The following is a 61,309-nucleotide window of genomic DNA, read 5'->3' as shown; positions in this document are numbered from 1 at the left end:
CCAGCTAGCAACCACGGAAGTAATTGAATCTCTCCATGCCTCAGTTTCTTTTTCTGCAGAGCGCAGACATGGACACTGCCTCTACAGGGTACTGTGCTGATTCAATGAGATCAGAGAGCACTGTTGCTTTGTCTAGGATACTTCTTGAGCTACAGGGGCAAGAACTACATGCAGATTTCCGACACAGATGCCTCCTGATTTTCTACAAGGCTGCAGTACAATAAAAAAACAATATAACTTGTCTTTGTCCCAAGATCCTGGCACAGAGCTTCAAAAACCCTTAGGATTTCCTGAGTGATAAGACCGTCCTTCCTTATTCATAACAAGCCCCTTTGGACCATGACTGAGTTTAAGCTAACAGGTAACTCATTGCCATCTCTGAGAGCCCTGGGATAGCTTCAGGATCGCAGGGTCCAGGGAGCCCCTGCATCGGGCTCCCTGCTCAGCAGGAGAGTCTGCTTCTCCCCTTCCCTCTTACCCCCGCTCATGCTCTCTGTTTTCTTTCATCTAAATAAATAAAATCTTTTTTTTTTTTTTTTAATAAAATGAAACTCGGAACAATGATGTTTGGAGAGCTTCTGGGCTGGTGAACTGACTGATGTGACAGGACGTGGTACACACCCTCATTCTGCAGGGACATCATAAGCTTCTGGATTCAGGACCCTTCCAGGCCTCACTGCATTTCTTCCTCTCGCTAGTCATTCATGTTCTCTATAATAAAACAGCGATCATAAATGCAGTGCTTCCCCGAGTTGTGTGTGTCATCCTGGCAACTTTCTGAGCCTGAAGGGCCGTTGTGGGAACCCTGAATTTGCAGCCAGGTTGGACAAAAGTGTGGGAGTAACCTGGAGACCCAGGACTTAAGGCTGAATTCCTTCACCTGTGGGGTCTTCACCAACTCAGGGTAGTTCATGTCAGAATTGAATCGAATTGTAGGACATCCGATTGGTGGCAGAGAATTGGTGTTGGAATGTAAAAGGTACAAAGTCCCAGCCCTTCCTACTGATCTTTGGCATTTTCCGTCTTTTAACTCCGATAGTTCAGAACCCCCAGCCGCTGGCAAGACTGATTAGCAGTATCATGCGCTAGCTGACACTACAGAAGGAGCTAGACCGTGTCCACACTCTGGAGAGCCCCACCCGTGCTTCCATCACGTGAATTAGGAGTAGCGTCTACCATGGAGCGGAGGGTCCACTGTGCACTAAGAACTTTTCATAATTTTGTTTTTCCTGGAAAAGTATGTTTATTTACCACTTCCTGTTAAAGGTAACTTGAACCACGGAGAGGGAAGTAGTGGAATTTGTGACTTAGGTACACAGCTTAGAAATAACAGGATAATAGGTAAGTGCAAATCACGTATCTGATGAAGGACTTTCCAGACTCTTGAAACTCAGCAAGATGACAACCTCACTTTTTTTTTTTAAGATTTTTATTTATTTATTGACAGACAGAGATCACATGTAGGCCGAGAGCCAGGCAGAGAGAGAGGAGGAAGCAGGCCCCCAGCTGAGCAGAGAGCCCGATGTGGGGCTTGATCCCAGGACCCTGGAATCATGACCTGAGCCGAAGGCAGAGGCTTTAACCCCCTGAGCCCCCAACCTCACGTTTTTATACAGATTTTTAAATTTATATGCCTGAGAGAGAGAGAGCACTCACAAGAGCACATAAGCAGGGAGCGAGGCAGCCAGAGGGAGAAGCAGCCTCCCTGCAGAGCAGGGAGCCTCATGCAGGGCTTGATCCCAGGACCCTGGATCATGACCTAAGCTGAAGGCAGACGCTTAACGGGGGAGCCACCCAGGCGTCCCTTCTTTCTTCTTTTAAGTAATCGTGACACCCAACGTGGGGCTCAGACTCACAACCCTGAGATCAAGAGCCACACGCTCCACTGACCGAGCCAGACAGGTGCCCAGAGCACTCTTTTCCAAAGAAGTTGTATAGATGGTAAAGACGCGCGGGAAAATGCTCGTCAGTCATGAAGGAAATGCAAATGCCAAACCACTGTGAGGTTCCACTACACATCTGTTCGGGTGGCTAAAATGAACCAAGGTCGACCATACTGAGTGTTGCCGAGGCAGTGGCGAGGTTAGAACTCTCCTGCCTTGCTGGTGGGAATGCCAAATGAAAATGGTACAACCGCTCTGGAACAGTTTCACAGTTTCTTAAAGAATTCAACCACATTTTACCGCATGATCCAGCCCTTGTATTCCAAAGTATTTACCCAAGAGAAATGATATGTCCATGCATAAGGCACAGACACATACGTGATGCTCATAGCAGTTTTATTAGTAATGGTCCCAAACCGGAAATAGCCCGAATGTCCAACAGGTGACTAGCCAAACAGACTATGGGACATCTGTGAAATAATAGACTTATACTTGGAAATGGTAAAGAACGGTTATGAATGCAATGACATGGGCGAACAACACAGGTGAATCTCAGATAATTTGCTTAGTGAAAGAGGCAGAGAAAAAAGTGTATACTGTACGATCGTATTTATATACATTCTGAAAAACGCAAATTCATCTATAGTGATGGAAAGCAGTTCAGTGGATACGATGAGCAGGAGGGCAGGGTTCCAAAGGTGCGGGGGAAACGGGGTGGTGGTGGTTTCCCAGGTGTATACATGTGTCCTTATCAGATAGTACTTTTTCAATTCATGCGGTATATCGGATACCAATTTTCCCTCAATAAAGCTGGCTTTTAAGATTTCATTTTTTTGGGACGCCTGGGTGGCTAAGTTGGTTAAGCCGCTGCCTTCAGCTCAGGTCATGATCCCGGCGTCCTGGGGTCGAGTCCCACATCGGGCTCCTTGCTCAGCGGGGAGCCTGCTTCTCCCTCTGCCTCTGCCTACCACTCTGTTTGCCTGTTCTTTTTTTTTTTTTTAAAGATTTTATTTATTTGTCAGAGAGAGAGGGAGAGAGAGCGAGCACAGGCAGACAGAATGGCAGGCAAAGGCAGAGGGAGAAGCAGGCTCCCCGCCAAGCAAGGAGCCCGATGTGGGACTCGATCCCAGGACGCCGGGATCATGACCTGAGCCGAAGGCAGCTGCTTAACCAACTGAGCCACCCAGGCGTCCCCTGTCTGCCTGTTCTCGCTCTCTCTCTCTCTAACAAATAAATATATAAAATTAAAAAAAAAAAAAGATTTCATTTTTTTTTTGAAAGCTTTATTTCTGTGAAAGAGAGAGAGTGTGCACGTGCACAGAGGTAAGGAGCAGAGAGAGAGAATCTCAAGCAGATTCCCAGATGAGTGCGGAGCCTGACTGGACCCAGGATTCAGTCTCACAAACCTGAGATCACGACCTAAGCCAAAACCAAAAGTCAAACGCTTAACCAACTGCGGCATCCAAGTGCCCCTTTAAGATCTTTTTTTTAATGTAATCTTTTTTTTTTTAAGATTTTTAAAAGATTTTTAAGATTTTAAGATTTTCTGGAGTGGGGAGCACACAAGTAGGGGGAGCAGCAGGCAGAGGGAGAAGCAGGCTCCCCTCTGAGCAAAGAGCCTGATGCGGGGCTCCATCCAGTGACTCTGGGTCTATGACCTGAGCCGAAGGCAGCCGCTTCACTGATTGAGCCACCCAGGCATCGCTTTTATATTTAAGTAATCTCTACACCCAACATGGGGCTCAAACTCACAACCCTGAAATCAAGAGTTGCGTGCTCTTGTGACTGAGTCAGCCAGGCGCCCCTCAATAAAGCTGTTTTAAGAAACAATAGAGGAAACTGGAGAGAGAGAGCGATCTGCCCATAGTTCTACTCACAACACTGATTATTATAATCCAGGAAAGGATTATCTTGGCTTTTTGTCTTTGTTTTTTAACCCATTACAAGGTTTTGTATTTTGATTATTTTTTGAGTGACTATATATATTTTTAAGATTTTATTTATTTATTTGACACAGAGAGATCACAAGTAGGCAGAGAGGCAGGCAGAGGGGAGGGGAAGCAGGCTCCCCACTGAGCAGAGAGCCTCGATCCCAGGACCCCGAGATCACGACCTGAGCCGAAAGCAGAGGCCCAACCCACTGAGCCACCCAGGCACTCCTTGAATGATTATATTTAAACTTACATTTTATCATATAGTTTTTTGATACATACAAAAGGACATTTGGCACCTTGTCTGAGTTAGCAACCGACATACATCGAATGCCCACTGACCCATCTCCCAACCTGAGAACCAAGATTGGACCCAAACCCTTGCAAACTCCTGGGGTCCTTCCTCCATCGTGCTTCTACTCGTCTGAGACCATCATCTTGAATTTTGTACTTTTTCTTTCCCTGATCGAAAAGAGTTGTAGCCCATGTGCCTGTCTCACCAGACAAGAAATAGTTTCCTTTTGCTGGTTTTTTGAGCTTTTGAAAATGCGACTGTACTGTGTGGAGTTTCATGTGATTAGTTGTTTGAGTTTGCTATTCGATCTCCGAGGCTCCTCTGTGTTGTGGCATTCTGTGTATTTTACGGTATTTTCAATCCTCCCTGTGGCCCCACAGGCCGACTTAGCATTTGCTCTATGGGGAAAACACAGCTCAGCGACTGACCCTTCACTAGGATGCTGCAGGAGGACGGCCAGGCCCTCCCCACTTTGAAGTGCATATTTGGGCTGTGGCCTTGACCTTTGACCCTCACTTGGCTATGAGCCAGTTCCCCGGTGCGTCTTCCACTTGCCCACAGAATGGCTCCAAGAGGCTGAGCTGCCCCATCTCCGAGGCTTCACCCATCCTCTTGTTCTCACAAGAACAGACACCGCCGCCCTGACCCAGCCTTGCCACTTCTGGAAAGTCACCTTACAGGATGCTCAAAGGTGCAAGGTGGCACGGGCATGGCATTTATTACACAAGGATATTTATTGCAGTGTCCCTCGTAATCTCAGAGTCGTAGCAACACAGTTACATCGGCAGGGATCTACTCGCAATTAGTTGAACAGGAGTCGCAGCAGAGCTATACGGCGGAGCACCCCTGGCCGTGAAAACGACAAAGGTGGGCGGCACCGATGATGGAAAGCTCTCCAGGACAGACTTTAAAAGGGTAAGAGCAGAACAGCGTGTGGAATAATGTTACTGCACGTATAGAAGGGGGAGAAGAGTAAATCATACGGAACTGCTTAAATACTTCCACAAGCATTCCGAAGTAACTGAGACCTAGTTCACTGTGTCTATTTTTTTTAAAAATAGTGTGCCACGGACAAAGTCTACCTACTTAAAAAATACATAAATAAAATAACACTTTTAGTCTTTTCAGTGCAAATTCCTAGCCTCCCGGCCTTTCTTTGGCTTGTGGCCAGCCTGTGCTGCCGTGACTACTTTATCAGAAGCCCTTGGTCCGTGTCCTACCCCCCCCCCAGCCCCGACCTCCCACTTTTTGGCATGTTACACTCGAGACTTCCCCAAACCCCCTTTGCAGACCCTGGTGGCAGCCACAGGCTGGGGAAACCTGCCACAAGGTGGCGCTCTTTGCTGGCTGCTGCTTTTTTGCGGGGGCGGGGGGGGGCGGGGTCCATCCTCTCCGCTCTGGAGAGGCACCTGGGGTGAGGGTCAGGTGCCTCTGCTGAGTGGGAGCTCACCTCTCCACCCCCAGCACTCCTCAACTCGGTCCCACACCTCCACCAAGAAATCTGGAAAATGGGAAGGTAGGGATCTATCACGTCCCTCCACCATTTGGCCCATCAGACGTCCTCCCGGCAGGCGCAGACCGTCAGAACTTGGGAGGTGCCTGTTACCCTCCTTCGGGTCTCAGGGAGAGGGCAGGCGTGCTTGCCCATGTACAGCTCTGTCTCCCTCCCGGTCTGACAATCTATTTCAGCCAAAAAACCCAACGAGTCAGAGCAGTCGGGGCTCTGCAGGAGGGTGGACAAGGGGATGATAGGACAACCTGGGATGGCCCGGGGCCCTTGGCAGGGGCAGTAGGGACTGGGCTGCCCCATGCATCCATTTATCAAATACCAGCAACCCACCGGGTGGAGAGAAATTCTTAATTCAAACACTTGCCTGGAATATCAGAAGATAACTGGGCCACATTGGAGACCTGACCTCTGGGCCTTTGCTCAAGCTCTTTCCCAAACTCAGGGCCTTCCTACCCTAGGCAGCCACGGTCCTGTGTGGGCACCTGACCTCTCCTTCAAGGCTAGCGGCCATCCTGCCTCTTTGGCCTCACCTTCCCGGAGGCTCCGGCAGTCGAGAGCAGCCTGGTCAGTGCAATGGCGGGGTGGGGCGCCCTGGCCTGAGGATATGGAGCCCTCTAAGAGGAAAAAGTGCGAGAATGACAATGCAAAGCCCAAGGTCAGCCATGGGCAGACAGACGTACCCTCGAGATGCAGGCTCCGGCAAGGATCGCTGCCTTCGCTGGGAGCTGGTCCACATCTTGGTACCGACCCTCTGTGAGCCCAGGGTCTGGCACTCAGGAGGCCGTCTGGGAGTACTGGTGAAACGGACACAGGCTGATCTTCCCAGAGTCTAGCCTGCGGATGGTGCCCGTACTCTGCAGCCGGCCTGACGGAACACACTGATACCTGGGCAACAGCTGGGGGCAGGGAGGTAGCCCCAGGCATGGGCAGGGGATACAGCTCACAGCAGGCTGTGTCTATAGAGCAGTGAGTGGCTGGCCCTTCCCAGGCCCTGGCTGCCCGGTGAGATCCCGGGTGGGGCAGGGGTGCCCTGGCTGAGAATCCCTTCGTTCGGGGCCTCATCCCACCAGCGTGATTCCTGGCCTCACACTTCAAAGCCGAGGGCTCGTGCTGAGCAGGCGAGTCTGGGAAGGCAGTACCCCTGAGATGCCTTTTGGGGACACTGGCCTCTCCATCAGCTCTGCCTGGCTCCCCCATGGGTGGCCCCCCTTTTCTGGTGCCACAGAGAGATAAGCTGGAGGGAGGAAGGAGAGGAGGAGGGAGATGAGACTGTGAGCTCAGCTCCCCCTCCAACCCCCTGACAAAGAGGGATCAGTGGAGTAAAATCAAACCAGCTTTAATACCAATATAGTCTCTCTTTTAAATACCATGTTCCCCAGGACAGGGTGCAGGGGGCAAGCTCTTGGCAGGAAGAATGGAAAGGAAATGTGGAACAAAATGGAATGGGTCGCCTGGGCCTGCCCCCACCCTGCCCAGGGCCCTTGCTGCAGGGCCCCAGCTGCGCACAGGGGAGGGGGAGGGGACAGCAGCTTCCTCTGGTCCAGTTTTGGGGGGGGGGGGGGGGGTGCTGGGGTGGCCTCCCCTCCACTCCCCTCCGTAGTCCCAAAACTCTTCTCAGGATTATTTCTGCCCTTCAGGCCAGCACAGCCTGGGCTCCTCTGACAGGGGAGAGGGCCCTCTGCCTCAACGGACTGCAGCTAAGGCCTGGGGGCAGGGTGGGGGGATGGCAAGGCCAGACCCGCCCCCTCAGTAGCTGCTCTGATGGCCGGTGAGGATGTAGAGGTTGCTGTGAGCCCCTGGGTTGTCGGTGGGAATGCTCTCGAGGATGATATCTCTGGAGGCGAGAGAGAACCGGACGTGAGCAAGGCAGGGAAGACCTGTGGGCACGTCCATCCGGCCACAGGCGCATCCGAAAGGGAGTCGGGGCACCGTGTCCTACCTGTGGGCCCCGAGCACCCGGAAGATCCTTGTCTCGTCTGTGATCTCCTGGGTCACCTGGGAAGAAAAGAGGCACTGAGGCCACCCCAGCAGGTCCTCTCCTAAGGGGCGGGGCCAACAGGGTGTGGGGTCGTGGGGGCAGCCAGGGTCCTGAGTTCCACACACCTCGTTGGTGTCCAGGCTTCGGCCTTGCATCCCATGACTCCAGAAGGCCAGCACGCTGTCTTGCAGACACACTAGGAGGCATCGGACTGCCTCAGGCCTGCACCAGCTCTGAGGACGCCCCCCCCCCCCCCCCCCCCCCGCCCCAGCCACCCCCTGGGCCCAGGTCTGGGCCACAGGGGTTCTTGCAGATGGCAGGTGAGCCGTGTGGCTCTTGAGAGGGGCTGGGGCCTGCCCCCTCATCCAACTGCCCACCCCCGGCCCCTGAGAGGCCACAGTCCGTGCTCCAGGCTAGGGACCTTCCCAGCCCCACCCGCATCCTGCTCACTCACCCACAGTCTCGATGGGGAAGTCAAAGGTCAGCACAGGCGCCAGTGCGGCCGTGGGCTCACCCAGCAGGTCGACAATCCTCACGCAGCCTATACAGGGAGAGGGCTGGTGGATGCGAATGGGGTGGTCCCCTTCTGGGGAGGCGGACCCTTACTCACGTGGCTTCCCTCAGCCTCCCCACGGCCCCTCCACTACCCCCAGCCCTGACCTCGGGGGCACTCACGGTCAAAGCAGACTAGCACTGTGTCCCTGTCCACCTGGATCACCTGCTGGGCGGTGCCCGGGAGGCCCTCTGCAGGCAGACAAGGGAGACGCGCCCAGCTGAGCCGCCAGCTTCGCTCGGGCCGCCAGACCGCCAGCTGTCCCCACAAGCACATCCCAACCCCACAGCAGTCTGACAGATGCCCACACGGGCCAGTGTGGGGAACTGAGATTCAGAGTTGCTGAGTGACCCGCCTGCGGGCACGTAGAGAGGCAGAGGGGTGTCCCAGGAAGCCGGGGAGGCCAGGGTTTCTGGAGCTGGGAGGAGCACCATGTGTGACTCTGCCACTATGTGACCCCATGTCTCTGAGCGGTCACACTCGCATTCTCAGCTCCCTCGTGCGAAACACAGGCCTTGCAGGGCCATCGTGAGGATTAAGAATGAAGGCCTGTGTGGGAGGCTCCTGGCTGGGGGTACAACTAGCCTCAGTCCAGTGCTCCTGTCCTTCCTGACCCACGGCCACCCCCCTCTGCTCCCCTGAGCCGTCCCAACCCAGTGTCCTGCTTCCCCTGCTCAAAATGAAGGCCTCTGGTGCCCGCCTTACCCAGTCTGGTTCTGTCCCCGCTGGCCCCTACCGGTCTTGGGCAGGCTTTTCTCAGCTGCCAAGCCTGAGGTCCCATGAAACCTTTTATTTTTTTATTTTTTTTTAAACCAAGATTTTATTTATTTATTTGACAGACAGAGATCACAAGTAGGCAGAGAGGCAGGCAGAGAGAGAGGAGGGAAGCAGGCTCCCCGCTGAGCAGAGAGCCTGATATGGGTCTTGATCCCCAGGGCCCTGGGATCATGACCTGAGCCGAAGGTAGAGGCTTAACCCACTGAGCCACCCAGGCGCCCCTAATGAAACCTTTTAAAGAAGCCTGGCTGGAGGGGCACTGGGAGCTCTGGGCCTCCAGGCTCTCCGAGGGACCCTAAGCTGCTGTGAAGCCAATCCCTAACCCTCCACTGCCCATCCCCCCCCGCCCCCCGCCCCCCACCCCCCGCGCGCGCGTACACACACACACACACACACACACACACACACACAGCCCTCCAGCTCACCAGGGGGTATGAGGACATCAGGAGTCAGACCAGCCTCCAGGGGCAGGACGTGGAAGAGGACTCGGCAGCCAGGCCCCTCCGGGCCCTCTGCCCCCACGCAGACCTGCGGCAGCTCCTTCCCGTCCAGCACCAGGGGTTCCAGCATCCCTGCTGGGCTGGGCAGGGGGCTGGAAAAGTTCTGGGGGCAGCAGCGGTGCTCAGGTCTCCATTTCTCCCCCCAGGCCCACTGCTGCCGCCCAGGGTCCCCCCTCTCCCGGCCACAGCCCTCCCCGCCGCCACCCCCCATCGCGTACCTTCAGCAGCAGGAACTTCTGCAGCGGCTCATACCACTGCAGCAGGAGCAGGCTGGCGGGCAGGGCGGCCAGCAGGAAGGTGCTGCCCGTGTAGGGGTTCCGCACTGCAAGAGAGGCCGGCAATGGGGACCGGGACGTGCCTGTGACCTCGGCTCCCCCCAGCCCCCCCAGAGCCTGGCTCTTACCCACACGACACTGCAGGCAGCCTTTGGTGTCTGGAATCTTGGCGGACAGGGCAAAGCGCCTGCAGGGGGTGACGACCAGGGCGTGGGTCATGGGTGCCATCCAAGGTCAAGGCCCCCCTGAGCCTTGAGATGGGCACTATCCCCTTCCCTGCCTGATGGGGAGGTGGGGAGAGACTGAGGCTCCAGCACCCACCTCCACAGCCTGCAGCCCAGGGGTGTGGGCACAGAAGTCCCTTCACCTGTGCCCCTTTGGGCAGCTCGCTTAACCTGCCCCTGCCTCGACTTCCTCATCTGGAGAATGGGGGTCACTGTGGCACCGACCCCACAGGGAGGAGAAGGGCTTCCAGCAGAGCCCAGTGCGCTGCGTGCACACAAGCAGGGCTAGCATTTTCCAATCCGAATAATTACTTTCCTGCTCACTATCAGTCACTGAAAATCCTTCTGAGGCGAAGGCAAGACCTAAAAGCGGCCGCGAATGGGGGAGCAAGGGCAGGGACAGGGCAGGAGCGGATGGCGGCTCCAGCCCCCGTGAGGCCCGTCAGAGCACCCCCACCCCCGCCTGCCACATGTCACAGGTCACAGAAGGGCAGGCGGGCTCAAGGGGATTAAGACTTGCAAGAAAACCACAAACAAATGGCCAAGCCTCGTCTGAAGGGATGCCACAGGGGGCTGGCGGGTGGCTCAACTACCTTGGCTGCCTCGGCAGGGGGAGAGTAGGTATCGTCCTTGCTTTGGTTATTGGCCGCCCCCACAAGCCCTCAGGGGGCCTCCAGAGTCCGATTCCTTCTCTGGGGAACAGGGTGACACGTCTGGAGGCCTGCCTCGGCCTTCCAGCGACCCAGGCCATCTGCCCCCTCTGTCTCCTCTCTCCCTTTGCTCCTGCGGCTCTCTGTCCCAACTGGCCTCTGGACGGGACAGAGGCATATATTTTTGTATCTGTTTTTTTCTTTTTTTCCTCCAAACAATTCTGCCTTTCTGATTTTAATGTGCAAAAGGGACACCACGACTCTGTGACTTTCCAAACACACACCCAAGCTGGGGTCCTGATGGGCCTGTTTCCTGCAGGTCCTGGGACAAAGCAGAGGTTTGCTCGGGAACTGAGTTCAGGAAGCCCCAGGGCCGCAGGGCTCCAGATGTGGTATGTGAGTGAGGCCGTTGCAGGAAGGGCCTGGGCCCACAGCTCCCCATCCGGGGTAGCCACCAGCCTGACCTCTCTCGCCGCCCCTACCAGCTCCCACCATCCCCCCTGAGCAGGGCAACATCCAAGCCCACAGCGCGGACCCCTCCTTGAATGCAGGCACAGCTGGCACACAGCCGCCGGAGGTCCTGCTTGTGCGTCTCAGACTCGATGCGAGACACTGGATTCTGACCCACCCCCATCTGATGACAACCCTATCCTTCCTGCGGCCCAGGCAGAAAACCCCGGAGTCATCCTAGACTCTTTCTCTCCCACCCACCAACTGTCAGGAAATCCTGCTGATTCAACTTGCAAAAGAAAACCAGAATTCAGCCACTTTTTATCTCCTTCCCTGCTACCCTGACCCACGCCACCATCGCCTCCCCCCTGATGATTCCAAGAACCTCCTGACCGGTTTCCCTGCTTTCCCTTCACACCGTCAGTCTATTTTCAACACAGCGGCTACAGGGATCCCTGGTCCATGAACCTCAGAAAACCTCAGTCTACGTCACTCTTCTGCAGCGGCCCTCGGGCTGCTCTGAGTCAAAGTCAAAGGCCTCACTGTGGCTACAGGGCCCTTCCAGATCACCTTCCCTGCACTCCGTCCATCTGGCTACACCAGGCTCCTTGCTGTTCGTCAAATAGGCCAAGCCTGTTCCTGCCCCAGATCCTTTGCACTGGCCGTCCTTGCCCCCTGGAACGCTCCCTGCCCCCCGCCCCCCAGATATCAACAAGGCTTGCTCTAAGTCTTTACTCAAACAGCACATGTCAGCCAGGTCCTTCCTGACCACCTTGTTTAAACACAATCTAGGCTCCACCCCTCCTATTTCTCCTTCTCCCCTTGCTTTACGTACCATTTCCCCCTCTGCACATCATCACAGAATACCCTTTTTATGTTGATTGTTTGTTGTCTGTCTCTCGTGACAAGAAAGTCCAGAGAATACGAGGGACTCTAGTTCACAGAGGGCCCCAGACACATCCAAGGTACTGACCTTGGACATCCCCTGGACACCTCACAAAACACATGGCACTATCTGCTCCCCTGAGGTCCCCTAGTCCCTCCCTTCTCCCTCTTGCTCACTCCGGTCAGGCCCCAGATCTGGTCAACCCTGCTTCCTGAACATGGCTCAAGCCATGACCACTGTCGGCACAGCCAGCTAGCAGATGCCTCTAGTCTTCATCTGTCTCTCTTGACCCCCAGCTCTAGGACAGGGCACGTGACCCAGGCCTGTCCCCCACCCCCTGAGCTCCTCATGCCGTGGCCACAGGGACAGGCTCAGAGTGGGCAGGGACCTAAGCTAGACCCATGGACTTTGTGGGAATCCCTTGGAAGCCAAGGTTCTAGTACCACAGAACTGTTAGCTAAGGCAACGCTGGTCGGGCGGGCCTGCCTCCCTGGACAAGAAAGCCTACCTGAGAAGGAAGCGGATAGAGGAAAGCAGAGCCAAGAGATGCAGGCAGATTCCTGATGAAGCCGTTTAAGCCTGGATCCAGCTGGGCCTGAAGCTAACTCTATTCCTGACCTCGCAATTACATGGGCCACTAAATCCCCTTTTCTGCTTATGTCAATGATTTGCATCGCCGGCAACAGGAAGAGTCCCGACTGACATACCGAGGGATCTTTCTAAAACGCTCCCCGTGCTGCTGCCGCTTGAACAAAACCCAGATCCTGGGCCTGGCATCAAAGGAAGGGCTCTGACACCGATGTGTCTCCCCCTCAGGCTGCTCTGCCCTCCTCCCTCTGTCCAAACAACTCCCCAGATCACCCACAAGAATTCCCTGGTGCTCTTCTCCGGCCTGGAACGCCATTCCCAAATTCATCTGCACAGAAGCCTGCTGTGTACCTGCCAACCCAATGGCCTCGGGTGGCTGCCCTCCCAGAGTCCTCTGCGCCCCTCCCAGCTCTCCCTGGTTCCCTGCCTGGCCAGGTACTGACCGTTAAGGACACATGTGATTTGCTGTCTCTAAGCCCAGCTTAGGCACAGACCTACAGCAAGTGCTTGCTAAGCATTTCCTGGTACCCTAACGACCACAGCTGCCTCACCAGGGTCTCCCTTCTTCCAAACAGGCCTGGGGACCCAGGGGCCCGGGATGGGGGCTACTAAGGCTCTGACAGGCAGAGTGACCTGTGAGATCACAAGCCCAGTCCCATGCAAGGCTATGCATAGTCCAACCCTGGCTCTGCCCCTCCACCTCCCCCCTTTCCTGCCCCACTGCATCATCCAGGCTCCTCGGGGGGGCGGGGGGGTCCTGACCTGGGGATGATGCGCTGTGTGAGGCGGTTGGTGGGGATGGAGAGGGGAACCTGTTGCTGGAGTCTTCGCTGCTCAAACAGGCCTGGGAGGTCATGGGCCCAGATGTGCGTGGATTTCCCTGCCGGAGAGAGGGAGAGAGGGGCTCAGAGAGCGCGGGTTGTGGGGGGGGGCAGGCCCCAGCCCCTGGCGGCCCCAGCCCGTACCTGAGAGCGACAGCAGCACGTTATTCACACAGTAGAGCCAGGTGCAGCGCTGCGAAATCAGCTGGAGGCCACAGAGCGATGGGTGGACGGGGAGTCGGCACCCCAGCCTCCCAGGGCCCTCCCCCCTCCAAAGCCAGCCGGGCCTCACCTTCTCCAGCGTGTCCTCATGTAATTCATGCAGGTTGAGGGTGTAGATGCCTTCCTCGGCCCCCACCACCAGGAACTGGTCTGCGGGGTGGGGATGGGGTCTGGGGTCAGGGGTCCATCCCCCACCCTTGGCCCAGGCTGGGGGATTCCTGGGCTTCCGCTTCCTCCCGGCCCCGGCCTACCCCGGGTGACAGGGTGAACCCAGGTGACAGCAGCATGGATCCGCAGGGGGCAGCCATTGAAGACCTTGGAGAAGCAGGCGCCCATCTGGAAAGAAGGCAAGAGGTGGGTGAAGACAGAGCTGGGGGAGGCAGGAGGTGGGTGGGGGGGGGGTAGCGGGCAGGCAGGGCTGCAGGACACTTACGTGCACCTTGGGGGTTGGGGGGAGCCCGTGGCACAATGATCTCTGGAAGGGAGGGACCCAGTCAGGGCCAAGGGAGCACCCCAGCCTCCCATCTTGCCGGCCCCTCTGGAGCACTGTCTCACCTCAGGATCCTCCCTGTGCTTCATGGTGGCCCAGGCAGTGGGGAGCAGTGGGGGGCTATTAGGGCCTGGGGGCGGTGGAGATAGGGTTCCTGCAGGCACAGACCGGCTGTGAATTCCAGCTCCAGCCCTACCCGAGCTGGCCTCCTGGTCCCCCAAGACTGGACTCACCCAGGGGGCTGGAGAGAGGGTCTTCTTCGGCTGGAGGTTCAGCAGGGGATGGCCCCAAGAACGGGGCCCGCTTGATGGTTCCTGTGGTATCGTCTGGGGAGTCCAGCTCCTGGGAGGAGAGTCAGGGGACCGAGCCTGGCTGTCAGCAGGTCCCCCGTAACCTGGTCTCACCCCACCTACACCCTTTGCAGCCCCCCCCCCCCCCCAGCTCCAACTCCCCTCCACACTATACCTGGAGTTCTGAGGCTGGCCGGATGGTCAGGCTCCTGTGGGAGACCAAACAGGGGGACATGAAGTATGAGATGTCACCGGGCCCCAGATCCAGCTGCCCGCCCCCCACCTTCCGGCTCAGTCCCTCACCTTTCCTCTAGGGCCTCCTCAACGGACTGTAGCAGGCTCCTGGGCAGGAGGGGATGAGGTCAGAAGTCAACCTCTTTGGCTGCCCCCACCCCTCCCCTGTAGCTTCCCTCTCCCTCACTCACCCACTCAGCTCCTCCTTTCCCAGCAGCGTCCACTCCTCCTCCCACTGCGGGGAAACCAAGTCAGAAAGGCCAAAAGGGAAGCAGAGAGAAGAGAAGCAACATAAGAGGGTGATCGAGAGACTGTGGGAGAGAGAGGACAGACAAACAGATGGAAAATAACATGGTACAGGCAAGAGAGCTGTGATCGAGAGACAAGGAAGGGCAAAGAAACTATGAAAGAGGAGGACAGACAAAAGGCAAGAGAAGGGGAGAGAGAAACAGCAGAAAAAGGGACCAGAGAAGGGGACCCAGAGGTGGTGGGTCAGATAACTGGGTGCAGACACAGAACACCAGAGAGAACCACGCTGAGCGGGTGGGGTGCGGGCTCGTGTCTGTGATAGGCCCGCTTTTTAGAGAGGTGTGATCACGGTGCCCAGAAGGAGCACCCCCTAACCCCCTTCAGTGTCACTGTTTTCCCCAGGCCTCAGGGATCTAAGGCACTCAACCTCTAGCCCAGCTCCTCCCACGTCACTGGAGCTCACGGCCCCTCCCTCACCACAGGCCCCCCTCACCGGCTCATTTAGTGGGTCTGTTTCCTTCCTTCGTGGGGCACCAAATTTCACTTGGTGAACTGGCGGGGGAGGTCCAGGGTATGCGAGTTAGCAAGGTAGTCTCCCGAATGACTCTCATACTCACACCAAATGCCCACACACAGCCCCCCACCAGATTCCCTACCACAGCGCCCCCCACCAGGTCTATGCACACGGCTCCCCACCAGATCCCAGAGTCCCCCACCAAATCCACACACACACACAGTTCCCTACCAAATCCATACATACAGCCCTCCCACTGGATCCCCCCCCACGGCCTCCCACCGGTCTGCTACCACAGTCCTCTCACCAGATCTACCCACACAGTCCCCCCACCAGATCCCCCACAACCTCCCACCAGATCCACACACAGCCCCCCAATCTACATACAGCCTTTCCCCAAATCCAATCGGTACCCCATCAAGTCCACACGCCCCCAACTATATCCAAACACATAAGCCCCCACCAAATCCACATCTGCACACACAGCACCCCCAAGTCCATATACACAGCCCCCACCAAAACGCCCCACAGCTCCCCCCACCAAACCCCCACGTGTGTCCCCCACTGGATTCCCCCCAAAGTCCCCCTGCACAGCCCCCCACTGGATCCACCAGCCCCCACCAGATACACACAGCCCCCCCGATCCACATAAGCCCCCCACTGGATCCCCTACATAGCCCCCAGCCAAGTCCATCTACTCAGCCCCCCACCAGATCCGCACACACAACCCCACTAACCTCCCCCACCCCCACAAGTAACCTCCTGAGCAGACTCACACTGGATCTCCGAGGGGGTCCTCTCGGCCGGGCCGTGCTGCCCCCGGGAGTGAATGGTGTCTGGAAACATGTCATAAGTCTAGGAAAGAACACAGACAGTTGACACTCTCCTGGCACTCGCTCGAAGTGCTTTACCCACATTTGGTTTTCACAACAACCCTCTGAGATGATCATAAGATTCAGGATGAGAAAACCAGCACAAAGAAGCAAGTAACTGGCTAAAGATCACACAGAGACCAGAAGAGAGCTTAGCCAGGGTCAGGTCAGCCTGAGCCAAGAGCAGGAATTTATCAAGTGGGGGGTCCTGGGAGGCAAGATGAGCCCAGGGAAGATTTCTAATGGGTGGGTGCCCCTGGAGGAAGGCCCCCAGTGCTGGAAATACGTAAGTCAAAGGAACCTGACCCAGACCGCCTCTGCATTGCTTCTCATCTGCCCAGGCCAAGATGCATTCTTCAGCTCCCCTCACTTACCTCTAGGTCACAGTCCTCTGGGGAAGGGGTCCCCAGGTGCGGGTCATTGGCTTTGTCCAACAGCTGTGTGAGGAGAGCCCGAGGGAGGTGCTGGGTTGTGAACGGGTGCTGGAGGAGGGGGGGCACAGGTTGGTTCCTGGCCTCTAGGGCCCTGCTTGCCAACCCCTCAGCCCCTGCCCTGCCCCCATCTCCCACCTGCAGAAGCTTCTCTGCTGTTGGCCTCTTCTTGGGGTTCTTGGTCAAGGCCAGTTTGAGGAAGTGGTGGAAATTCTGGGTCCTAGTGGGCACAAGAGCCCCCCCCCCCCCAGACCCAAGTTAGCCCTCATGTGGGGCATCCTGCCAGCTCCAAAGCAGGGAGTCTGCTCCAGGAAGGAGCCAGCCTGAGGCCAAGGGCAGCCGGCCTGAGTGATATTGCTGTTGTGACCGGGTGGCTCCGTGGTCATTAACCATGTGCCCTCCCTCCCGGCCCACACCGGGTCCCCCACGCCCAGGGGCAGGGGCGCGCCCCGCCCACAGACAGTCCACAAAGGCTGAGAGCACAGAGCTCCCCAGGTTGCACCCTGGGAGCTGGCAGAAGGTTCTCTGCCCCCGTGGAGACTGCTGGAAAGGAGGCCCCGGCAGGGGACGTGGGCCCTCACCAGCGCGTCTTGTCTCTCAGCCTGGGCGGCTGGAAGCTACTCTTCGACATAAGCATCAGGGCCCTGTGGAGAGCACGAGGTCAGGGGACAAGGTCTGCAGGGCCCTGGAGGTCAGGCAAGGGGGCAGGTCAGTGTTCAGCAGACCTCATGGGGTGTAGATGGAAGAGAGGGGGCTGCAGCTCGCCCAGCTCGATGGCGGTGATGCCCAGGGCCCAGACGTCACAGAGCTCATTGTAGCCTCCTTTGCGTTCCACGGCGGCCACCTCTGGGGCCATCCTAAAGAGGGGGTCACAGATGGGATGGCCAAGTGCCTGATCTGTGCCCCCCCACCCCCTCAGCCAAAGGCACAGCCTCACCAGTATGGAGTCCCAATGAAAGACCTCCTCTTAGCCACGGACGCCGTCAGCTCGCCTGACACCCCAAAGTCGGCTGCAGGGACAAAGAGCTGTTCCCACCTGCCCTCTGGCTACTGTTCCCCACCCACCTCCAGGGCTGAGGCTCGGAATGCACCTAAAGGGTTCAGAGAGCAGGCGGCCCAGGTTCAGCCGCAACTGCCACACGTCCAAGTCGAGGCCAGGGCCCTCTCCAGGAGGGGTCAACCACCTTCTATCCCTGACCAAGTGTGGAGTCCCAGGTTAGACTCCATACAGACCCAACCACAACCAACCGCTAGCGGGGAAGGAGAGTGGTTCCATGTTCTCATCGGGGAAGCTGAGGATTAAGCGGTGAAGTGACTCGCTCAAGGACACCCAGCCCTCCAATGCAGACCTTAAGACTCCACAGGCTTCCAGAGAAACCTCACCCTGATTGTGTCCCCGGGGTACTGACCCAGCTTGACATCTCCCTGGAGGGTGAGGAGAAGATTGGCTCCCTGTGGGAATGGAGGAGAGAGAATCCCGTCTGGTGCCCCCGAGAGCCTCCCCCCACCCTCCCAGGATGCCCTTGGCGGGACCCCTACCTTGATGTCTCTGTGGATCTTCCCCTGAGAATGCAAGTGGTGCAGGCCCTGGGGACAAAGAGAAGCTCCTGAGAGCAGCCACCCAGGACTATCCCCCCTTTCCTGAGCCCCCTCTCTCAACTGGGGCCCCCCACCCAAGCAGCTTCCTCCTCCCCTCTCCCCAAACAGGAAGTGACTGAGCCAAGAGGGAAATGTGCTGCTTCCGGCAACAGGGCTGGGGCCCCTTCCCCGCCAGGAACCACAGCCCCTCAGGCCAGCTCTGCCTGAGCCACTCCACACAACCCCCAACACACACACACACACACACACACATACACACACGCGCGCCAATCCAGCTGGGCTCCCTGCCCACAGCTCCTGGGGACTGGGGGTGTGAACAGCCTTAGGGGCCTAGCTACCTTCAGTGCCTCTCGGCAGACATAGGCAATCTGCCGTTCCTCCAGGGGCCCGGTGGCTGGAATGGAATGGGTGAAGGCTGGCATGGAGGTCTGGAGAATAGGCTGACCTTCCCAGGCCACCCCTTGTGGGGGAAAGCAGCAGGCACTGCCAGGTAAAATAGATGTTAACCACATCCCCTCCCTGTACAGCCTGGGATACAGAGCCCAGAGAAGGACACCGTTTCTCTCAAGGTCACACAGCCAGTGAGGAGTGGAGAGGGCCCACACAGCCAGTGAGGAGTGGAGAAGGGCCTGAGTCTGGGACTCCAGCTCTCCTCTCCTGCCCCATGCTGGGGAAGGGCGGGCTGGGAAAAGGCTGTGGCCCTCTGGGGCCTGGAGTCCCGGTCCTCACCGTGGTAAATCTCCTGCAGAGACCCCCCTCCGCAGAACTCCATGCAGATCCACAAGCGGTCATTCCTGGGGGGCGGGGGGGGGGGCACAGAACTGGGGTGGGCACACAGCAGAGCCACATGGGAGCTGCCTGGGGGTAGGCAAGGGAATAAAGCAGCCTCACCTGAGGTAGCTGCCAATATAGGCCACCACGTTGGGGTGACGACACTCACGCAGGATGGTGATTTCCTGCTGGAGGGAGCTGGTGTCGTCCCCTGGGGAGAACAGGGCATCATGGGGAGGAGGCGCCTAGGGATTGCTCTAACTCAGTGCCCCCATCTGCAAAATGGGCACATCTGGGCCAGAAAGATCCCAAGTGACAGTACCTCCTGGGGCCTGCCTCTCAGGGGGTCAACTCTCAGCGCCCTCCCGGCGCTCCGCCCTCCCTCCAGCGCAGAGGCCCTGGCCCCGGGCCCTCACCTGGGTCTAGCTTGACTATCTTGACCGCGGCCAGTTCGGACGTGACCGTGTCGCGGGCCTGCGGGGGCGGAGGAGGCGAAGCGGGATGAGGAGGGGGCGGGGCTGAGGGCTGGAAGCGCGGTAGGGCGCAGAGCCGGCACCCTCCCCGCCGCTCTCCCGCCCGTCCGGCCGCCTGGCGCACCTTGTAGACGTCGCCATAGGTCCCGGCCCCCACGCGCTGCAGCAGCTCGAAGCGGTCCCGTGGATCCTGCAGCGACACTTCCCGCAGCAGCGCCATTGCCCGGCGCCGCGCGGGCAGTCGTGAGCTGCGGAGCCGCGGAGCCGGCGCGGGGCGGCGCGGGGCGGCGCGGGGCGGGGTGGGGCGGGGCAGGACCGCCGGGGCGGGCGCGGGTGTCTCCGAGGCCGCGGAGGCGGGGCCCGGGCCAGGGGCGGGGCCAGAAGGGGTGGGGGTGGGCGGAAAATGCCCCGCCGCCCGGCCGGGAGGAGGCGCCCGCGGGACAGGCCCTTGCCGGGAGGGGAAGCCCCGAGGCCGGGCGGAGCAGACCCGGCAGAGGCCCTTCGGCCGGCCACCGGTTCCCTGCGCCGTACAGGTGGGGAGCCCGAAGGCCAGAAGGCAGAGGGAAGAGGGGACACCCCTTCCTTGTCCCGCCCGCCCCTCCCGCAATTTCCCCGATGAAACACGGACGTGTACTTTTTTTTTTTTTACAAAATGTATTCATCTTCCTTGGAACTGAAAAATAAATCTATGTACAAAACAGGAAGAGATCAGGCTCCCCTCACCCACTCGCAAACCCCTGCAGATTTCCTCCGGAGTCCCCTGAGACGGGCTGGACCTCAGGGAGGTTCCCAGAGGGTCGGAAAGAGGTCTGCTCTGATCTGGGGCCAGTTTGGTCAGGAAGGGGGCGGGGCTCAGGATTCACAGGCCGGAGACTGCGTTTCGTGTCCCAGACTGGGGGGCAGAGAAGGGAAGAAGCTAGGATTTCCAAACTCTGAAAGTTTAAGTTCTTTGGGGTCGGGGGCTTGGATTCCCAAGGGATGGAATTCTGAAGTGCGGAATTGTACTCCTAGGGGCCGATCGGAGTCCCAGGTTCCCGAGTTGGAGGCGGGACCTGTGCTTCTGGGGTGTAGGGCGAAACCTTGGCCCCACAGGCCGGGAGCAACCGTGAGCAGCCCGGGTCTGGCCCAGGGTTAGCGCCTCGGTTCTGAGGTGGGGCCTGTTTCCAGTGCTTGGACCTTTAAAGATTAATGATGGAGCTCCAAGTGAGGTTTCCCTCGGCCGGCCGGCTGGGATTCCCGGGGGGGATGCGATCTACATTCCAATGACCGGCAGAGCCGGGGAGTGGTCTGCCCTCCCGCAAGTTGCAGCAGGGGTTCGGAGGTGGGGGGCCTGGAGGAGGGGCTCAGGCCCCCTTGGCCCGGGGGCGGGGCTTGGGTTCGAGGTCCGGGGGGGGGTGACGGGGGTGGCCCCTCCATCGGGACCGAGTGCCCTTGTCCCCCCACCGCAAGGGCCGGCAGGTAGTTCAGAGACCCTTGCGCTGGCGCTTGAGGAAGGAAAGAGTGTAGTCGCTAGGTGTAGACACCTTCTGCTTCTTCATCTGCACTTGCGACTGCGCCGTGAGCTGCAGCTTGATGGCGCTCGAGTTGATCTTGGTGGCCACCAGCAGCTCCTTCATGCCCTTCATCTTCTCGCTCTGGAAAGTGAGCACCGGGCCCTCGGGCAGTGATGACGCCGCAGGCGCTGGCGCCGGAGCCGTGCTGCCTCCTTCCGGGCCGCGGGCGGTGCCGGGGACTGTCCCTGGGGGCTTCCGAGGGGGTCCTGACATCGCCCCCTGGCCTCCGCCCGGGACCTTGTCCAGCGCGGGCTTCTTAGGCGGCGGTGGCTCCTCGGGCTTGGACTCACGCCGCGGGCCTCGCCGCCGTCCTTCCCGGGCTTCCTCGCCCCAAAGCTCCTCCGCCTCCGCCGCCTCAGCCTCCCGACTCACGATGCGCACCTTCTGCCGTACCTGGCCAGGGAGAAAAAGTGGAGGCCAGGCTGCAGGCCTGTGGCTGGAAGCCCAGGACCAGCCTCGGGCTGCGTGTCCCAGGGCCTCAGTCCTACCTACACCCAAAGGGGACAAGCCAACCCTCTTCAGGACCACGAAGGTTCTGCCTCCCCAGCGGCCATCACCCCCTGGCCTCCCCCGAAGGCCTGCGCAGCTGCTCCTCACCTGTCCCTCGAACCGGCCTAGGGACTGCACGAGGAAGGTGGCCCAGCCCACGTGCAGCACTGGCGTGGGGCTGCCCTCTTCCCACTTGCAGATGCCGTCATAGAACCGCAGCAGGTGGGCAAAGCACTCCGGGTCCTGGAGGGCAGAACCCTGGCTCTGGGCACCCTGGGCAAGGGGAAAAGTTGTCTTAGATCTTTCAGAGCCTCCTTCCTTTTGTAAAACCAGTCCTTAGCCAGGACTTGGGGGAAGGCAGAAGCCATCTCTTACCTATACCCCACCCCCCCCCAACTGAATGAGGGGCACTGACCATGAGAGAGATGGGCTTCCACACCCTTTCCCTGCAGGCACAGAGTAGTAACCCCTAAAATACCCTCAGCTCCCTCAAAGCCAGGCCAGGGACCCCCTACAGCAGATAGAATGTAGCTCTCCACGCGTGGCCACCTTCCCCCAGCAGGCCCCAGTCGCACACAGCAGTCCCTGTAGCCAGGGACAGGGAGCTCTGCTGGGGGGTGGGGAGGCCCGCAAGGTGAACACAGGCTGCCCCTCCAGCTCTTCACCTGGGTCTGCTCCCCTGGCCGCTCCTCGCCGGCCTCCAGCAGGCTGGCTGCCTCCTTCAGCAAGTTGGGGATGACATCATTGGCTACTTCAAAGAACTCCTTGTAGATCTCCTCGTCTTCACGGCAGTAGTTGTAGCTGTGAGAGCAGTAGGGCACTGTGGGGTCTGGGCCATGGCAGGGACCCCCAGGGACCTGGTAAGCGGATGCGGTCTTCCCTTGGAAATCATGGGTCTGAGTAAGCGGTGTGGGGAGCATGGGGCAGGGGGTACAAGTTCTCCCGCTGGATGGCAGTGTTTGCAAACTGGGAGGCCATGGGAGCCAGGGAAAGGTGTGAGGCCCTCATCAAGGGGTCCCAGCCTCCTGGGTGATGGTGGCTTTGGCTGCCTGGGGACTGGAGGGAGAAGGGGTAGGGCTGGGGACCCAGGCCTCACGCCTGGATGAGGGTGGTTGGAAATTAGGTAGAAGGGGAAGGTCAGCCGGCCTGAGGCCCTGGCAGGGGGATCCTCACTCCTGGATGACAGTGGCCGTGTCAGCCCAGGCCTGGAGGGCTTCGCGCACATTGCGGTTGCGACAGTGGTAGCCAGCCAGGTACATGTAGGGGTAGATGTGCTCATCCCGGTAGTAGGTCTTGGCTGAGGCAATGCCCTGGGGACAGAGCGGAGGGACCTCAGGGCACAGGCCCAGTGGCCGTGGATGGCAAAAATCCCATTCGGTCACACCCATGAGGCGCAGTGGGCCGATCCCAGAGAGTCCGGCCTCTGATCTCGCCCCACCCCCCTCTATCCTCTCTGCCAAGTGCTCCTGCCCAGGCTCTGCAGTGGGCTACCTGTTGAGGCCTGGACCACACTGCAGGGGGCAGAGACCCCCAGAGAACAAGGGCTAGGAAAGGGAAGGGACCCATTCTCCAAGCTCAGGACGCATCCATTTCCCGGGCTTTCAGACACACTCCTACACAAACACCAAAGGCTTTTAAGCCCGGCCCAATGTCCTTCCTACTCCCCCACCCCCACAGAGTTAAACAACCCCTTCCCAGGGATCCCGCCACAGGTGACCTCTGTTATACTCTAGGACAATAACAGGCAGCAGAAAAAGCAGGGCTGAGGGGACAAATTCAGACCCCAGCCCTCCCACGCTGGGGAACACAGAACACCCCTGACAGCCCTCCGTGCCCTCAATACATGCAGGGCAAATACTAAATGGGACACGGATGGGCGATACCCCTCGATACACATCAAGTTCCTCTCTCACCTGCCCCCTCCCAGTCCCCAAACAGAATGGGACCCCAGCCACTGTTGGGCCTCCCTTCTGTACCCTCCTGAGATGTCCCCACCTTGTGGTAGAGGGTGAGTGGGTCTGGCCGGCCAGGGGTGGGCTCCAGTTCCTCCAGATCTGCCAGGTTCCCCAGTGCCATGGGGTACCTGGGAAAGGGTCATTGAGTCCAGGCTGCCTCCCAGCCACCCACTCGGAGGCCCAGCCTGGCCACTTTCCCCTACTGACCTTTCCAGATGTCCCAGGTCATAGAGCAGCCAGAGCAGCTTCTGGGGGTGGGGGGCAAAGAAGAGAGAGAGAGAGAGAGAGAGAGAGAGAGAGAGAGGCAGGAGGGGGGGGGGGGAGGGTCTCAGTCTCCCAGGCAGATGGGAGTTTGGCAGCAGCAGGGACCTCCCACCAGGTGGGTGGGGCCAGAATTGAGGAACCAGCCCCTTCCGAGCCCTTTCACATCCCAGTTCTACTGTTCCCAAGAGCCCTGGGAAAGGCCAGGCAGAGAATGATCAACCTGTGTTCCAGAAGGGGAAGCTGCAGCTCCAGAAGGGAAAGCGCCCCCACCCGGGGTTCCCCAGGCACCCCTCACCTGCTGGAGCTGCAGCAGCTCCAGGGAGTCGGTGTGCAGGTCGATGGAAGGGTTGATGGCACACACCATGAACGCCACCTCCATCTTGCGGTCACAGCGCAAGTATGAGCCTTTCAGGTACAGCCAGCTCTTGGGAAAGCACAAGACGAGATGTCTCAGGATGGCCCACCTGGGCCCGCTCCAGAAAATGACCACCAGGAAAAGGGGATTCCCCCCCCTTCTTGGCATATGGAGGTGATGCCAGGAAGAGGGGAGGTGGCTTGGGCTAGGAGAGAAGAGTACCAAGTGCACCAAGTGGGGGGAGGGGCAGTACCCGCTCAGCCACACCCGCGTTGACCGTCTGGCCCCTGCGATCTTCATTGCCCTTGCCATGCCAAGTGACCTCAGCTGTCTGTTCTCCGTTGGGCCCAAACACTACCCAGGCGTGGTCCTCGGACAGGGCCAGGTGGACATCTCGGAGACCCAGAGCCTGGCAGGCCCCCACCACGGCAAACGCCACACCAGAGCTGTCCAGTTTAGTGCCTGTGGAAGGGAAGGGAATGCAAGAGGGTCCTCTGAGCTCTGACCTAGGGAAAGGGGCCAGGTCATGATGGGCCATGCTTCCTCCCATGCTCACCTCCAAGCCTGTGCCCAAACTTGATATGCTCCTGCCCATCCGTTCTCAATCCCTTTCCTCCTTTGTGTTCGAAGCCTCTCCCTCCCCCTTGACGTGCTGCAGCAGAAGACCTTCTCAGCTTTCCCGCAGCTCCACCCAGCCTTTGACCCTGTCCCTTCTCTTTCTCTGCAACCACATTATAATTGCTTTATTGTGCCTGTTAGATTATAACAGGGACGGCAAAAACGGGACCCTCTGGCCAACACTCCTTATTCATACACCCACTAGTAGATACTCCTAATTTCTCTCTGTACTCTTTTCCTGCTAGGCGCAGAAGCGGCCTCAGATTCCGTGGCACTCCAGGACCTGATTGCCAGTCTACTGGGCTTGGAGCAAGGAAGAAAGTTCTTTGCAAGCCCTGAGTCTTAAGCTCCTTGACGTGAAGCCCCTCCCTCATCTACTGACTTTCATGTAAGTGTCTCAAATGTAGCTGGTTTATGGCTCCTCACTCCCCAAATCTGCTCCTGCCTTCAGTGCCTCATACTGGGCTGAGGGACTCCTGTAGCTGCTCAAGGGCGGGGATGGGGGTACTGAGGAGGCAGAGTCAAGTTGAGTGGGGTGCAGGCCATTCTGTGCCTTAGGCATTATCACTTCCCCTCTCTGGGCTTCAGTTTCCCTTGCTGCAAAGAGGGTAATAACACTTGCCCCACTTCACAAGGCTTACAGGTCTTAATGGGCTCTGCAAACCGGACAGGGTTGTGAAGAGGTGGGCCAAGATTCCCAGGTGAGACAGGATTCTCGCCCTTTGCCACCTGTCAGGCTCCAACCTGTGATGAAGCTGAAGAGGGATTGGATGTGGGCCCGATCCTTGAAATAGGAGCGGCTGAGGCTGTTCCAGATGACATCGGAGACCTTCTTCACCAGTTCTCGGCTGGAGACACCCCCCTCTCGCGGGTAGAGAGACAAGTCGACGGCGCCACGGATCTGGGCGGTGAAGCGGGCATACAGCGCAGCGATGATGGACAGGTCAGCCACAGGGAAGTAGGTAAGCCCGCCAGGTGGGTCGGGCGCGGGGCTGGGCTGGAAGGTGAGCTCGGGCACATTGGTGGGGATGACGCGGTTCACAGCAAGGAAATGCTCCACGAAGCCCAGTACCAAGGACAGGAGCACCAGGTCCGGTTCCTCTCGGCCCAACTCGGCAGCGAACAGCCGCACCACGTCGTCGATGGAGCGCAGCGGGAACAGCGTCTTCTGGGCGGCCTTCAGCCCCATGGCGGCGGGCCTCGGCCTGCGGGCGAGTCGGAGGAGGGGGGGTCGGGGGGGTACGACCGGGGAGCCCCCTCCCAGGCTCAGCTAAGGTTCTACACCCCCATTCCCTACATTCTCTTGCTTTCCCGCCTCCCGGCCCTCCGCTCGTCTGTTCCCCCTCTTCCGTGGAAGACCCCTCAGCCGAGGCTGTAAGGGCCTCCTCGTCCCCCACAACCCCAGGAGCCGCGGCCCCGACGGGGGTGCGCCCCTAGGACCCCGCTGGGGAACCCTCCCTGGCCGCCCCGCCCCCTCTCTACGACCGCACCCCCGGGCACCTAGAGTCCGTCCGGAACACGCCCTTAGGCCAAGCCCCCCAAATCCCAAGGAGAGTCCTGGCCTGGGTCCCCCGCGCCCACCTCCGCGCTTACATCCCACACAAGGCACCACGGCGCCCGCCGCCTGGAGCCTGCTGGGAAATGGAGTTCCGCCCCTTGGGCCGCACCGCCTGCCGGGAAGTGAAGTCCCGGGCCCTCTCCTGTCCCTGCTGCGTCTTGAAATGGTGGCCGGCCCGACAATCCGCGGTGGCTGATGGGAGTGGTAGTCCCGCAGCTCTGGGCTCCCGAGCAGTAGGTGAGGAGTGGAGGCTGCGCCACCTTCCTGAGATCCTCCGGGATTGGTCACTCCATTTCACGCCCTCCAGGTAGGCCGTGGAAGCGCGGTAGGTTCTGGGAGATGTAGTCCAGGGAGTGACTCAGGCATTCTTCAGGCTGCCTCTGGCTTCGGCTGTCAGATGTCGTCAGGATGTGAGGAACACGGGTACTTTTAAACACTGCAGGGTTCCGTAAGTGCCTTCAAACCCTTGAGTTGGGTATTTATCCGTATCCATTAACATGTAAATGTGTCTACTGTATCTAGCAGTTCTTCCTAGTTCTGTTCTTCAGGAAGTTTAATATATGTGCAAAGAGGAACATTTAAAGAATCATTATAGGGGCGCCTGGGTGGCTCAGTGGGTTAAAGCCTCTGCCTTCTGCTCGGGTCATGATCCCAGAGTCCTGGGATCGAGCCCCGCATGGGGCTCTCTGCTCAGCAGGGAGCCTGCTTCCTCCTCTCTCTCTCTGCCTGCCTCCCTGTCTACTTGTGGTCTCTGTCTGTCAAATAAATAAATAAAATCTTAAAAAAAAAAAAAAAAGAATCATTATAGTTACTTGTAATAGGGTAAGAGCATATTATTGAGGGGGAAAAAAGCTTCAGAACGATATTTATTATAAGATATTATCTACATTAAGAAAAAAAATTTTTAAGAGGCGTTTTTTATTTTTTAATTTTTTTAAGATTTTATTTATTTATTTGACAGAGAGAGAGATCACAAGTAGGCAGAGAGACAGGCAGAGAGAAAGGGGGAAGCAGGCTCTCCGCTGAGCAGAGAGCCCGATTCAGCCCTCGATTCCAGGACCCTGAGACCATGACCCAAGCCAAAGGCAGAGGCTTTAACACACTGAGCCATCCAGGTGCCCAAGAGACATTTTTTTAAAAGATTTTATTTGTTTATTTATTTGCCAAAGAGAAAGAGAGCCTACAGGCAGGGGAGCGGCAGTCAGATGGGGAAGCTCAGTGGGGAGCTCCACGTGGGGCTCAATCCCAGGACCCCAGGATCATGACCTGAACCAAAGGCAGACACGTAACCGGCTGAGCCACAAGGCGTCCTTATTAAGAACATTTCAAACCAATACTAAATAATTTCTACAGAATCATCCATTCACCTTCCTTATTAATTCAACAAACAGGTTTTAGGTGCTTGTGGGCCAGGCACTCAGTCCTAGGCACTGGATATATAGCAGTGAGGAAAACATCAAATTTCCACCCTTCGTCACCTCTATGGGTATTTTCCCCCCACATCCATAAGTCTAGTCTCATCATGAGAAAACATCTGGCAAGCTCAAACTGAGGAACATTCTACAAAACACCTGACCAGTACTCTTCAAAAGTGTCAAGGTCATAAAAGATGAGGAAGGACAAAAACTGTTGCAGATTAGAACAGAGTAAGACAGGACAACCAAATGCAACATGGTATTTTGGGTTGAAGTCTGGGACAGAACAAGGACATTAACAGAAAAAAATGGTCAACAGGGTGGCTGATGTTTGTAGTTTGCCTAGGACTAAGGGGACTTTAGGAGTATGGGACTTTTGTTTTTTTAATAAAGGTTTTTTTAATTTTTTAATTTTTATTTTTATTATTATTATTTTTTTTAAAGTGAAGGTCAAGCAAAGCTTTATTCTGCGCCAAGCATCAAGAATCTAACCGAACGTTTGGGGCCGTGCCTCTTACAAGAGAGAGCGACCAATTTTTTTTTTTTTTGACAGAGACACAGCAAGAGAAGGAACCCAAGCAGGGGGAGTAAGAGAGGGAGAAGCAGGAAGCAGAACTCCCGCGGAGCAGGGAGCCCAGTGCAGGCCTGGGCTCAGGACGTTGGGATCAGGGCCTTAGCCAAAGGCACACACCCAACCACTGAGCCACCCAGGTGCCCCAGGAGTATGGGATTTTAGTCTTAAAACCAAACCAGTCAGAGTACCTGGGAACCCTCCTTGTGAAATTCAAATAAAGTCTGTAGCTTCGTTCATAGTTTTCATCAGTTAAGTTTGATAAATGTATCCTGATTATGTCAGATGTTAACATTAGGGGAAGCTGGGCAGAGTGTATATGGGGACGAGATCACCAGTGACCAAGTTCTGGGGTACTTCTTCGCATAGAGATTAGGAGACCAGGAGGAACAAGCAAAGAAGACTGGCCAGAGAGATAGGAAGCAAATCAGATGAGCCTTTGTGCAGAAGAAGACAGAGGTGTGACCAATAGTATCAGATGCTGTTCATAGGTTAGCAAACTAAGCATAGAAGGCTGACTGGATTTGGTTCAGAGGGAACGCCTGGTGACCATGTTTAAGAGCAGTTTGGGAGCAAAAACCTGAAGTTCCTTGGCTCAAGAAAAATGAGAGGAAAGAAATTGGAGACAGTGCTAACACTCAACTCTTTCAGGGAGCTTTGTGGCAAAGATGGAAGAAAAACAAGATGGCAGCTGGTGGGCGGGGCAGGGGTTGGGGGGAAGAGGGTCAAAGGAGGTTGAGGTGGTGGTGGTTAATAGAGCCTCCAAAAGGGGCGCCTGGGTGGCTCAGTGGGTTAAAGCCTCTGCCTTCTGCTCGGGTCGTGATCCGAGGGTCCTGGGATCGAGCCCCACATCGAGCCCCACATCGAGCCCCACATCGGGCTCTCTGCCCAGCAGGGAGCCTGCTTCACCCCCCTCCCTCTCTGCTGCCTCTCTGCCTACTTGTAATCTCTGTCTGTCAAGTAAATAGATAAAATCTTTAAAAAAAAAAAAATAGAGCCTCCAATGCGTGGAGGGAATGAGAGTTCCTGAGTGGCATGTTTGGCCTTTGCTAGGAACATGAACAGTTTCCCTGCAATAATTGGAGAGAAGGCAGACTACATGGGCACATGTAGTCTTGGGGACTTTAATGTTCTCGGTGAAACAGGAAACCCAGTTGGTGGTCTCTTTCCCTCCACACCTTTGCTCAGGTGTCACCTTCTCAATGAGGCTGACCCAGACCTGACCAGCCTACTTGAGATCACACTCTCTGAGGCGCCTGGATGCACCAGACTCTTGATTCCAGCTCAGGTCATGATCTCAGGGTCCTGGGGTAGAGCACCCCCCGCCCCACCCTACCCCCTCGCCTCACCCCCTACCCCCCCCCCCCCCCCCCCCTTGGCCCTTCCCTCTGGGGGGAGCGACTCTTTTTCTTCCCCCCCCCCCCCCCATGTGTGCGTGTGCTCTCTCTCAAATACAGTCTTTTTTTTTTTTTAAGATTTTATTTATTTATGTGACAGAGAGATCACAAGTAGGCAGAGAGGCAGGCAGAGAGAGAGAGAGAGGGAAGCAGGCTCTCTGCTGAGCAGAGAGTCCGATGCGGGGCTTGATCCCAGGGCCCTGAGATCACTACCCGAGCCGAAGGCAGAGGCTTAACCCACTGAGCCACTCAGGTGCCCCTTCAAATACAGTCTTAAAAAAAAAAAGAAGATCATACTCTCCAACACAAATTTCTCTTTCAGTCCCTCCACCCTGCTCTACTCACCACCCCCCCCCAAATGAGTAAACCTTTCTAGAACAGAGTTTCTCCACCATGGCCCTATTGACATTTGAGCCTAGAAAATTCTTTGTAGTTGGAGAAAGCCCTCTGTGCTCTGGGATGTTTAGCAGCATCGCTCACTTCTATCAACTAGATGCCAGTAGCCCATCTTCCCCTGTTGTGACAGCTGATAATGTCTGCAGACATGGCCAAGTGTTCCCTGGGGGGGGGGGGCAAGATTACTCCCAATCGAGAACCACCTTTCCAGCATCTTATATAACTTATTTGTTCATTGTTTGTCTCCTCCCACAAAAATATAAGCTCCACGAGGACAGGATATTGTCTCTTTCATTCACTGATGTGTCCCATGTGCCCAGAATAGAGTCTGGTATACAGTTGGTCTTCAGCAAAGATTTGCTGAATAAATAGATGAATTCTGCCAGAGAGAAACTATAATGATTGAGCTGGAATTTATGCTGTGTGAGGAGGGACGTAAGACACATCAGGGACGAGCGACAGCCCAAGTGTGGCAAAATCAGTGGATTGTAGGTTCCAGTGGGGTCAAAAGTTTACTGGAGTTGGGGTGATAGAGGGAGCTGGAAAGATAGGGGTGTTGGTTAGAGATGCTTGAGATAGGGATGCTTGGGATCGAAGTTACAAGGAGAGAGCTGTCGTTATTGGCAATGAAAAGACCTAGCACGGTGCTTCCAGTAGAAATGTAATATGAGCTATATATATATAACTTTAAAATTCCTAGTAACTACATTAAAAAAGTAAAAGACTTAAGCAAAATTAATTTTAATTATGTCCAAATGTTATTTCAAGTTGTAGTCGATATAAAAATTATTAATGATAATTTATACATTTTTTGACACTAAGTTTTTGAAATCTGCTCTATTTTATATGCAAAGCACATCTCACTTCAGGCTAGTCCCTTGTCAAGGGCTCCAGAGCCCATGTATTTGGTGGCTGTCACGCAGGCGGAAGCAGCTTTCCGAGATGGCTATGGGAGCGTGTGGCTTGGGCAGAGTGGAAGAACACAAGATGTCATGGGAGAGGAGGGTTCAAGGAACAGAGAGACCCAACGTTGGGTCATCCATATGTTCATCAGAGTCTCTAAGAATTAAAACTGGAGTAGGAAGGAGAGAGTGACAGCAAGTCAGGAGCTAGAATGCATGCCCAGCTGAGTGTCTGAAAGGAGGGAGGAGGGAGGGTGTCCGTGAGCGGCAATGAGAATCATGGAGAGCACATACCCCACCTCCAGTCCCAGTGATAGAAGGAGGTGCAGTAGTGACCTCGGGTTCCTGCTAGAGCGGGGGGGGGGGGGGTTAAGGACCATTTACAGAAGAGGATGAAGACGGGGGATTTTGCTGGAGATGGCCATGAGCCTGGAGGGCACCGTGGATTCCTAGTAGGAACTGAGCATGGAGATGAGGTCAGAAAAGGGGACAGCCAGAGCATGGAGACCCTAGGTGGCCTGAGTCCCTTGCAGGGACGCCGAGCAACAGAGATAAAGGGCAGGACTAGTTTTGATGGTCCTGAGGCAGGAGTGAGGTGGGGGGCCGGTGTGAGGGTGAGAGTACCGAGGGCTGGGCTTCCTGCCAACAGTAGGAAGGGCCCTAAAGCTCTGATTTGATTTCTGCTGATGGAAGCAAGGTGACTCGGGGAGGGTAGCCCCCCTTGATGGCTACCAGTGTATGTATATATATGGGCATATATGGCAACACAGAGACATAAATTCACCTCATGGGGGGAGGGGAGAGAGTCACAGCAGAATTCACTCTCTAATTTACAAAACAAAAGGTATCATAATTAAAATTAATAAAATTTTTAAAAAGATTTTATTTATTTATTTGACAGAGACACAGCAAGAGAGGGAACACAAGCGGGGGGAGTGGGAGAGGGAGAAGCAAGCCTCTCGCCAAGCAGGGAGCCTGATGCGGGGCTGGATCCCAGGACCCTGGGATCATGACCTGAGCCGAAGGCAGATGCCCAATGACTGAGCCACCCAAGCACCCCCAAAATTAATTTAAAATAGCATCAACTATGTAATATATTTTTTTTAATTTTTATTTATTGGGGCGCCTAGGTGGCTCGGCTGGTTAAATGTCTGCATTTGGCTTAGGGCATGATCCCAGAGACCTGGGCTTGAGCCCTACATTGGGCTCCCTGTTCACTGGGGAGTCTGCTTCTCCCTCTCCCTCTGCCTCCCCACCCTACTCTAGTTCTCTCTCACTCTCTCTCTCATTCTCACTCTGAAATTAAAAAAAAAAAAAAAGACACCCGACCCAAAAAAGATTTTATTTATTTGAGAGAGAGAGTGAGCATGCACCTGTGAGTGCGAGTGGAGAGTACAGAGGGAGAGGGAGAAACAGACTCCCCGCTAAGCATGGAGCCTGATGCAGGGCTTGATCCCAGGACCCTGAGATCATGACCTGAGCCCAAGGCAGACACTTACCGACTGAGCCACCCAGGTGCCCCGGCTATGTAATATTCTTGACAAAAAAGTCAAATGTGAATTTAATGGGAAAACCATCAGAAATATGTAAATTGCAGGCCATTCTACAAAACAGCAGGCCTAGACCCATGAAAAAAGAATGTTAATATCATGGAGGCAACAAAAATGGAGGCCAATAGAATTGTTCTAGGTTAATGGAGACTAGAGAGCCTGGACCACCAAATGCAACCTTTGATCTAGAATCAGATATCTGATTTTTTTTTTAAATGCCATAAAGTGCATTTTGGGGGCGCCTGGGTAGCTCAGTGGGTTAAGCCTCTGCCTTCGGCTCAGGTCATGATCTCAGAGTCCTGGGATAGAGCCCTGTATCGGGTTCCCTGCCCAGTAGAAAGCCTGCTTCCCTCTCTCTCTCTCTCTCTCTCTCTCTCTGCATGCCTCTCTGCTTACTTGTGATCTCTGTCTGTCAAATAAATAAATAAAATCTTAAAAAAAAAAAGATTAAAAAAAAAAAAGAACATTTTGGACACAGTTGTACCATGAATTGGGCGGCTTAAACAACAGAAAAACACAGAAACGTCTTGTCTCCCCATCTGGAATTTGGAAGGCTGAGGTCAGGGTGTCCGCCAGGCTGATTCCCTCTGAGGCCACGAGGAAGAATCTGGTCTAGACGCAGCTGCTGGGGGTTTGCTGACAATCTGTGGTGGTCCGTGGCTTATAGAAGTGTCGTCCCAATCTTTGCCTGCACCTTCACATGGCCTTCTCCCTGTGTGTCTTTGTGTCCAAGTTTACCCCTTTTAAAATTAAAAAATAATGGGGGGGGCGCCTGGGTGGCTCAGTCAGTTAAGCGTCTGACTTCGGCTTAGACCCTGATCTCAGGGTCCTGGGATGGAGCCCAGCGTCAGGCTCTGAGCTCAGCATGGAGTCTGCTTCTCCTTCTGCTCCTCCCCGTTTGTACTCTATCTTTCAAATAAATAAAATCTTTAAGAAAAAAAAGGTAAAAAAAACTTTTTTAAAGCAAACTCTAACCCCGTGGGGCACAAACTCACAACCCCAAGATCAAGAATCGCACGTTCTACTGACTGAGCCAGCCGGGTCCCCCCAAGTTTCCCTTTTCTTAAAGTAACCGGTCATATTGGATCAGGGCCCACCTTAATGAACTCATTTTAACTATGTCTGCAATGGTTCTCTTTCTCAGTAAGGTCATGTACTGAGGTATTTGGGGTTAAGACTTCAACAGATCAATTTGGGGGACACAGTACACCCCATAACAGATTATCATTAGATGATATTGTTTTATCAGTGTTAAATCTCTTGAGACTATTACAGTGACTTCTCGTGGCTCCTTATTTTTTTTTTTTTAAGATTTTATTTATGTGGGCACCTGGGTAGCTCAGTCATTGAGTGTCTGCCTTTGGCTCAGGCCATAATCCCAGGGTCCTGGGATCGAGTCCCACATCCAGCTCCCAGCTCCGCGGAAAGCCTGCTTCTCCCTTTCCCACTCCCTCTGCTCGTGTTCTCTCTCTCGCTGTCTCTCTCTCTGGCATGTAAATAAAATCTCAAAAAATTTTTTAAATTTATTTTCCAGAGAGAGAGTAAGAGGGCACGAGGAGGGGGAGCAGCAGGCAGTGGGAGAAACAGTCTCCCTACTGAGCAGGGAGCCTGACACGGAGCTTGATCCCAGGACCTGGGATCATGACCTGGGCTGAAGGCAGCCGCTTCACCGACTGAGCCACTGAGGCACCCCTTCTTTTTTTTCTTCTTCTTCGTCTTTTTAAGATCTATTTATATATTTTAGATAGCTAACCAGGGGGAACAAAGGGAGAGAGGGAATTTCAAGCAGACACCTCCTACTGAGCATGGAGCTGGACACCAACCCCGAGACCATGACTCCGGATGAAATTAAAGAGTTGGACACTTAACGAACTGAGCCACCCAGGCGCCGCATGGTCACTCCTTGTTCTTAAGGGATGCCTGTGAAATATTGAGGTGCTCAGTGTAAGACATCTGCAGCTTCCTTTCATATGATAGCAGGATATGTGCTATATACAAATGCAGATATGGATAGATACGGAGGGGAAGCCGAGGCAGCAAAATGTGAACAGTTGGTGAGTAGAGGTGGAGAGTACAAGGAGAGCTTATTTTCTCGATCTTTCCATAGGTTTGAAATTTGTCCACATGAAACATTGGAAGGAAATTAATTCTATTTATTTATCTTTAAGACTTTATTTTTTTAAAGATTTTATTGATTTATTTGCAAGACAAAGAGATCACAGGTAGGCAGAGAGGCAGGCAGAGAGAGAGAGGGGGAAGCAGGCTCCCTGCTGAGTAGGGAGCCTTATGTGGGGCTCCATCCCAGGACCTTGGGATCATGACCTGAGCTGAAGGCAGAGGCTTAACCCACTGAGCCACCCAGGCACCCCTTTAAGATTTTATTTTTAAGTAACCGTTATGCCCAATGTGGGGATCAAACTCACGACCCCAAGATCAAGAGTCACACACTCCACTGACTGAGCCAACCAGGTGCCCTGGGAGAAAAAAAATTTTTAAAGATTTTATGTATTTATTTGACAGAGCGAGATCACAAGTAGGCAGAGAGGCAGGCAGAGAGAGAGGAAGGGAAGCAGGCTCCCTGCTGAGCAGAGAGCCCAATGCCAGGCTTGATCCCAGGACCACGGGATCATGACCTGAGCTGAAGGCAGAGGCTTTAACCCACTGAGCCACCCAGGCGCCCCTAAGAGATGATTTTAAACTTTAAAATCCTTTTATGTTTTCCAGCCCATCCCAGGCGCCCCGAAAATAAATTTTTAAAAAATGTGAAAATCTTTTGGCTGAATCATTGCTGGGTGTCTGGGAAGCAGCCATTTCCCCAGTTTGGGGAGGATGGTTGCGGGCCTTAGCTTGCGGGAGGCCTTGGGGTCCCTGCCCCCTCTCTGGGGTTCTGCATCTCAGTGGGTGGAAGCAAACATTTCCAGAGGGGACTGAAGGCATTTTACACTCATTGCACCGAAGTCTCGCCAGAACGTCCCATGAAGTGGGTCTTAGGATCCCCCATTTACGGATGGGAAGACGAGGCTTAGAGAGGTCAGGTAACTTGTCCATGACTGCACAGCTAGGCTAGAGGGTTGTCTGACTCTCAAGGCTGGAATTCCCAGGACACCCTCCAACTCCCATTCCCAGCCAGATATGACACTGGGGCCCCTTCTTGGTACTGTCCCCAGTTTAGGGCTGGCCATGCATCTCAGGGCATAGTCCTCAGCTCCCCAGGCCTTTCCCTTTTTTTTTTTTTCCCCCTGAGATTTTTATTTATTTATTTATTTGACAGAGAGAGAGAGAGAGAGAGAGAGAGAGAGAGATCACAAGTAGGCAGAGAGACAGGCAGAGAAAGAGGGGGAAGCAGGCTCCCCGCCGCGCAGAGAGCCCGATGTGGGGCTCGATCCCAGGACCCCGAGATCATGACCTCAGCTGAAGGCAGAGGCTTAACCCACTGAGCCACCCAGGCGCCCCTCCCCAGGCCTTTCCTGATCCCAGGGGCACAGGCCGTATCCTCCCTCCCCGTGCACCTCAGGCCTGGGTCCTGCTCAGTCAGGGACCCTAGAGCTGAGAACAATGAGAGCCCTCCCACGCCTACCAGCCTGGGTGGGGCAACAGGGCGCTGGCGCCGAAGGTGTGCCCGGCGGATCCCGGTCCACCTCGCTCCACCCAGCTCTGTGCCCCCAAGGCTGTACTGCGAGCTGCCAGGACCAAGCTCTATGGTCCTCCGGCTGCTGCTTGTGTTTGGACAGAGGGAGGCGGGAGGTGGAAGCAAGTATGAGGAATGTGCTCCTGGGCTGGCTGCCTTTGTGCTCAGCCACTGCCAAGTTCGACTGAGAGCCACAGCTTCTATCAGGTGACACCGCCGTCTCTTCCCGCCTGCGGGTGCTGACAGCTTCCCACGCGGCTAGCGCTCAGGAGCCCTGCCTCTCCTTGACAGGTTCCATGAACACTGCCCACATTTCTGTAAACCGTCCCTTTGCTGTTGAACTGTCTTCACCCCCATTGGCATGTGTCATCTGATTCCTGGAAGTATGGGGGAGAGAACTCAATTCTTTAACTCTCCCTGACATCCCCGTTCCTCCCTCCATCTTTTTTTTTTTTTTTAAGATTCTATTTATTTATTTGACAGAGATCACAAATAGGCAGAGAGAGAGAAGGGGGAAGCAGACTCCCTGCTGAGCAGAGAGCCCGATGCGGGGCTCAATCCCAGGACCCTGAGATCATGACCTGAGCCGAAGGCAGAGGCTTAACCCACTGAGCCACCCAGGCGTCCCCTCCCTCCATCTTTGATCCCTCCACGCCACCCCAATTTCTGAGCCCCAGGAAGACAGATCCAGGCAGGGAGGCCAGCAGCTTAAAAAGTCATCTTTATTGGTTTCCAACTGCCTCACAGAGCATCAGGGTCAGTCCCTCCTGGGAATATGGTGTTTGAAGAGATAAATACTTATTTTGCCCCCAACTTGTCAGTAGAGGGAAGTTTAATAAAAATAGTAATATAATAACAATAATAATGACTATGATCAATAATAAAATGCCTCCTATGATCCCCTAATACACAGGTGGTTGAAGCTTTGAGAGAAAGGACCACCCCCCCCTTTCTGGGAGGGGCCAGAGTGTGCCCGGAGACCCTCCAGCGGCCCCCATCAGGTGCCATCTCCCACCAAGTAGCCTTTATAAATACCCTCCCCATCCTGTCCCTGTCTAGGAGTGATCTCCCCTGGGCGGATTAGATACAAGGTCAGTTGGTTCACAGGGCCCCTCTCTGTTTCCAAGCCCGCTGAGCTCCTCCCCAGAGAGAAAGGCCCCTATTAGTAGTGTTCTCCTCCCGGCCCCCCTCGGCTCTCTGCTGCTCTTTACTGCTCCTCCTTTATCCCTGTCCTCCTCTGGGCGCCTCCCCGCTCCTACCAGTCACTAACACAGCCTCTTTCACTTCCTTTCCTTCCCTACCTTCTCCTACTTCCTTCGCCCACATCCTCCTTCACCTACATTCTCTCTGTTCCTGTCTATTCTCCTTCCCTTTGAAAAAAAAATTTTTTTTTAAATTTTTAAGTAATCTCTACACCCAACATGGGGCTTGAACTCGCAACCCTGAGATCAAGAGTCGTATGCTCTACTGACTGAGCCAGCCAGGTGCCCCATTCTCCTTTCCTTTGGATCAGACTCTGTCTTTCCTACGTCGACCCTGAGCAGATGCTGCAATACACCCCAACTTGGCCTCACCTACAGTCTAGACAGTCCACAGCCAAGGCCCCAGCATCGCTCCCAAGGCCCGGTCCTTCTCTATCCCTCGTCCGGACTCTTGCTTGCGGCTTTCTAAGGCTTGGCACTGAAAAGGAGAGCTTTGGCACAATTGCCCCCAGGACTCCAGGGCAGATGGGCCCCCAGGGCAGAAAGGGGGCCATTCTATTCCCATAGCTAGCACAGACAGGGGCTGGGAGCAGAGGGGAAAGGCAGGATAAGGGCTGGGAGTCAGGCCCCCCCGGGTCCTGGGTACCCAGACCAGCTTCCAAGTCGCTCTCCGACCCAGGCCCTCCCTGAGTCCGAATTTGCACACATCCCCGGCCAGCCGGAGCATGGCATTCCTCAAGCTCTTTGCTCGTTTCTGTCTCTTGGTCCTGGGATCGGGGTGGGCCCTGCCAGAGGGTGTCAAGGGGAGCCCTCTGATTCAGGGGCTGGGGGGAGGCTCCGGGGCCGTTCTGACACCTGGAGGGGGAAACAGAAGGAAAGACTCTCTCCTCACCAGACCAGTGCCCCCCACAGGCCTTCCCAAGACCCATCACCTGCTGCATCAGGGCGCTTGGAGGCGGCCAGATGTGAGGTGGGAATAGGACCATAGGAGAAAAAGCCCTGGGTAACTCCTACTTAACCCTGGAGCCCAAATCAAAGCCCCTTTGTTCATTTACTCAATTCTTCATCAGTCAGCAAACACGCTTTTCTCTAGGCAGAAGCCAAACTTGACCCTCACTATCGGGGAGCCCACAGTAGAGGGAGGAGGACTGGCATCAGAGGAAAACCATAGCACAGAAGGATTGACAAGGAGGGATGCGGAGCAGGGCCCGGGTCCTAGGGAGGCTGGTGGCTGCCAGGTAGTGATATTAGTGGAGAGCCTTGAGAGTGGACTGGACGTTAATGAGAGGGCATTCACAGCCGGGGGGACGCCAGGGGCAAGAGCCTGAAGGTGTGAAAGAATATGGCAAGTCCCAGGGCTCTGAGTGGCCTGGCGTGGCTCCAGTGGGGGTGGCAGTGAAGAAGTGACCGGAGGGTCAAGGGGAGCGTTCCCAGCTCTTATGCCTTCCCCTGTGCCCAGCCAGAGCGGACTCTCCTCTGATCCTCCACCCCAGGTTGGGCCTCTGAAGAGTTCCCTTCTGTGACTTCTCCCCATGTGTCAGGTACCCTGCTGTAGTCATCATCGCCTCATACAGCTATCACTTCTAGAACAATCTCACAATAACCTCATTTTATAGGTGAAAGGGAGGCCGGACATCTCGCCCAGGGCCACACCCCTGGGACAGCGAGGGCCAAGATTCCCACCTAGGGTGACCTGCCTGGAGGCCTCTGTTGGGGCCCACTGTGGGGCCAGTCGGTCTCTCTTAGTATCCAGGGCAGGGATGGGCCCAGCTTGTTCTCTGGCTTCAGGTCCCAGCACAGAACAGAACTGCCTGTGCTTTTACAGGGGAGGAGAAAACCCCACCAGCTCACCTGTATCAGGGAGTCTGCGGGGCTCAGAGATCCCTGGGGGCAGGACACGGACTCGCTGGACAGAGATGTCCAAGGCTTCCTCTTCACTGCTCCAGGAGCAGGATGGTAGGGTGGGGGTGGGGAGGGACACAGAAATCCAAGGTCAAATATGAGGAGTCCAAAGGGAGTGGAAACTTGGGGGAGCGAATGAAGGCAGTGGAAGCAGCGGGGTTGTCCTTACTGGCGTCCATGTCTCCAGAAAGCCCGTCACTGCCCACGGAGGCTGGGCGCCGCGAAGCCTCTGAGAAGCTGTGGGGACGCTGCGGGCCGGAGCTGCGCGTGCCTCGGCCCTTCCCTTCTGGAGCCTGTTGGGGGGCAGTGCAGAAGGGCTGGGACCGGGCGGTGAAGCAGTAGCAGTGGGGACCCCCGCCTAGACAGGCTGAGGTCTCGGATCCCAGGTAAGCAGAGGCTCAAGCGGGTCGGGAAGGCCGGTGATTGGCTGAGCCTCAGCACGGCGGCTCCGTGCTGGCTCCGTGCTGGCTCCGGAGAACTCACCCGGGGCAGGTCCCTGGTGCTGGGCTTCCCGTCCATGGGGCCCACGTGCACCAGGTGGTTGAAGTTGGTGGGCGGCGAGATGAGCTTGGAGCGCACAAAGGGGTCCTTCAGCATCTCCCTGAGGGTGGAGGGATATGGGGGGAAGGGGATATAGGAAAGGGGGAGCTCCTTCACCCCGACCCTCTTCCCAAACGGACCCGCCCCCGGGACGGGCCCGGGCTTCTCCCCGCCCCCAAGCTCGGGAGGCCCCGCCCAGCTTCCGCATCGCGCAGGCGCACCTGCGCCGCTGCTGCCGCTGCTCTTCCGACACGCGGAAGAAGAAGTGACGCTTGCTCTTGGTGCGGAACAGCTGGCGGCGGCTGTTGTCAGTGAGGTCGGGGATGTCGAACTCGTCCTTCTCTGTGGGAGGAGCAGAGGGCCGGAGGGTGCTCCCAAGTGCCCAGGGCCCCCGTCCGCTGGAGCCCAGCGTCACACATGCACACGTGAACGCACACACTCCGTACTGTCTTGCACACGCACTTCTCACCTGCCAGCCGGTTCCTGAGGTAGGTCAGGCGGACCTTCTCCGTGCCAAAGAGGAACAGGGAGCCCTCCGGGTTTAGGGGTCGCACCTGAGGCAGCAGGCACAGAGGTCAGCCGCGCTCCCCGACTGCACCCCAGTCCAGGGCCAGGGGTCTGGGCAGGCCCTCACCTTCTTGAGTGGCACCGTCTGGACCCATTCTGCTTTCCTTACATCAAACACATCGATGGAGTTCTCGCTGAACACTGTCAGGTAGGGGGCTGCATAGCCTGCGGGGCAGGAGACGTGCTGTGCAGCCCCTGCGAGCCAGGCACCTCTGTGCCCTCGTCTCCTCCGCCGCGGCCCGGGGAACACCCCCTGGGTCCTGCCACTGCACAGTAACTTCCACGCCCCACCGAAGGTCCTTCTGAAGACTCCAGCTTACCCCACCCAACATCCAGAAGAAATCAGATTACAGTCTTGGAGCACTCACTAAGTGGCATGCCAGGCATAGTTCCCACCACTTGGCAGACTTTTTCTCCTTCATTTCTTAAACAACTCTGGGCAGGTCGCGTTATCATCCCTAAGTTACAGATGACGCAATGGAACCTCAGAGCTGAGTAGTGGCCAAGGTCACCCAGTGGTGAGTGAGAGCTGGGAATTAGCCCTGGGCAGCCTGATTCCAACTCCTACAGAGGAAATCTGTGCTACACCCAACCCACAGGCCCAACCCCAGAAAAGCCTCTGCTTGTGAAGGGAGCTGTGTCCCTGTCTTCTAGCCCAACGCCATCTCACAGTTACCTGTGCATGTGTTGGACTACTCCACTGCCCCGTTCATTCATTCATTCATTCACTCATTAATTCCTCCAAACATTCATAGCCCCTAGGATGTGCTTCCCTGGGCTGGGTGCAGGATGTGATGAAGAACCCAGCCCCAGCCCATTCCACAAGACCCCCACCGTACCAAACCAGCTATTACAAGAAGGTACAAAGAGCAGTAGGGCTGAGGTCTGCACACACAGGTAGGGGAGCAAAAAGGAACGAAGGACCAGAAATGGGGGAAGGCAGGGCGGGGAACGTGAGAGCAGTAATGACAATGACGGAAGTCGTGGTGGTCATTTACGGAGAGCCTAGCAGCTCCAGGCCCTGAGCCGGCATCGGGGCTGGACTTGGTTGTTAAAAGAGTTTGCCAGGTACAAGAAAAACAGTTTAGGCGAGGGGAAGAGCCCGAGCAGAGAGGCCCAGGAGAGGAAGATCTGGTGCGGTCCACCGAGGGCAAAGCAGGGTGTGGTCAGGCAGGAGGACCCTCCGCAGCCTGGCCCTCAGCAGGCCTTACCCCAGCCCGTGGGCACTGCTGGCCACAGCAGCTCGTGGATGCGAGACTTGCGGCCGGCGCCGTCCACATAGACCCCCGCGGTGGTGAAGAGCAGCAGGAACTCACTGAGGCTGAGCTCCACGGCGCCCAGCGCCTCACCCAGGCCCCCGCGGGACGGTGGCAGCTCCTCGGGCACCAGACCGGCCCCTAGCGCTAAGGGCGCAGCCTCGTTGAGCAGCGGGTAGAGGGCAAAGGCACCAGCAGCTCCCACGCACAGCCGGTCGCCCAGCAGCCCCAGGCTCTGCACAGGTGCTGGTGCCTGCAGCTCCCGGATACGCCGCTGCCAGGGCCCTGGGCCCGGGCCCAGCTGGTAGCAGAGCACCTGGCGCTTGACAGCTACGCAGAGCACAGGGGTGCGGGCCTGCAGGATGCGCCCGGCTGCCAGCGCCTGGCAGCCTCGAGACTCGGGGATCTTGGCACCCACCACCTCCGCGCTCTCCAGCTTGGCCAGGGCAAAGAGGCGCACGCTGGGGCCGCGGCCGCACAGCACGACCAGAAGGCCCGCCGCGGGGCTCACCGCCAGCCGCTGCACCCGCCGGCACTCGCCCACCTGGAAGATGTCTTCGGGGTTGGCAGAGGAGAGTGTCAGCAGCAGTGCCCATCCTCCCCCGGCTTCTGGGGCTGACCCCCACCCGGGCCTACCCCCGCCCCGCCTGGCACGTACCGTTGCTGTGCAGGTGGATTACAAAGAGGCCCTCCTCGGTGCCCAGAGCGAGCCGGTCCTGGTCTGGTAGCGGGAGGGAGAGAATCGGGGCTCAGGGAGCCCATCGGTAGCTGCAGATGAGGTAGCCTGCCCGTCCTTGCTAAGCCTCAGCTTCTCCTGAGGACATGGGGACGGCGAGCCCGCTGTCCCTGAGTCACCGGACCCTTCTCTCTCAAAGTCTGGGCTGGCTCTACAGGGGGCCGGGGGAAGGCCCACAAGGGCCAGGGGCAGAGTGAGAGGCCCCCACCCCAAGTTGTGGGATTTGGGGTAAGTCCTGTCACCTCTCAGAGGCTTGTCTCTTCCTGAAGTAAAGTGGGGACAAGGGGTCCTTTCTCCCAGAGCTGCCCATGAGTGCCCCGCTCACAGCAGTCCCTGCTCAGCCAGTGCCCTTGTCCCCCCAGTGACTGGTGGACACAGGGGCCCTGGAGGAGCCGCACAGTCTCTCCCGGGGTGCCCACTCTGAGTGTAAGGGGTGGCCCCAGGTCTCCAGGGCAGGGGCTGGCTCAGGGCCAAGGCCAGCTGCCTAGGGAAGCCAGGAGGCACTGCTCCCTCACTTCTTCATGGAGGTCCCGCTGAGCCCCAGGTTCCTGGACAAACACAGTGGCCCCAGAGAGGGCAGTGTGAGGCTCCCCCGTGGTCTCCCTGTTGCCGGTAAGAAAGCCAGGACGGGAGCCCTCATTCGTCTCTTGCTAAAGCCTTTGCTCTTTTCACTCACTTAAGATGCTTTGAGAAAAAGCAGAAACTCTGAGGCACAGAGAAATGGAGTGGCAGAAGCCAAGCCCCCGGCCCCTGGCTCCGGGCTGCCCACACAGCCACGCCTGGGGGAGGGTCACGGACATAATGTGGAGAGTCTGCAGCTTGTGGCTGTAGGGACCCAGCAGGGACCAGGCAGTGACCAGGCAGTGACCAGGCAGGAACCCTCCCGACAGGCCCAGGCTCCTCCCCAGAGCCGTGCGGCTCACCGATGATGGCGGCGCAGAGCGCGTGGGGCAGCAGCGGCAGCCCGTTGTCATAGGCTTCCTTCAGCGCGTACACAGGCCTTGGCCTTGGCCGCGTGTCCAGCAGCAAGCGCTGCAGCTCGCCCAGCACCTGCAGCCAGCGCGCCCTCTCGGCCTCGCTCTCGGCCAGCAGCAGCACGGTGCACACAGCAGGGGGCACGGTCAGCTGGGAGGCCGTCACCTGCGGGCAGGGGCCCAGGCTGGAGGGCTGTGGACCGACGGTCGGCCATCCCCTCCCTCCCCGGGTCGACGCCTCTAAGCACCATCGGGAGCAGTCGGGCGCCCGGCTGGAAGCTGTCTTCCAGCAGGTGATTTGCCAGGCTGGACGGTCAGACCGGCACACCGAGGCCAGAGCCCTGAGCCAGTGCCATGGTGGGGAGGGACGGGGCATGGTGGGAACATCCAGCAGGCTGAGAGGGAAGGATGACCTCTTTGGGGAAGAAACATTTCCGCTGGAGCCCAGAGGGTGAGTGGAGTAACCGGGAATGGTCCAGGCTGGGGAGAGGCTCAGGGGTGGCCTGGGCTGAGCAGAGGAAACGGGATGGGAAGGGTCCGTGGTTACAGGGCAGTTTTGGAACTGGAGAAAGCAAGCCGTGTTCAGAGCAGAGAGAGGCTGCAGAGGGAGGCCGGGGAGGCCTGCAGGGTCAGAAATGGGAGGACTCAAGGCCACACTCAGGAGCACCCTGAGGTGATAAGAAGCCACAGAAGGATCCTAAAGGAGGACACGGCCAGCTTCACAAACAGAAAAAGTGCTGCACTGTGGGATGGAGGCTACAGTAGCTGTCCCTGTGGAGGCGATGGGGCGGTGGGGGCAGGGGGCGGTGAAGAGGGCAGCCACGGAGAAGGACACAGAGAAGCGTGGCTGGAGCAGGGCCATGCAGAGGCGGACGGCGGCCCGGCCCAACCCGCCTGGCACTCACCCTAAAAATGCATGGCAGGTCCCTGGACTGGGCATGGATGACATCAGAGGCCAGGACCGGGGTGGCTGAGAACTGGGGGTCCCTGGGGACGTCCATGGAGCTGGTCAGAAGTCACAGGGCCCCTGGCTGCCTCCCCCAACCCCTGCAGCCCTTCGCTCCCACCACCCCTGCCTGGTACCCACCTCAGATCCAGGGCCTGCATGAGGGCCCCGCTGGTCGGGCTGAACCGTGGGTCAGGGGCGTCAAACAGGAGCAGGCGGGAGTCGCTGAGGGCAGCAAACACGCGCTGCCAGCCGCGCCGGACGCCTGAGGGCCGTGGCACCTGCAGGGGTGGCGGGAACGGCAGGCATGGGAGGGCCCGCCGGGCTCTCAGCCTACCCGCGCTGGCCTCCCTCTCCCTGGCCAGACCCAGCTCACCGACAGGAAGCCCTCGTAGGCTGTGCCCGTGCCCGTTTCTGGGTGCACTCCCAGGGCTGTGCGGAGGAGGTCAGGGGGCACGGGGCAGGGCGGGGCTTGGGGGGCACATGACGAGTGACAGAAGTAGCCACAGGCTGTGGGGAAAGCAGAAGCCGGTGGTGAGAGGCTGGATGGGGACAGCCTGGAACCAGGACTCTGAACTGTCACCAATGCCCCCATCACGTGAGAAAAAAAAAGAGAGCGCGAAATGGAGTAGCAAGAAAACTGGGGTGCTTCAGGATTAGGGCCGCCTCATTCCCTCCACCCAGGGACAGGAGCGGGGCGAGCAGGTGGAGTGGGGTGGGGTCTCACCATCACAGCCCAGGCCCTGGCGGCCCAGGCCCAGCATCAACGAGGTGCAGCGGAGACACTTGGTAGGGGACGGAAAGGTCCGGGGTCGCAGCGCATGTGAACCAGGCTGGGGAGGCGGGACACACCTGTTACCCACAGCTGACCGTGGCCTCCCAGGACCCTGTGTCCCATCCCCGAAGCCACCCGGAGGCGTCCGGTGGAACCAGGGAACGAGCCTCGGCAAGTGTGAACCCAGCCCCAGTGAGCCCGTCACGGCGCTCAAACTCACTGCCCGCGTCCCCTGTGGAGTCTGCCAGCCGTGATGCCTGGGGAGGGACCCAGGCAGGGACCTGGCAGAATGGCTTGGTGCCCCCACCCCACTCCACCCCTCCGGGTGCTGACCTTTGCTGGAGGACCTTCAGCAGGGGCGCTGGGAGCAGCAGGCGCTTTGGGGAACACGGCCTACGGGGGAGGCAAGTGGATGGGTGAGGAGGGCACAGGCAGCGGGTGGGGGCCCAGCCCCCGAAACGCGGGACTCACGCCTGTCCTCACCCCCAGGCGCAGGCTGCGGCGGCCCTCTGGCTTCAGCTCTGGCTCCACACCGGGCCTCGGGGCCTCTCCTGAGAGGCCAGTGTCCTTGGTGGACTCCTTCTGGGCAGTGAGATGAGAGGGGAAGTCAAGGCCCCTGTGCTTCTCCCCAGGACTCCCTCCAACCGGCCCTGCTGCGCACAGTTCTTACCTCTGAGCTCCGGAGGGACAGGAAGGGAATCAGGGAGTTTGAGGGCTTCGTGTCTGCAAACAGAAGAGCACAGGTCACTGGGGGTGGGGCCCTGGCCCAGCCCTAACCCTCGCTCCTGAGGAACTGGGGGGCCAGACAGTGCCTCAGTTTCCACCTCAGTGAAATGGAGCAAGGACGGCAGGCTGTGGTGGGTACGCATACAGCAGGCGTTCTCTAAGTTCCGGGTAACAGTGGGGTAAGCAGCAGAGTCTGGACTTGTCTCCACAGTCCTGTAAGGCCGTCGTGGACCCCCGTCAGTCCCCATGAGGCTGGAGCCGGAGGCCTCACTCCAGGACAGGCAGGCAGACAAGCACTCACCCTTGCGCTGCGGGAGCACCTACCTCGGGCCGCGGGAGCACCCACCTCTCGGCTGTGGGAGCTCTCACCCACACCCCCCCCCCCGGGCTGTGGGGACACCTGCTCCCCGGGGCCACGGGAGCACTCACCTCCTGGGCCGCGGGCCGCCAGCTCCTCTCGCAGGGCAGCCAGCTCCTGCTGCAGGCCCTGATTCTGCTTCTGGGCCTCCTGCAGTCGGCTGGGAGACAGGCGGCAGAGGGCTCGTGAGGGGCCTCTGCAGAGGTCCCGAGCCCCCTTGGCGGGGCCTGCCCGTGCTCTCACCTCTCCGCCTGCAGCTGGGCCTCCTGCATCTGCGTCAGCCGCTCCTGCAGGCTCTGCTTGGCCCGGATCTCGGCCTCCAGCGCCGACTGAAGCTCCAGCCTGGCCGACGCCTCCATCTTCTGCAGCCGCCGTGCCTTCCACTGGTGGTCCTGGTGGCCAGGGGGCGACGGTGTAAGATGCCTCCGGGGGGCCTGGCTGCCTCAGAGGCCCCTCCCACCTGAGCGCACTGCCGTCCACGCCACCTGGCCAGACTCAAAGCCCTAGACTGGCCACTGGCCTGCTGTGAGCTCAGGCTAGTCACCGATCTTCCATGAGCTTAATGTCCTTGCCTGCCGAGGGAGGCTCCTGGGACACCCACCCCCCAGGGTGTTCGCAGGTGCTCACCAGCGGCCGGGAAGGGAGCGTCTGGGTGCCCACGTTCCGCAAGGACTCCAGCTCCTCGGCCATCTTGGTGGCCAGGGCCTGCAGGTAGCCCCTTGAGACCTTCTCATCGTTCACCCTGATGGCAAAGGGGGTTCAGGGTCATGGCCTGGACCCTCAGCCCCACCTGGGCCCAGCCCCTCCCCACTACCCCCTTGGCTCCCACCAGCTAAGGATGTCAGCGATCTGGGCCTCCCAGTTGCTCTCCGTCTCCCGCCGTTCACCCTCCAGCTGCTGCTTGCTCTGCTGCTCCCGTTCCAGCTCTTCCACCAGCTGGGGACCAGGCAGGAAAAGGGTCAGTCCCCGGGGGGTCCCAGCACCCTCAAGCCCCATCCGTGTCCCCCCTAGTTTACCCACCATAGCTCGCCTGCCAGCTGTGGGTGCTACCGGGCTGGGGAGACTGCCTGCTCTGGGACCCTGGCAGCTCGGACCATCCCCCCGGCCAGCTCCCCACCTCTGTCCCGCTGCCCGTCGGTCTGTCCACCCTCCATCCGCCATGCTCACCCGCTCCTGCTCGAGGCTCAGCCTCCGGTTCTCTTCCTGTAGCCGGCACAGAGCCTCCTCCTTCCCACTCAGCCTGGGGAAGCGAAGGTGGCCCGATGACTCCCAGCACAGGCCCCCTCCACCCCCCCAACCCCAGCAGCCCAACTCACGCATGGCCACGGGCCTGCTCTAGCTGTACGCGCAGGGCCGCCACCTCCTTCCTCAGCTGCGCTTCCTGAGGCCCGGCCTCCGGCAGCCCCGTGCCATTGGTCTCAGAGGCAGTGTGGATGGTCTTGGGGACACAGAGACAGGTCAGGACAGGGGCCTGAGGAGCTATGGCCCACCGCGCCCCAGGGACCCAGGCAGAAGTGCCCCTTGGAAGAGGTTAGACCTCACTACCTTGACCCGGAAAGAGTCCTTCTCAAGACTTTGCTCCCTCTGTCTCTGGAGCTGTGTCACCTCCCGGCAGAGGGTAGCCACCTGGGCCTGCAACTGTGACGAGGAGGCATGGGGACAGCCACTGCTGACCATGTCCACACCAAGCCACTCCCCTGCCTTGCTACACTCTCTGGGCCCTGCCAGCCATGGCAGGAATGCAGGCAGTGACCCTCCAGCCGGGTCCCCCTGCCAACGCATCCCCTCACTCGGGCCTCGGGCATCCACAGTGGGGGTGCAAAGGCGTTCGGTGTTGCCAGCACCAAGCCCCAAGCTCCCAGGGCTTCTTCCAGCCCCAAGGGGTGTGTGTGCGTGTGTGTGTGTGTGTGTGTGTGTCATAGCGGCAGTCCCCACCTGTCCCTATCACACACCTTTCTGCTGCTCTCCTGGGCTTCCTCCAGCTGGGAGCTCAGGGTCTGGGTCTGGCCGGCTGTGGCCGCCTCTCTCTCCTGGGCCTCCCGCAGCCTCTGGAGCAGCTCCTCCTGCCGCTCCTGGGCTCTGCGTAGCTCCTGAGCCTGCGCCCGCAGCCCTGCCTGAGCCTCGGCCAGCTCCTGGGGGCCCAGAGAGCGGATGGGGAGGGCAAGGCCTGGAGTCAGGGCACGGACCTCCTGAGCACAGAGCCCTGGGCCGCTCCCCCACCGCACCAGGCCCTCACCCGGATGAGCCGGTCTCGCTCCTGCCGTAGCTCGCAGTCCTGGCCCGGGCTCCCACCGTCTGTCAGGGCCTTGCTGTCCCTCGGCGTCTCTGCCAGGAATGGTCATGAGGCCCTTGCATACTGATGGCCTCAGCCACTCCACGTGTGGCATCTCCCAAAACCCTCACCCCAGCCCAAGAAAGTGGGTCTTCTTGGCTCATTTCCTATGTGTAGGCTAAGAGATTTTAAGATATTTCCCTAGGATCACACCTCGTGTCCAGAGTTGGGGCAGGACTGGAATCCGGGCTGGACCCAGGGGCGCCAGTTACACTGCTCAGCCTCTGGGGTGAGGATGGGGGGAAGAGATCAGGGGGCAGCGGGGCGGGGACGCAGGATACCTGACAGCCTGCCCTGTAGGGTCTGCACTTCCTTCCGTAGCCTCTCCAGCTCCCGGTGGTCTGAGGAGAACTGCAGGGCCTCTGCGGGGCAGGAGGTGGGCACCCGTTGGTGAGTAGCTAGTCCAACAGTAGCTCCCGGGTCAGATGCCCCCCCCCCGGCCAACCCCGGCCCAGCTGGCTCCCCAGTACCTTGGAGCTTCCGGCTCAGCTCCGTCTTCTCTTGCTCCAGACAACGGAGCTGCCGCTCGAGGCCGGCCCACTGCTCGGAGCTGCTCTCAGGGTCCGGACTGGGGAGAGCAGGATGACATTTGGTGGCAGAAACCCCACCCCTTACAGTGCCCCTACCACCTTCCCTCATCCACTCATCCATTCATCCAAGAAACACCCTCTGCGTGCCAGCTCCGGACCCAGCCCTGGGCTCTGTGCTGGCAGAAACACCAGACTGGACCAGACCCCGCCCCTGGGATCCCAGTGGGCAGGGCCGTACCCCAAGATCCCCCAGACCCAGGTTCAAGCCCCAGCCCTGGACCTAAGAAGCCGCTTGAACTTGACTAGTCACCTAACATATCTGAGCCTCAGTTTCCTCAAGGCCCTCTTCCAGGGACTGGCATGAGGACGTGGTGATCGGGGCCAGCTGGCCCCATCCCTGGCACACGGTGGCGCTCAGAGTGCAGGCTGGATCCATTTGCTGGCACCTCCAAGTGCCTCCTCACCGCCGCCGCCGTCCCAGGCCAGCCCCTCGAATGATCTAGGTCACCTGGCCCAGTGTAGAATGGGCATCAAGAGGCATAACGTGCGGCTCAGGGACTGGGAGGGGCCCTTCCAGCTCTAGGTCTCTGGTTCTGAGTCCGGGACCCTCTCAGCCTGAGTGGAGGGTCCTCTAAGGGCCAGACGCTGGGATGGGACCCAGACGGGGATCGGCATGGCTCCACCAGAATTTGGACTTGTCTCCCCGAGAGCTCAGAGTACACTCCCAGACTCGGACAGTCACCGGGTAGGCCGTTCAACCTCTTTCCTGGGGTCCTAGTGGCCCACATGCACAGTGTCCTCCAGGCCAGGCCTCCCACTAGGTATGTGAGGTCTAGACTCACCTTCCCGAGGTGTAGGTGAAACCCACGAATGGCAGGTGGTGGCCAGAGAAGGCCCCATGGGAGGGTGGTGGGAGGGTTCCCTGCAGAAGGAGGGGAAGGAGTGTCACACTCCACAGGCCCCTCTCCAGGCTGAGGTTCAAAACCTGGAGACTGCCCTGGGACCGGGAATGCCGACCTCCTCCTGCTCAGATGGAACCGAGGAGGGTGACATGGTCCCCACCTAAGCAGACCACAACCCCCACGAGTCCTCACGGCCATGGCCTCCCAGATGCCACTGAGAGTTCTTCCTCACAAGATCTCCAGTTAATAGGATGACACTTGAGGTCCAAAGACCTTCACTCGTTACAACCCACCACAGCACAGGTGAACCGTAATGCCCGTGAACCTCTGGAGAACTTCTGGGGGCTTCCCACAGCCAGCAAGGTCCAGCAGCGGGACCCACTACTCACCGGATGGTTGAGGGTGTCGTCATCCACGTCGAAGTTGGAGGTGTCCACGGGCCCACGAAGCTCAGGGATGTAGGGGGCCGTGCTGGTTGCCAGGCGCTCCCAGTCCACGCCCTCAAAGAAGGGGTGGTTCCGGAAGTCATCCAGCCCCCCACGGCCCAGCCGGTCCTCTTGGCGGCACAGCAGCTGGCGGATCAGGTCCCGGGCAGTGGTGGGCACGTCGGGCGTGTCCGAGGGAAACTGCAGGTGATCCTGTAGGCCAGGGGGAGGGAGGGTGCAGGTGGGTGTCCCGGACCCCACCCCCGCCCACGGACATCCCAGCCGTGGGGGCTTAGGACTCCTGCCGCCCTCCCGGCAGCCAGACCTCGTGGTTCATGATCTTGCCGTAGGTTTCCACGAGGGATTCAGCATAGAAGGGCGTCTCCCCGAAGAGCAGCTCGTAGGCACAGACGCCCAGAGACCACCAGTCACACTGTGGGCCGTAGTGGCCCTTGCCCTCCTCCATGGCCTGCAGGATCTCAGGGGAGATGTAGTCCGGTGTCCCCACCGCCACTGACGAATCCACCTGTGTGGGGTGGGGTGGGTGGAGGGGTGACGACACCATGAGGATAGCCTTGGGCTTGGCTAGGCCTGCTGGCTCCTCACCAGATCCCCCGGGTCTGGCCCTGACACTCCCACTGGCCCAGTGACCCCACCTGCGGCCTCGACCCAGTCCTTCCTGCCCCAGGGAGCTCTGCGCGCCAGGGGCCCCTGCCCTCACCCTGGGGCCTTACCATGCCGCTGTTGTTGAGCCGGAGACATGAGCCGAAGTCAGCCAAGCGGATGTGACCGTTCATGTCCAGCAGGACATTGTCCGGCTTGACATCCCTGAGGGAGCGCAGGGGAAGGGAAGGGCTTGAGCCGTGTGTGCAGGGGTGTGTGCAGGCACGTGCCTGGATGGGAGTACGTGGGCACACGCACACTGGCGTCTATCTGCTCACATGTATGTCCGCGAGCACACAGGAACAGTGTGTATGCATGTGTACAGAGGGTCGGGGGGTGGTGGAGGCTGGTGACGAGGCCTCCTGACTCCCAAGAAGGGAGAAGCTGGTTAGACTGGGAAGAAGGACCCGTAAAGATGATCCCTGGAGGGAGCAGGGCCCACCGTGGGGGACGCGGGAGTCAGACTGCCCCAGTGCAGACTGCTAGCTAAACCCAAGCTAAGCCCTGACTTTCTCACCTGGGGACAAGGGCAGGCCCCCATCACACAGGGTTTTGGTGGGAGGACTCAAAGGCGTCACATGTACAAAGCCGCCAGCATAGGGCTTGGCACGTGCTGAGCACTCAACCACTGGCAGCCGTCCCCAGGGCAGTCAGCGGGTGGGCTGGGGGCCCTACCTGTGGACGTAGCCCAGCTGGTGCAAAGAGTGGATGGCCAGCACCATCTCAGCCAGGTAGAACTGGGCCAGCTCGGGTGGGAGGCGGTCTTCAAAGCGGCTCAACAGAGTGAGGAGGTCCCCCCCAGCATAGTAGTCCATCACCAGGTACTAGATGGTGGTGGAAGGGGGGTAGCCAAGAATCAGACAGTAGGGGGTAACTGTCTTGGGGCCCTGGCTTTTGTCCACCTGCCCATGGTCCTGAGGTGTTCTGGGAAGGCATGAGTGTCTCCCAGCAGCTCTGGGGTCACTAGCTTCCAGCCAGAGCATAGGAGGCCCAGCAGGTGGTAGGGAGCGGAAGCCTCACGGTTCCCACAGGAGGGGTCTCTCTCTCCTCAGACCCAGCATCTCCTTCGTCCCCAGGCAACACCCCCCAACCTGGCTGAGTCCCCTCACCAGGTACTCGTCATCTTGGAAGGCGTAATGCAGAGCGGTCACCCAGCGGCTGTCCCCCTTCACCAGAACGTCCCGCTCCTCCCGGAAACAGGCAGTCTGCAGCAGTTTTGGGGAGTGGGGCGGGGGCGAACGGTGGGATCAGGGCCCAGGAAACCCTCCTCACCAGCTCAGGGGATGGAGGAAGAATCAGTAAGTCTGGGAGCTCAGAATGAGGTTGCCTGTGTGAGCCGGGGCCTGTGCAATATGGCTCTGGGCCTCAGTGTTATCGTAAGGAAAATGGGAACTATGTTAGCTTCTAAGAAAGGCTTATCATGGGGAAGCAATGGGGGAGGCGCGCTCAGCAGCATCGCCTGCCCCTTCCCCGGTATGCCCTGTACACCCCAGGGGCAGCACACCCGTCCCCACCCCTTGCCCATTGGTAGGATGCCCCAGTCCCGTCAGAGCCCAAACTGACCTCAGCCCTCTTCAGCATCTCCCACTTGTGCAGCATTTTCATGGCAAAAATCTGCCCACTGTCCCTCTGCCTCACCACGGCGACCTGAGGCCACAGGGAGCACCGGGGTCAGCTCTGCCCGGGTGCAAACCCTCTCCCCACCTATCCCATGCCTTGCGCTCACCTCCCCGAAGGCCCCTCGGCCGATCACCTTCAAGATCTCGAAGTCATCTCTCTGCAGCCTCAGCTCTTTTACCTTCGCTACGAAGGGACTGGCTGAGGGGACACAGAGCAGAGCTCAGGGACCCCAAGGGGAGGGCCCCGGCTCCGTCTCTTGCCTGGGAGAAGCAGGAGCTGCGACCCCCACGAGGCCAGGGCAGGGATGGCCTCCCCGGAGGGGGGAGTCTCTGGCCAAGTTGCTGAGAGGGGCTGCACCACCCCTGCCTCAATCATGGAGTAAGAAGCACGGAAGGTGGGCTTTGCTGACCACCTGGCCCCCAGACCTCCTGAAATCCAGGGTTCCCTGACTCTAGGCAGTCTTGGTCCCAGGGGCTGATGGAACTTGTAGTCCTTCCCAGTCTGGGGCTGACCCTGGCTGACCAGGTCACCCTGGGGAGGAAGGGGATACACCATTCCCACCCTCAGCTCACAGTTCTTGGCACCTGGCAGGACCAGGCCCGGGCCTGTCTTGGGAAACTGGACAGACGACATTCCTTGTCCCCAGAGAGGCTTCCCTGCCACTGGGAGCTGGGAGCCCTGGTCTTGGGACCCTACAGGCACAGAGGTACCTGGCTGGGAGGGAGGCCTGGGGCAGCCCCAGAGGACAGGTCACACGTTGGTTCTGCAGGACTCTGGGAGGACAGGCTTTGTGTGCCCCATGTGGGGCCTTCTCAGTCTGGAGGCATAAATAGGTCTGCCCACGTTCTCACAAGACTTAAAAACAGAGCCAAAAAACCTTTCCCTGGCGCCTGACGCTGGCACCTGAGGGAGTGAACCCTCAAGATCTCCTCCAGGCCTGACCAGCCCTACAACTCTAGGCCCTGCCTCCCTCTCTGGACTCGGCTTTCACCCAGGCAAGAAGCCCCTCTTCTCCCAGTCCCCGATACTCCCTGGAGGGGCATCTCCAGCCACTCCCAGGCCCTTTCCAGGCCCTGAGAAGCCACAGGCCTAGGGAGGGGATTGGAGCCTGGAAACTCAGGGAGGCAAGAATGGCTGGTGGGGTTGGGGTCAGCTGCAGTCTGGCTCCCTGCCTCAGTTTCCCCCTGCCAGCAGGTAAACTCCCTGCCAGCTGGGCGGGTCTGTGGGTGGGACAGAGAGCTGCTCCACAGGTTTATCAGGCAGAACCCCCGCAGCAGGGGTGGTGTGCAAACCTCATTACAGAAATTAATTGTCTCTTTCCCAGGTCTGTGTGTGCAGCTGGGAAGAAGCAGCCACAGGCATCCAGGGGGGGAACTGAGGCCAGGGTGGCTACCTGTCAGCCAGACAAGAACCAAAACCCGGGGCCCACAGTCGGGAGGATCAAGGTCCCCAGGACAAGCAGCCCAGTCCTCTTGCCTTGCCACAGGGGATGGGGGCTCTGGGCAGGAGCGGAGACAAGTTGGAGCAGGAGCAGAGTGAGTCACCGCCCTGCTGGGTTACCTCGGGAGATGTCAACAGACAGGCCCCCATGCTGGGGTCCTAGGCAGAGATGCTAGAGGCTGGCAGGGAGGAGCACATGTGTGTGCAAATACACACACACACACACACACACGTGCGTGGGCGTCACAGCAGGTGGTGACAATGTGGTCAGATACACAGGAGTAAGGCGCAAAAGTCCCAGGGAGAGTGGCAGGCACCAGAAGCAGGGGATTCCTAGCTGTCCTGGAGGAAAGGGCTGGGCTCGGGGCCAGCTCACTGGACTGTCTTGTGGGCCCCCAACCAGGCCAGGCCTTGTGCCTACCCAGAGCTAAGAAGTGCCCGGAACGCTAGTCACACACTGGGCAAACACTGGCCTCATCCACCCTCCCGGCCAGGCCCCATGCCCTCCCCCCACCACGGCCTGGCCAGGCATAACCAGGAAGGCCCAGGGCTGGTGCCAGGCTGGTGCCCACACTGGGTTGACCGCTGCTCTGGGTCACCCACTTCCGGTGACTCAGAGGAGTCAACTAGGAAGGGGTGCAGACCCACCTCCAGCCGGCCCCCCCACACCCGCCCTGGGGAATAGACCTCAGGAAGCCTGGCCAGCGACCTGCACAGGGAAAGGGCCTGAGGTTGGTTCCTGTGTCCAGTTTGGGGTGGCCTTGTATGCCATGAGATGGACGTGTTTGTGTGTGTGTGTGTGTGTGTGTGCGCGTGTGTGCGTAGGAATGTGCAAGTGTGCAATCCCCATGGATCTGTGAGTAGAAGTAGGCAAGTGTGTAACAGCCAGTGCGGCTGGGGTGGCGTTCAGGGCGAAGTGTGGGGCTCCCCGGGTCTCTCCTTGAGCTGTGAGGATCTCAGCATGTCCGTGTGGTATGTGGGAGACTGAGAAAGTGTGTGTGTCAGTGTGTGAGACATACGGGTCTGCGTGTGTGCCTGTTTACTCTCCAGGGTCATGAAGTATGAAGGGTGAGTGAGGAGTCCCTGACCCGATTCTGTAGCGTATGTGTTGTGGACACGAGTCTGAGGTCTACACTCGGGACCAAGCTTGTGTGTGTCTGCGTAAGATGTGTATTGTGAACACGCGCCAGCTTCTGTGCATGGGAAGGAGTGTGTGTGTGAGTCTGAGGGAGGGTAAGGTGTGCAGCTGAGAGGGCCCAAGGGGTCCAGTGGCACATGTCAGGGCCAGTGCGCGCTCTAAGCGGGGAGCTCGTCGGGGTGCCGCTCCCCGCGGGAGGGTCTGTGGGCGCAGGGCGCGGGAGGGAGAGGGTCTCGGCGCGGTGTCCCTCGGGCCACCCCACCTCGGTCCCGCCCGAGTCACTCACCCCAGCTCAGGAACTGCGCCACGTTGCGCTCCCGCCGGAGGGGGGCGCTGCTGAGCTCGTGGTGCAGTCCCAGCAGCAGATCCAGGAGGCCGTCGAGCCCGGGGCCACCGCCGGCCTCGCCCCGCGCCAGCCGCTCCAGCGCGCGCAGCCGCCGCTCCATGGCTGCGGCCGGAGCCCCGCGCCCGGGCTAGAGCCAGGCCGCTCGCATGCCGGCCCGTCGGCCCGTCCGTCTGTCGGTCCGCGGGTCGTCCGCGAGTCCTCCCCCCACCCCTCCCGCCCTCCCCGCTGTCACCTTCCTCCGCTGCCGCCTGCGCGCCCACACCTGGGCGCCGCGCCCCGCCCTCTGCCCCGCCCCTCGACGGACGGGCAGGTGAGCTCCGGCCAATGGGAGACGCGACTGGACGTGAAGGTGGGAGGGCGGAGGCGCGCGGGGGCGGGGCCAACCCTCAGCCAGGAAGTGGCGGGGCGGGACCCGAAGAGTAAACTCCTGGCTGGGCTGGACAGGGGGGTCTTCCCGTACCGGCCCGGAAGGCTGCCTAGATCTCTGCGCGGCCCCAGGCCCAGCCCTACCGGGCCCTTCTCCGGCCCCTAACCTAGGTAGGGGATGACCGGGGCAGTTCAGCTTCCCTCGCCTCCTTGGGACAGCGACTGCCTCTCCCTTAGCTCAGGGAGAGGGGGCTGGAGACGGCCGCGGCCCCGGAGCCGGACGGGAGTTGTAGTCCCCTCTCTCCCCGGGATGCCCGCCGTGTTTGGCACATCCCCTACCCCCAAGAGCGGGGCAGGGGTGGGAACCTCGCTAGTTTCTGATTTCATTTTATTTGTATCGTTACGGCCGACCCGGGAGACAGGTAGGTGAGGCAGGGATAGTTACACCCATCTGGCAGATGGACACACTGAGGCTTGAGAAGGACAGAGGTGAATGGAGAGGCTGAGGGTGAGGAGGTCCCGCAGCTAGACCCTGGAGTGGAGCTGGGCTGGCAACTCCACCACAGGCTTTTCAAGCCTTGGCGGGAGCAAGGCCTCTGGCCAGCCTGGAACGTGAGGGCCAAGGAGAGGTGGAAGCTGGGCAGGAGGAGGTGGGAGGGGGAGGGGCTGATTCTGTCCAGTGACATTTCTGATTTCTGCCCAGCTGTCTCCAGCTGGGCTGGACCGGACACCAGGGGACTGTGGGTCTGTCCAAGAGGAGAGAACAAAGGGTGGGGCATTTTAGTGGCTTTAGACAACAAATTATTCCATTAGAAGATCTCTTTGGGGATTTGCCTGCCCCCTCAGACGGGGACCTTGTAGAGTCCAGACAGGGTCATTGCCAGCGTTGGTGGAGGAGGCACTCTGTGAATGTCAGCGGAGTTGAACTGAGCCTCCCTGGCAGGACACAGGGGACTTTCTCTCAGGTGTCCCATTTGCTGTCCTCTGAGACTTGCCCTGTGGCTTCCCTGTGCCCACCGTCAGCGAAGTGGGGAAATGGAGTCAGGCTGTCTCACTCACTCCTGGCAGGGAGTAGGGGCAGGAGTTCTGGGGTGCTTGCACCTGAAGCATTCTGGGTCCTCCTCATGGGGCAGGGCTGGGGTGGGGCCCGCAGGAAGAGTCCCCACCTCTACCGACCACAGGAGGGCGCCAGAGACCAGAGGAGGGCCAGGTGCTCAGGCCAAGTCCAAGCGCCCATCTTCTAGGGAACTAGAGGGTAGGCAAAGTGTCCTGGGTGGGAAGATGGGCCATTCCCTCTGCCCCTCTTGGACACCCTGATTCCCTGCCCCCAGCCCCCAGGGGTCAGCAGTCACGGGCCAACCAGTGAGGCCTCTGGGTCCTGGATCACTCCCAAGTGCGACCTCTGGCAAGTCCCTAGCCTCTGAATGCTATTCTCAGACAAGGCTATCCTCTTGCCCAGAAGTCTCCATCCCCACAGGGGTTCTTGGCTGACTCAGCCCACCTTACAGGGACCTGAATGCCTGGAATTCCTGCCTTTTACTGGGGGCTCCCTATAAAAAACATCACAATAGGGGCACCTGACTAGATCAGTCCCTAGAGCCTGGGACTCTTGAAATCTTAGGGTTGTAAGTTCAAGCCCCAGGGTGTAGAGATTACTTAAGAAAATTAAAAATCTGGGGCGCGTGGGGGCTCAGTCATTAAGCTTCTGCCTTCGTCTCAGGTCATGATCCCAGGGTCCTGCTTAGCGGGGAGCCTGCTTCTCCCTTTGCCCCTTCTCCTTCTCATGCTTTCCTATCTCTCTTTCTCAAATAAATAAAATATTTTTTAAAAAATGAAAATTTAAAATTTTAAAAAGAAAAGAAGATTCCATGCCCACATTGGACAGCAGAGGGGAAACTGAGTCATAGACCACTAAAACAGGAGGCCTGCCAAGGTCTGCTTGGGCCGAACTGGGACCAGGGCTCGGCACTCCCTGCCTATCTGGTACTTGGTTCAGTTTGGTTCTGTATTCATTTTTGTCACATCCTCGTTCCAAGTCTCAGTTTCCTTATCTGTAAAAGGAGGTTGGGTGCTCTGCCCACTCCTGCGGGGCTCCAAGGTTGGAAAACCCTTCAGGACTCAGTCAGTGCCTGAACTCCTCCTCCAGCCTCCACAAGCACCTGTCCTCCAGCCCTGAGCCCAGAAAGTTCTTGCACCCAGCATTGCTTTGTCTCAGTACATCTGTTCTCTGAGCTTAGGTCCTTGCCCCAGGGACCCCTGTTGTGGGCCAGCCCAGTGGGTGCTCAGCGGGTGAGTCTGAGCAGGAGACCCCCCACTACCTCCCTCTTCCCTACTGCCATCTCGTTCACTGCTTGTGTGAGGCCCACCCAGGTGCGGCACCTGCTGCCCTCATAACCTCTTCCCCCCTCTCTCACCCAGTCCCACCGAGAGCAGATCTCCGGATTACACCTTACATTCCATTCCTGCGGTGCTTCTGAGCATCTCAAAGGGACTGCAGATCTGTTATCTTCACGAGGAGGGGGTTATTATTTCCCTCCTGTAATAAATTAATACCTTGAGGCTTGGGATCGGGGAGGGGGCAGTGCCAGCGTGCCTCCTGACCCAGGCTGCCAGTCTCCGCCAGTGCCAGGGAACAGGAGGGCAGTGTGTTGTGCCTTTATGCTGGGGACAGGAGTGAGGAAAGGCCAAATGACAGTGGACTTGACATAGACCTTCTGCCAAGGGCCTTAGACGGTGTGACCTGGGCTTACCGGGGGAGAGAGGCCGGCCCAGATAAGGGGGCCCCAAGTCAGGGGCAGGGAACCCCGCTTCTCCTGCCCCCGGAGTATAGCCCTCTGAGTATAGAGACTTCCAGGGTTTCTCGCATCGACAGCCACATCGTAGGCCTCCCCAGCCTGGTCTGTGGCTCCCCTTTCCCCCAAAGTCGAGAGAGAGGCAGCCCCGTGGCTGAGGCTGAACCCTTCCCAGCCGTGCTCGGGGAAGCCGCTCTAGCAGATGGTCCCGCAGGGGGGACTAGAGTGCCAGACTGCACTTGCCCTTGGCCGCCCCAGAAGCAGTGACGCACTCCTGCCCTAGAGGGCTGGGGAAAACTGAGAGGCTGGCTGCGGCCTCATACAGCCCTGCCTACTGTTGACCGGGCATGTGGCCTGGGGCAAGGCACTTCCCCTCTCTTTTTGGGCCTTGGTCTCTGTGCACCAGGAAGAACTGCCCAGCTCAGGCCAGAAATGCAAAAGAGGACTGACCACCAATGGCTGCTGGACCTTGTCTGTCCAGGAAGAGTGTGTGGTTGGGCGGGGAGGCAGGGCGGTCGCTGTGTCCTGCTGCTCAGGCACTCGGGTTTAATGGCACTGTCTGTCTGTTGGGGTGGCTTTTCGGGGAAGGGCTGATGGAGTTGGTGCAGTTGGGGCCCCCCCACTCCCCAAGCTAGTCTTGGCAGCCCAGCTCCCCTGCCCTCCCCAGCACACCGGGGGTGTGTCCTTTGAAAAGTCCAAAGCTCCAAATGGGTGGACATATGGTGATTTCATCATCCTGGTTTTTCTTCCAAAAACCTCTGTGCTGCTCCAACACGCTATAGGGGCTCCCATGCTCCACAGCTGCGGCAGCCCCATGTGGTTTTATCATTACCAATCCCTCTGGGAGCACAGGGAGCCAAGCCCAGGAGCCCCTCGGCCACCACCCCTCTGGCCCACGGGCGCCACCCAGTCTGTGAGCCGCTTCAGGGAAGGGTGGGCCCTGCCTCCTCTGTTCTGGGACTTGGGTGGGGTGCTGGGCTTCCCCACACCAACCCTTAACCCCCGCAATCCCTGCACCAACCCTTAACACCCCACCCCCGTACCAACCACAGCGGGTGGCTGGAGCAGGGCACCCCAGGGACCCGGCCTCAGTGAAGCTGGGGTCCCTGCATTTGGCACTGAAAGAAAACAGTCTCGGGAAGGGAGAGGCTGGGTTCTGCCAAGTGGCAGAGCCGGGATTCTAACTCCTGCCTGCCTGGCCTGAGCCCCACAGTAGAAGAGTAGAAATAATGCTCGTTCTGGTGTGTTCTCACGTGGAGCGTGGATGTGTGAAACAGAGCTGCCACGGGGGCGCCTGGGTGGCTCAGCTGGCTGGGCGTCTGCCTTCTTCGGCTTGGGTCGTGATCAGGGTCCTGGGATGCAGCCAGCTCCCTGCTCAGCGGAGCTCCCTCTGCCTCTGCCCCTCCTGCTCGTCCTCAAGCTCACGAGCTCTCGAGCTCTCTCTCTCTCAGATAAATAAGATATTTTAAAAAGGGGCACCTGGGCGGCTCAGTTGGCTGGGCGTCTGTCTGCCTTTGGCTCAGGTCATGATCCCAGTGTTCTGGGATGGAGTCCCACATCAGGCTCCTCGCTCAGCGGTGAGTCTGCTTCTCCCTCTGCCTGCTGCTCCCCCTGCTTGTGTTCTCACACTCTGTTGCTCTTTCCAGCAAATAAATAAATAAAATATTTTTTTAAAAAATATTTTAAGAAAACAGAGCTGCAGAGTGTGGCTTAGACAGGGGTGGCACCCATGGCTCCCTGGGTGCTGGACTGAGGTGCCCCTCATTCCAGGAGCTCTGGGGGCCAAGTGCAGGCAGCCCCCTGTGCCCCAGATTAGGCTCTGAAGAGGGGTCTTGTGCCCAGAATTCTGGCCAGCTGTGGGGTGGGGAGGAGGAAGGGATGGGGGGCCAGCCCTCAGGGGGGTTGGCCACACTTGAACCTCAGGCTGGAAGAAGACACCCCACTCCCCCCAGCTATAAAACACAGACTGGGGACACAGGCTCTGAAGCAGCAGGGGGGCAGACAGCTGCGGAGAGCCTCTCCTCCAAGCCTCAGATGGGCAGCACCCCGGTGCTGTGTGGGCCGTGGCTGGAGGAGGCCGAGCCCGCCAGCAGCGCCTCTCACCCACTTTCCGTAAGAACTTGGAAGTTGTGTTTTCTTTCTCTAACAGCTCTAACAGCACGCTCTACCTCTCGGATGACCCCTGGAAATTGAGGGCTGTCCTGAGCCTTCAAGGCCCTGGGCTGGAGTGACCGCAATGGACCTTCAGCATGGGGTTCTCAAACCCGAGTCTTTCACGCAGACTTTGGGAGCACAGCGAGCTTTTCTAAGATTTTGTCAGAGAACACAAGCAGGGGGAGAGGGCAGGCAGAGGGAGAAGCAGACTTCCCACTGAATGGGGAGCCGGATGTGAGGCTCAATCCCAGGACCCCGGGATTATGACCTGAGCTGATGGCAGACGCTTAGCCGACTAAGCCCGCCAGGCACCCCACGAGCGTTTCCTTTTTAAAGGCTGCTTTCGAGAGCTGGTGCTCTGCAGTCGGGCTGACCGGGTTGGAGTCTCCCAGCTCTCCCCAGTCTCCGGTTCCTGGCCGTGAGATGGGAAAAAGCCATTTCCTGGGTCTTGGTGGTCAAGGCAAACCTCCTGAGTGGTACCGGGAGGGCTGGCGAGCCCCCG

General features: G+C 58.3%; 3 protein-coding genes across 8 annotated transcripts; all 3 read right to left on the bottom strand.

The window, feature by feature from the left end:
• Nucleotides 1–6,939: 6,939 nt before the first annotated feature.
• Nucleotides 6,940–19,712, bottom strand: LOC111149607 (mitogen-activated protein kinase kinase kinase kinase 2). Of its 5 annotated transcripts, none has more exons than XM_022506760.1 (32): nucleotides 19,591–19,712; nucleotides 19,410–19,467; nucleotides 19,114–19,204; nucleotides 18,952–19,016; nucleotides 18,561–18,616; nucleotides 18,163–18,210; nucleotides 18,033–18,075; nucleotides 17,561–17,633; nucleotides 17,349–17,480; nucleotides 17,205–17,267; nucleotides 16,762–16,843; nucleotides 16,567–16,674; nucleotides 16,097–16,175; nucleotides 15,300–15,358; nucleotides 14,749–14,792; nucleotides 14,627–14,665; nucleotides 14,499–14,532; nucleotides 14,267–14,375; nucleotides 14,099–14,187; nucleotides 13,977–14,018; nucleotides 13,795–13,879; nucleotides 13,614–13,693; nucleotides 13,466–13,526; nucleotides 13,263–13,380; nucleotides 9,831–9,889; nucleotides 9,646–9,749; nucleotides 9,353–9,530; nucleotides 8,273–8,341; nucleotides 8,052–8,138; nucleotides 7,723–7,793; nucleotides 7,559–7,614; nucleotides 6,940–7,453 (listed from the first exon to the last, which is right to left on the bottom strand). In XM_022506760.1, the coding sequence occupies exons 1-32, from the start codon at nucleotides 19,684–19,686 to the stop codon at nucleotides 7,366–7,368; spliced, it is 2,466 nt and encodes an 821-aa protein (XP_022362468.1). In that variant the 5' UTR covers nucleotides 19,687–19,712; the 3' UTR covers nucleotides 6,940–7,365. The 5 variants fall into 5 exon arrangements, 4 of the variants coding, with proteins under 4 accessions (XP_022362468.1, XP_022362469.1, XP_022362470.1 ...); XM_022506761.1 differs by having other exon boundaries at nucleotides 14,099–14,163; XM_022506762.1 differs by lacking the exon at nucleotides 8,273–8,341.
• Nucleotides 19,713–20,115: 403 nt separating this feature from the next.
• Nucleotides 20,116–26,325, bottom strand: LOC111150075 (menin 1). Of its 2 annotated transcripts, none has more exons than XM_022507416.1 (10): nucleotides 26,282–26,325; nucleotides 25,445–25,905; nucleotides 24,336–24,544; nucleotides 24,023–24,151; nucleotides 23,671–23,711; nucleotides 23,504–23,591; nucleotides 22,682–22,818; nucleotides 22,174–22,309; nucleotides 21,617–21,781; nucleotides 20,116–21,412 (listed from the first exon to the last, which is right to left on the bottom strand). In XM_022507416.1, the coding sequence occupies exons 2-10, from the start codon at nucleotides 25,887–25,889 to the stop codon at nucleotides 20,930–20,932; spliced, it is 1,833 nt and encodes a 610-aa protein (XP_022363124.1). In that variant the 5' UTR covers nucleotides 25,890–25,905; nucleotides 26,282–26,325; the 3' UTR covers nucleotides 20,116–20,929. The 2 variants fall into 2 exon arrangements, with proteins under 2 accessions (XP_022363124.1, XP_022363123.1); XM_022507415.1 differs by having other exon boundaries at nucleotides 26,294–26,315.
• An 11,258-nt stretch (nucleotides 26,326–37,583) lies between these two features.
• LOC111149578 (CDC42 binding protein kinase gamma) lies at nucleotides 37,584–55,595 on the bottom strand. Its single transcript, XM_022506695.1, has 37 exons — nucleotides 55,436–55,595; nucleotides 52,678–52,769; nucleotides 52,515–52,598; nucleotides 52,061–52,156; nucleotides 51,627–51,775; nucleotides 51,023–51,116; nucleotides 50,614–50,814; nucleotides 50,253–50,501; nucleotides 49,804–49,883; nucleotides 48,902–48,999; nucleotides 48,713–48,793; nucleotides 48,336–48,424; nucleotides 48,052–48,231; nucleotides 47,645–47,737; nucleotides 47,416–47,537; nucleotides 47,267–47,339; nucleotides 46,929–47,035; nucleotides 46,727–46,841; nucleotides 46,343–46,491; nucleotides 46,171–46,259; nucleotides 45,686–45,738; nucleotides 45,499–45,597; nucleotides 45,349–45,408; nucleotides 44,968–45,073; nucleotides 44,617–44,750; nucleotides 44,382–44,521; nucleotides 44,200–44,281; nucleotides 43,244–43,460; nucleotides 42,243–42,305; nucleotides 41,540–42,139; nucleotides 40,396–40,493; nucleotides 40,231–40,315; nucleotides 39,983–40,103; nucleotides 39,705–39,822; nucleotides 39,391–39,514; nucleotides 39,171–39,256; nucleotides 37,584–38,174 (listed from the first exon to the last, which is right to left on the bottom strand). Exons 1-37 carry the CDS (start codon nucleotides 55,593–55,595, stop codon nucleotides 38,118–38,120), a joined length of 4,644 nt encoding a protein of 1,547 aa, XP_022362403.1. The 3' UTR covers nucleotides 37,584–38,117.
• Between the last annotated feature and the right edge of the window lie 5,714 nt (nucleotides 55,596–61,309).

The sequence above is a fragment of the Enhydra lutris genome, unplaced genomic scaffold, assembly GCF_002288905.1.
Source record: "Enhydra lutris kenyoni isolate GAN:26980312 unplaced genomic scaffold, ASM228890v2 scaffoldscaffold22, whole genome shotgun sequence".
Lineage (NCBI taxonomy): Eukaryota > Metazoa > Chordata > Mammalia > Carnivora > Mustelidae > Enhydra > Enhydra lutris.
The sequence above is the reverse complement of the archived record's forward strand: the minus strand, read 5'-3'. Positions and strand labels throughout refer to the sequence as shown.

Coding starts and splice junctions, on each gene's coding strand:
- LOC111149578 (XM_022506695.1), bottom strand. CDS start 55,595: ATGGAGCGGCGGCTGCGCGCGCTGGAGCGGCTGGCGCGGGGCGAGGCC. Junction 47,738..48,051: donor CCCAGGAGAGCAGCAGAAAG/GTGTGTGATAGG, acceptor TCCTCGTCACAG/TTGCAGGCCCAGGTGGCTAC. Junction 46,260..46,342: donor GCCCAGCTGCAGGCGGAGAG/GTGAGAGCACGG, acceptor CCTGTCTCCCAG/CCGACTGCAGGAGGCCCAGA.
- LOC111149607 (XM_022506760.1), bottom strand. CDS start 19,686: ATGGCGCTGCTGCGGGAAGTGTCGCTGCAGGATCCACGGGACCGCTTC. Junction 19,205..19,409: donor GATAGTCAAGCTAGACCCAG/GTGAGGGCCCGG, acceptor TGTTCTCCCCAG/GGGACGACACCAGCTCCCTC. Junction 14,533..14,626: donor GAGGAGGCCCTAGAGGAAAG/GTGAGGGACTGA, acceptor GGTCTCCCACAG/GAGCCTGACCATCCGGCCAG.
- LOC111150075 (XM_022507415.1), bottom strand. Junction 24,152..24,335: donor ACGCGGGTGTGGCTGAGCGG/GTACTGCCCCTC, acceptor TGCTTTCCCAAG/AGCTGGCTGTACCTGAAAGG. Junction 23,592..23,670: donor GACCTGGGACATCTGGAAAG/GTCAGTAGGGGA, acceptor ACCCTTTCCCAG/GTACCCCATGGCACTGGGGA.